Below are 72,089 nucleotides of genomic sequence, written 5' to 3' on the forward strand. Positions count from 1 at the left end.
CCAAAATGTCAACGGCGTATTTCCTTTGACATAAATGAATTCTTTTCTTAGATCTTTCGACTTCAACACCCAAGAAGTATTTTAGTTCACCAAGATCTTTTATCTTAAAAGAATCATTTAGGAAGTATTTAATTCTTTCAATTTCTTGTAATGAATCTCTTGCAAGGATAATATCATTTACATAAACAAGTGAAACAATGAGAGATTTTTTAGTTTTTAAAAAATAGAATAATCAGACATAGATTGAGAAAAACCAAAAGAAATAAGGGAAGAAGATAGCTTAGCAAACCACTGTTTGTTGGCCTATTTTAAACCACAAAGAGACTTTGTAAGTATGCAAAAGTGATATTTTCATTGACCAGAAAATCTAGTAAAAGACACTAGTACAAATTGTTAATATGACACTATATAAAGTTGATTATAATAACACCATCGTTAAAAAATGTGTGGTGGCAATGTGATAATTATTTTGTAGTTTTATAACGACAATTCCCTAGTGAATCGTCGCTATATTTGCAAAATGTGAAAAATAACGACGGTTTCCTATGCGAACCGTCATTATATATGCATCGAAGTCAAAAAATTACGACGATCTACGTGTGAACTATCGTTATTTTGGTATTTATTTTTCCTACACTCACAACTTAACATATTTATTCACTCTTCATTGTCCCGCTACCTACTTCGTTCTTTGTCTTCACTATTTTCTTCACTGCCATCTACTTCCAGCCAAAGGTCCCCTGCCCACGCTGCTTACGTCCTTCTCGTGCCACCGCCACCACCGCTTTCATCTTGGTCGCACCATCATCGTTTCGTCTTCTCCCATTTCCCGCTCCTCTCTACCGCCATTATTGGCACAAGTCCTTCTTGTGACTACCAGCACCGCTTACGAACCTCTCCTCCATGGGTCAAACCCCCGCGTACACATCTCTCCTTTGCACGCTGCCAACACCTCCACCACACACACACGCTGCCATGACTAGTGCACGGTGCCTCCCTAAACCTAAATTTTTTAATTAATTTTATAATAAATATTTGGATGTACATGTTGATTAGTTAGTATTAGGGTTTTTGGGAACTTCATTTACTTGATATTTGAGGGAGGAGTCCTAACATTGAAGAAAAGAGTGATAAATTTGCAATTGGCAAAAATTAGCATGAAAAAACTTTAAACGTTCATAACTTTTGATAGAGAAGACGAATGGAGTTGCGTAGACCCTAAACCATAAACTCTAAACCCAAATCCCAAATCATAAACCCTAAACCCTAAACCTATAAAATGTACAATTCTAAAAGAAAGTCACATCAGGTTTGCACCCACTTATATACTATGAAATGTCCTAATCTTTAGTCAATGTGGGATCTCCAACACACCCGTTCACGTCGAGGCTACCAACTCGTGTGTAGGACTATATATTATGGGTGGTCTGATAACGGCTAAATAACGGGTGGCTTGATAAGCCCAACAAACAATCGCTAGGATAGACTCGAAATGACTTTAATACCATATTGAAAAAGATAGAAAAGATTTAAGGGTAAAGTAGTAAAATGAAAAAGGTGCAAAAGGGTAAAAGCATATGTGCATTAGAAAAAACTTAAACAAAGATTTGAGCCTCCACTTTGTGTGTGTCCTGTATTTTCTCACGAATCACATGACATTCAATGTCATTGTGTTTCATTCTTCCATGAAAGCTGGGATTATGAGCTATGTGGGGAGCCAATTGATTACAATAGAGAGTAGCTGGATCAGGTGTTTTTACAAAGTATATAGTTGATCCATTGTAGTTCACAAGAAGTAGCCGCGAGTGCTCTGTATTCTGCTTTAGAAGAAGACCGAGAAATAGTATGTTGTTTCTTTGTTTTCCAGGAAATAAGGGAATAGCCCAGGAAAATGCAATAGTCAGTAGTAGAATGTCTTGTGTTAGAACAAGATGTCCAATCTAAATCACTAAAAGGCTTAATGTGAACTTCAGATTCAATGTTAAAAAATAATTCATGTGTAGGATTAGCTTTGACGTAGAATATTACCAAAATTAAATCAGAAAGCTTAAGTTTGGTGATTGAGTGAGTGACGTACATCAGATGGCTCAATTTCGTAATAAACGGGCAGATGATGTTGGCTATAAGTTTGGTGCCATTTGATGATTTGGTGAAGCTGAAGAAGACACCAAGCAGATTGAGAATAGGAGTTGGTGAAAACAACAATTGCTACACGACAAAGATTGAGAATAGGTTGTTGGATGTGAATTGGGTTGAGTGCATTAGGGTGGTGAGGCCAACAGCAGAGAGGGCAGAATCGAGATGAGACACAAATTTCCTTTGGATTTCTTCTCCATTAAAGTTTATGACCACATCGTACATCAAAGTAACTGCAGAGAGAGAGCATTTATATTTGAATAGATTCGTAAACATTTGTCTTCTATAACATTTTTAATTTTATTTTATACGGATTCCACAGTACCACATTACTTTTAATATTTTGTATAAAAAATTTGGAAGAGTTTTATAAGTCACACTTTCATTATTTTTTTTTGACAAAAAATATATATATTCAAAATAGAAAAATAATAATTTTTATTTTTGTAACTTAGGATATTATCTTTTTATGCCGCATCGATATATTTGAGTGAGTCTTATAAGATTTAAATCTTAATTATATAATTTGATATATGAGCTTTGGAATGAAGATACCTTAAAGTTAAATAAGTAATTAAAATTTTAGCAATATAGGATATGGTTTTTGAAAATGATATTTGGATAAAGTTGGCCAGATTAAAGAAATTATTTTGAAGATTTTGATAATATATAAATAGATTGAAATGAGTACAGTCTTTAAAGTATTTCAATAATAAAAAGATTGAAAGATAAGTTGTAAAGTACGATCGAGTAGTTGATCATTATCAATAATCAAAACTATCTGAAATCCTACTTTATAACTCTTTGTATCATAAATTATCATGACTTGTCAAACCGATGCATTGCATTTGTATTGAGGTTCTTATTTGACTCTAACAAATAAGATAAACAGCTGAAGTGAAGAACAATTTGAGGAGTGAGAAACAAGGCTAAAATAAACATGAATTTCTTAACAATAAGCTATACTGGAAAAGACGAAAAAAGATGAAGTGGAAGCAAGGAAACAATGATTAATTCCATAACTGGATCCTGCTGTTCTCAAAAGAAGATAAATGACTTACCTGAAGTCACATAACATTACAATTTTCTTTATGAATCTAAGGAGACAATTTTCCTTTGGCTTTGATTCACCACATATGGGATAGACAACTGTGTTCTCGACAACCAATCCATGACCAAAACTCAAAAAAATCTCCACCTTGTCTCCATATCCTAAATTTGACGATATACCCTGCCAATCTATATAATTAAATGAAATTACTGTGCCATGGTTGTGTATATGCAATGTGCACTTTGTGTAGTTAACAATTAAGACATTTCTAAGACATTCAGTTGCGTCTATTTCAGGGGTTGATGAATAAACAACACACAAAACCATTCCCTTCAAGTCCCGATCTAAAGGCACAGTGAAAGAAACAGAATGTTCCTCACCCATATGGCCCAACCAATAAGGATCATTGTCAACTGGGAGACAAACATCACATGACTCACTGCTTACTGTTACCTGTACCATATGATAAAAAGCTTAGACATTTTTATAATTTTTGCTATTCAAATTATCTTCTGCAACCATTATTTGTCATAAAAAATTACAAAAATATAATACAATTTGTTGTGTTATATCAGCATCATGTCGTCAGGGATTTAGAATGCATATCTGTGTTCATCTCTTTCAGTTTATATTTCTACAATCGTTAGGAATAAATCATGAAACTAATAAAGCAAGAAAGTCGAAATCAATTTCCCTGTACTTAGATATTCATTAGGATTATTTTGTGTTCTCTTAATTGCTAAAGTCAGGGTGAAGGTGATAAACCAAAGGGAAAGCTAGAGAAGAACCTTAGAGACGTTATGGCTGACAGCATTGAAGAATTCATGGTATGCTCCAACACCAATCAAAGAAGACCTGAAGTGCTGCTTTGAAATTCCTGATTCTGTATTAGTTGCAAAATATTCTACCAAAATATTTTTCAATTGCTTAGACAGTTGAAACTCGGTGTCACATTGCACCAAAACACTTCGAAGATTTGCCAGGCTGCTAAGCAATGGCGTCATATCATCCCAACTATTATCCTCCATATCCATGCAAAACGAATTAATATAAGATATGGAAATCGTTGTTGGGGACATCCAAGACCGAATGATAGAAGGAAAAAGATTACGTGGCAATCTCTCAAATCCACGTAGGGATATATATCCAATGCTTTTTTATCTCACAATTGAAAAGGGAACTTGTTTAACAGCAGTGTTTTCAGCAATTAGAGTTATCAAGGATTTCATTTGCACTGTATCTTTTTCCAATAGGTCAATCATAGAACACCCAGAGAGAATGAGTGTTTTTAAAGATTTCAACATATATACCTCTGCGGGGAGATTGCTCAAACTTGTACAGTCCTTCAAATTTAGCAGTGTAAGATTGGACAGACATCCAATAGATTGGTGTACTTCTTGCAATCCTGGACAATCTTTGAGAATGAGCTGTTCAAGACTTGATAATCCGGAAAAGTTAGGGGTTTCTATTAAATACTTGGAGTGACTAAGATTAAGGACTTTGAGCCACCTCAAAACCTACACCGGGACAGTTTTTTTTACAAGTATCAGAGAAGAAAATCAAAATGAAACAGCAGTAGGTTACTGTTTTTGTTTTAGTTAGCTTTGTGTTTTAATAAAAAATGGCACTTAATAAAAAAACCTGAGGTTCTTTCAAGAGGAGTCGAAGATCATTGTGTTTTATGTCAATCGCTATTGCATCATGCAGATGCAAGCCGTCACGTGGGTATTCTGAATAAGACCGTTGCAAACTGATCCATCTCAGTTTCCTAGAAATGTACTCAGAATTTCCATCGAGTTTCAGCAGTCTTGATGGTTCTCTTCTGGCTGAACGCAGTTTCACAGGCAATTCCCAACGGTCCTGTGATAAAAAGAGCAAAGAATAACAAATGTACTGAAAATGAGAAAGCAAACACTTCCAAGAGAAGTTTTAAAAGGCATATATAAAGAATGTTCTTACTGAGTTATCTGTCAATACATATTCTGCATCATCAAACTGCAGTCTCCTCCTCTCCATCCAAAACTCTTCTTCTGAAATTTCACTAATAATTTCTCTTCCCATTTCTTGTAGCAAAGGATGCATTCCAAGTTTGTCGTTCTTTTTAATTTTTATGAGGCTACTTTCTATCAGAACTCTTATTCCAGTATCAGCATCTACTCCACAGCCATTTAGAATCTTGGTAACATAGGATCTGCCCTTACCAACGAAGAAACAACATATATCAAGGAATAAATCTTTTTCCATTTCATTGCGTAAACCATCGAAGCTTATTTTCAATTTCCGTTGAATGTCGTGCAGGGGAATTTTCTCTAATTTTAACAAAACACTATTCCATTCTTCTTTTGTCCTTTCATATAAACAATTTCCAATGACTTCAAGAGCTAGAGGTAGTCCTCCACAATGACTAACTACACTTTTTGCAAGGTAATTGTATTCTTCTTTTGGTTTTGCTTCTCCAAATGCATGCCAACTAAGAAGCTCGAGAGACTCGTCTTCGTCCATTAGCTTTAACCGAAAAACAGAATCAACTTGAAGAATCCTCGGTAGGTCTACATCTCTTGTTGTAATGATTATTACAGTTCCTCCACTGAACCATTCAACGCATTTCCATACTAGTGATGCATCAAACTCAGGCACATCGTCAAGTACAATAAGCACCCTTTTCCCAGAAAGTCTTTCCCGAATCATTCTTCGCTCCATCTCATTGCTAGGTATTTCAACCTTTGTTTTTAGGACATCTAAAAGAAGTTGTTCATCTAAACGAATATTCGATCTTGTTTCACTAAGATGTGCAATATCTTCAATGAAACTTTTCTCCGTGAATGTAGCACTAAGTTGATTGTAGATTGCTTTGGCAAGGGTGGTTTTACCAGATCCCCCCGCTCCAGTTATCCCTATCGTATAAACTTCGGTGTTATTTTGGATAGTTCCAATCAGATATTGCACGTGAGACTGTAATCCAACTGGGAATTGAGATGGTTGAATTTCGTAATAAACGGGCAGAACATGTCTGCAATAAGTTTGGTGCCATTTGATGATTTGTTGAAGCTGATGAAGACACCAAGCAGATTGAGAATAGGCTGTGGTGAAAACAACAATGGCTACACGAGAGTGATTGAGAATAGGTTGTTGGAAGTGAAGTGGGTTGTGTGCATTGGGGTGGTGAAGGAAAGTGGTGAAGCCAACAGCAGAGAGGGCAGAATCGAGATGAGAAACAAATTTCCTTTGGATTTCTTCTCCATTGAAGTTGATGAGCACATCGTACTTCCTTGGGAGTTTGGATGATGAAGAAGCGAATTCCATGGAAGAAATTGATGACGTCATCAACTGATAGAAGAAGAGGATCAATAATGCAACACAGAACCTTTTTTACTTCAGCCAGTGAAGAAATTAGCCAACGCCCACTTTGAATCCCTAAAATATATATTATACTAATAATTACGAAAGTTTGTCTATTTTTTTTTAAATTACATATTAACTTTACTTTCATTTTAAAACATACATCAAGTGTCTTTTTTTTTATGCAAATATCCCTTCAAGTTTTAAAAGCTTATAACATTACACATATATCTCTAAAAGAAGTTAATGTAGGTATAAATACAGTTTAGAAAAACATCACGACAGAGAGCTGATTACAGCTGATCATTTGTAATCAATTCATAACATTATTTCAATATCATTTTGTTAAAATTATTAAACAAACATTTTTTTATTTACATTGATTTTGAATTTGTAAGACCCAACTTAACAAAAAAAAAACATAATAAATAATTATTATTACTGGTAGTTATCATTAGGATTGAATAGGTAACGGTTGTCATTAATAGCTATGAAGTGTCATTAGTAAGAATCATTAGCATTAAATGAGTCAAGGAGAATATCCTCAACTGTAAAGTAGAGAGAGTAAGGACACACTTGTATAAAAGGAGGGCAAGGCAAAGGAGGAATGTACGTTTTCATATCCCACTATAGCACATTTGAAACATAACACTGACTTGAGCGTTGGAAGGAGATTGAAGAAAGGTTAAGGACACATCAACTACTCACCAACAAGCATAAGTACTGTCTGGGGCCCTCACAGTCCTCAGAGGTACAATTGGCGTCCACTATGGGGTCGAGACAACACAGTTTCCAGCAGCAGATTACAAACAACAATGGTGTCAACAAGGAACAACGTCAACCATGACCGAATAGCAAAAGAACAAATGACCTTAATCCAAGCTCTCCAAGCGCAGATGGAGTAGTTGCGGCAGAAAAGTGTCGTTGACCAACAGAAGAACGAGGAGGATCGACGGCGACACGAGGAAGATCGATGCCGACAAGACAATGAAATGTTCTTGCTAAAAAGGAGAATGAACAAAAGATTGGAAGTCCTGAGCGGGAGGGGCAATCCCGAACACCTCACCCTACAACCAATCAATCTAGAGCCATACTACCAGGTCCGTCAACTCAACCAAATCGCCAAACTCACCAAACCTCCCGGAACGGTCTAGCCCGACCGAGGAAAAAGAACAGAGAGGACACCCATTCACATATGAGATAATCGACGCTCCACTCCCTTCAGTGTGGAAAGGACTAACCATCAAACCTTATGATGTCTCCAATGATCCATAGGAGCACCTAAACGTCTTTAAAACACAAATGATCTTATGCACAACTGACAACGCACTATGGTGTAAGGTGTTCCCTACCTCTCTCCAAGAAGGACCACTCGGTTGGTTCACCCAACTTCCCACTAATTTTGTGGGGAGCATCAAAGATCAGACGACGAAATTCATCACACAATACGCCACCAGCTGACTGCATCACACGTCGTCCTTATCCCTCCTCAACGCGAAGCAAGAAAAAGGTGAATCCATACGAGCATTTATAGACAGATTCAACAAGGTATGCATGGGCATCAAAAATTTGATGCCGGAAATAGCCATGCATCACCTAGTTGAGGCCATTCGGTCGGGCAAGTTCACAAAAAGCTTAATCAAGAGACTTGCCAAGACATGGATGAACTAAGAACCCGAGCCACGAAGTTCATGCAGATCGAAGAACATGTCGACTACCATAAATCAAACTGAAACCACAAGTAAGGAAAGCGAGAAAGAGAAAGATAGAGGCAACCGTCCCGGACCGAAGCGAGCCGAACGATTTAGAGAGAATCGCGGCCCCCGTTTTCACAGTTACACATCTCTCACAGTCCCAAGGGAAAGGATTCTAGATGAAGCATTACAGCTTGAACTCATCCCGACCCTTAAATAGTCATAGACACCACGAAACGCCGATACATCCAAACATTGTCAGTACCATCGCAACTATGACCAAACAACAGAAGGATGCCAAGCCTTGAAGGAAAAAGTTGAAGAATTCGTCTGGGCGGGTCACTTCAAAAAATTTCAAAATAGATGTTGTAGTACACGGTCTACCCAAAGAGACCGCCAGTCATCTCGAGGACCAAGAGACTATCACAACCACAAGCGTCCAATCAGAAGAAAACAGAGTGAAAGCCTGGTAAGACAGACCCGACGACGGAGTGAGAGTCCCGAATGGAACAATCAGACCATGCATCGAGTGCAGGAAGTCATCAATACCATAGCGGGCCTAATATCACTCGGCGTATCGAAAAAAGAAGACAAATCAATAGTCGGGGGTTTTGTAGGAGGGGATGTTCTAACTCGGCTAGGAAAAAACATCTCCGAGCCATCCAATCAACTCATGTTAAATCCGACAGAGTAGACCGAGAATACCCTCGATAACATTCACCGATTATGATTTTACAGCAATTGACGTCGTTCAAGACGACCCCATGGTAATAATCGTGGAGATTGACAAGTTCGCAATCACTAAGGTCCTGGTAGATCAGGGCAGCTTAGTGGATATTCTCTACTGGAGAACCATTTAGAAAATGAGAATCTCTGAATCGGAGATTCAACCCTATGAAGAGCATATCATCGGGTTCTCAAGCGAGAGACTAGACACCAAGGGATACATCGCCTTATATACCACGTTTGGGGAAGAAGGAGGTCTGGCGAAAACCATAAGAATAAGATATTTATTAGTGAATGCCAATACCTCATACAACATACTACTTGGTCGGTCGTCCATAAACCATCTCAAGGCAATAATGTCTACCCCCATCTGGCCATGAAATTCCCATCCACAACCAGGGACATCGTCGCAGTCCACGTAGATCAAAAGGTCACACGTGAATGTTATGTCGCAAGTTTAAAAGTAGAACCTACCATATGACTGTACAAAGCATCGCGCGAGGCTGATCTCGAAAAAGAAGAGAACGTTTGGCTGAAAATTGTTCTCGTAGCGAGGCAAAGGAGTATATGGTCGCACTCGTAGATCTAGATCCTTGGCTTGACGACGCACGAATGGAAGCGGCCGAAGATCTTCAGCCTTTGCCCCTCAATGATGATGAACACAAGACATACATCGGTTCGTCCTTGAACCTAGACAACCACAGATTGATCAGTAGAACTCTGATGGATAACGTTGATCTCTTTGCATGGACAGCCGCCAACATTCCACGGGTGAGCCCCGACATTATTACACATCACCTCTCTCTTTACAAGGAGGCAAGACTAGTGACTTAAAAAAACGAAAACTCGAGGAAGAAAGGTGCCATGTCGTCCGCGAAGAAGCCGAAAAATTGTTGAAAGCGGGTTTCATCCGAAAAGCGCATTTTACGACCTGGCTAGCCAAAGTCGTAATGGTCAAAAAATCCAATGGTAAGTGACGGATGTGTGTGGACTATACTGATCTCAATAAATCATGCCCTAAAGACTCATATCCATTACCGACCATTGACCGGCTAGTTGATGGAGCCACTAGCCATAATATCTTAAGTTTTCTGGATGCCTATTCGGGATACAATCAAATCCAGATGCATCTCAAGTGACAAGGAAAAAACAACTTTCAGTACTAACTCTGACAACTTTTACTATGAAGTCATGCCCTTTGGCCCCAAAGATGTTGGAGTCACTTACCAACGATTGATGGACAACGTCTTCCATGGCATGATCGAAAGAAGTGTCAAAGTTTATATGGATCGTCGTCAAGTCTGACTCGTCCGAACAACACATTCAGGATTTACAGGAAGTATTTCAAGCTCTACACCACTATCAAATACGCCTTAATCCCGACAAATGTGCATTTGGAGTAGAAGGAGGGAAGTTTCTAGGTTTTATGCTCATTGATCGAGGCATATAAGCCAATCCATAGAAGTGTAAGGCGATTACCGTAATGCGCAGTTCCACCAGCATTAAGGAAATACAAAGGTTGATCAGTCGACTCACGACTCTCTCTCGATTTATGCCCAAGCTAGCAGAGCGAACGAGACTCATCGTACAACTCTTACGAAAAGCTTCCAAATTCGAGTGGACAGACGAATGTGAAAACATATTCCTTCAACTGAAGACATTCTTGGCATCCCCTCCATTTATTCAAAAGCTGGTTTCCAAGGAGCCCATAGTGGTTTATCTGGAAGTATCAGAGAAGGCATTCAGTTCAGTGTTGGTCCAAGAAATAAATATCAAAGAGCGCCCAGTCTACTTCGTCAGTTTTCTCGTCCAACTTACCCAAGCAAGTTATAGCTCGCCTAGGTGAGAAGTCACTTAGCCAAGTCTAACTAGGTTAAATATGAGGCATAATCCTAGATATCATTGGAAGAGTAAAAGGTGATAGAAAATCCTAGAGGAAACAGTCGTCAAGGAGAAACATCCTGGATCGTCTTTTCTAGCTTTCCATGCTCTTAATGGCCAACATGAGTGGCTAATTCTACCATTTGAGATTGAGAGTAATCTGTTCAAACTCTTATGGATTGAGGTGATATTTAAACAAAATATTTTGTTCTTGATTGATGATTGGTATTGTCATTTTAATCTTAACGCTTGTTTTATCATGATTTTGATCCTTAGATTTGACTGAAAAACATTTCTAAGTTTTTAACCTTAATGATAATGCTTAACATATTTGAATGTTAGGAATAAATTTGAAATGTTAATTGTTATCAACACTTGCTCATAACAATAAGGAGTTTTTATAAATATGCGAGGAATCAATATTTAGGAGATTATCTTAATAATTTTACATACAATGAATCGATATAAATGAATTTTATATGGGCATCAATATCAATCAAACATAGAATATTATTATGCTTTTCAAAATAAAAAAGAGTGAGAAGGATGAACCCCAATCCCAATTTTCTCAATTGAATCAACAACTCTTAACTTTGCTTTATTTACATTCTTGCAATCTAATACAAACCAAACTTTTATATATTGTTTTTTATTTAGTGAATATTATACTTGAGAATTCTACTATTCCTTGTGGATTCGATATTCATTCATATGGACAAATTTATTACTTTCTGACACAGTACTCTTGCAATAAAATAGTCTTCAAGGTGCCAAACAAAATTTGGTTTGGCAAGAATGTGAAGTATGAACACTCGAGAGTCTTTTAGTTATAAGACAATTGTGTATGTTCTAAAGGATGAAATATCCAAGTTGGATGCAAAGTTAAGACAATGTATCTTCATTGACTTTGGTGAGGATGAATTTGATTGTAGGTTTTGTGATCATGTTTTAAAAAACCTATGATAAGTCAAGCAACATGATTATGGAGATGATGTAGACCTTCCTATTGATGAGAAGGAGGAGGAATATAAATGTCAAGGATGAAAACCCTAGTGATACTATTGAACCATCTGAAGTTTAATCCATGAGGTCTATCAAGGAGAGACAAACATCTCGTAGGTATTCCTCTAATGAGTTTGTGATCTTAATAGATGAGGGAGAAGTTGTATCTTATAAAGAGGCCATGAAAAGTTAAGAGAAGAAAAAATGGTTGGCTGATGAAAAATGAGATGAAATCCTAACATGATTTTTTTATGTTGACTATGGGTAATAGAGCCTTAGATAATAGATGGATCTATAGGGTGAAACATGAGAGTAAATCCATGTCTCTTAAGTACAAAGTTAGATTAATGGTGAATGGTTTTAATAAAATAAAAAGTGTTGATTTTAATGATATTTTCTCACCTATTGTGCAAACTTCATCCATAACAATTATGTCAAGTTTATTTACTAATATTGATTTAAAGATAGAGGAAATGAGTGTGAAAAATGTTTTCCTTCATGTAATTTGGAGAAAGGGATCCACATGAAGCAACTTAGTGATTATCTTATTGAAGGTAATAAAGACTATACGTGTAGGCTATGAAAGAGCTTATATGATTTGAAGTAGGCTTCAAGATAATGATGCAAGAAGCTCGAGTTTGTTATGTGTGAGCAAGGCTACAAGAAGACTACTTCTGACCATTGTGTCTTTGTTATAATTTTTTTAATGATTTTATTACCTTGTTATTATATATTGCTTACATGGTTATTGTTAAGAAATATATTTCCAAGATTGATAGGTTGAAGAAGTAATTGAGTGGGTGATTTGCATTAAGCATATAAGAGGTGTTAAATAGTTTCTTGGTGTCAAGAAGGAGAATAAGCTTTAACTGTCATAATAACATTATATTAAAAGAGAGCTACAAGGATTCTAGCTAGAAAAAAGCCTAGGTGGTGAGTACTTCTAGTGTTACTTATTTTAGTCAATTTGATGTATGCAATGATATGCCAAGACCATATATAACACACATTGTTGGTACAACTAGTATATTTTTGTCAAACCTACCTAGAAAGCATTAAAATGTTGTGGAATGGATTTTGAAGTATCTTCATGGTATTGTTAATATGGAACATTGTTTTGGTGGTGATAAACATTCTTGAGTGAAGTATTCAAATTCAATATAACTAAATATATTGATTCCATATTTGATTAATTTTTCAAGGAAAGTTGTGACTTGACAGTTTAGGCTACCAAAGTTTGTTAACTTTTTTTCTATAGAGACCAAATTTATTGGCATTACTAAAGAATACAAGGAGTTGTTATGGGTAAACAAATTCTTGCATGAGTTTGATTTTGTTCAAGAAAAATATTTATTATTTATTATTTATTATTTATATACGAGAACAATATTTACAATTTTTATATAGTTCAAGTGTTATTCATTTTGGTAAGAATTCAAATTTTCATTGAAGATCTAAACATATTGATGTGAAGTATTATTAGATACAAGATGTTTTTTATGCTAAGTTGTTGGAAGTAACAAATTCATACTAGTGATAATAGAGCTATTATGATGATTAAGTCATTGTACAAAGGGTTGTTCGTGTTGATTTGATATCAATTATTTCATGACATAGATCAAGTGAGTCAAGTCATAATTAAATAACGGTGTTCGAATTGTTACATTCTTAACTAAAAATAGTTATACCTTAATTATCAGTTATAACTTTTTATCTAACTAATAGTTATTAATCATAGTAGATGTATTTTTTTATTTTATTTGAACAAATCATAGTTTTAATCATGGAGGGATTTTCCATGTTAAAACACCCATAATAATAAAATTTAACAAAAAAATCACATTACTACAATTATACATTTTAAAATAAAGATAAACCTAATAATATTTCTTGGTACCCGAGTCCGTGTCACGCGGGTTAATTCCCCCGACCCGAAAAGTGGACAATTCTGGAGAGTACTCGTCCTACTATATAATATCATATAACACCAACACCACTCATCATCCTCTGTATAAACAAATCAGTGACTAAGCGAGGAAAAACAAGAAAAATGAGTTTCCGTTCTACCATGAACGCCGTTACCCTTCTTCTCTTCTTCCTTTTCGTTTCCGCATTAGGTATCCAATTCTACTCTTCCTCTTCTTCACCCTTCCACGTGCAATTTTTCATTTCCTCTTAATTTCCCTTTCTCTTCCTTCCGCAATTGCTTTAGATCTCGCCAATCTTCCTCTTCGATTCATCGATTCTTATGGTTTCTCGTTGTCTCTGATATTTTTTTTTTCCTTTTCTGTGGTTAAGTTTGTGCGAAGAAGACGGCTGATGTGACGGAGTTGCAGATAGGCGTGAAGGTAGCCTTTAATGTTATTCTGGTTAAGATCCATGGCGTTTTTTTATTGTTTAGCTTATAGGCGCTGGATAATTTGTACGGAAAAGGAGTTTGCGTTTTTGTTTTTTGGCTTTTGGTTAGAATTCGTTTTTTGTGTATTTTTTAATAACTTGATTTTAATATATGTGATGGGTCTATTCACGGGCGAGTGTGACCGCATTGAACAATCGGAATTTTTGTTGGAATTGAAGCAGTATAAGTGTTGTTTCCTTGGCTTTCCTGCAAAGTCCAAGGGTACTTTTTTTTATGTATAAAAAATGTTAGTACTTGCTAATTTATGGCATCATCTGATGTGTGTTCAAGTGCAGTGAAAAGCCTTGTATGGATTTGGAATATTCGATGTTACCATGTTATGATCCTTTAGGCTATTCGGTAAAATAGTTTGTTCATAAGAAAAAGAAAATTATCGTAGTATGCTTAGCAATTTTTGACTTGGTGTTTTAAAATAAAGTATAAATACATGAATGGAGTCTGGCTATGGCTTTGAATGACCTAGTGGTATGGTGTGTGGGGGACAGTGCTGTTCTTGCAGAGGGCATTTTATATGCTTTACATATATATGTTGTCTTCTGCCGGATCACAAGTTCATTGTGATAGATAGCATGGACAAATTGTTGGTAACTGGTAAGGATGGAAATAAAAAATTCTGGAAATTTATTGTGGAGGCTGTAAACAGGGAATACGTTATGGTTTTCCTGTGAATGATGCAAAAAAATTTATTCCCAGAGATACTGAAATTGTTGCCTGCCAATATATGTTAGCAAGGTTACTACTGATGCCCTGTTTCTTTTTGCAGTATAAACCAACATCATGTGATGTTCAGGCACACAAAGGTGATAGAGTCAGAGTACACTATCGGGTTAGTAATTTCTCAAGTTTATGTCGTGAGGCTGGAAGGATGGTGCAGTTTAGTGAAACCTTTTTAAGTAAAATGTTTGTTGAAAGGGAAAAGGCTCACAGTCTTTGCTGAAGTTACATATAATAAATCTGAAGCGCAACAATAAAGTATTTGATGCATAATATTCACTCACCATTCATCCATAAAATTAACTCTAATGTGAATGAAATATAGTATATATATTATGTATAATGAACAATGCAAAGTACTATAATATCTGTTTGGCAATTTTAGTTTCCCTATTATGTTGCACATGCCTTATTCTGGTTTTCAACGGGATGGATAATATTACCTTATTGTTAATTTCATATACTGTTTTTTGATAAATTTCCGTGTCATTTTTCTAGAAGTAACATTACTAGATTATTTATTTTCTTCTTGGTCTATCTTGGTGGTTTATTTTTGGTATTTCATAATCTGAACCTCGCCTTCTAATCTGGGCAATAATCTGACTACCCATTGAAAGAACATGAGTGGGGGTAAGGCATCTGTGACATAATCACAACTGGAAATTACCTAGAGTCATTTCAATGGTATGCTATTTGCGTATCCTTGTTTTTGTTTATATGGAGTTTTTATTTTAGGTGATCAAATGGCTACACCACAGGAAAGCATTTTAAGCTACATATACTCAAACAAATTATTATTTTCAAATCTCATTTCATTTGTTAATGTGATGAGGGATCAATGTATTTACTTAATTTTGTTGATAGTATTCTTGGATGTGTTTCCAGGGGCAACTCACTGATGGAACTGTTTTCGATTCTAGCTTCGAAAGAAAAAATCCCATTGAATTTGAGCTTGGTGCCGGTCAAGTGATCAAAGGTATGTTGTGCATAAACAACTTAAATTTTTTAAATTTGCAGTTTCATTACCATTAAAAGTGGTTATCGACTAGCTACTATGCTTGTTTTTTCTTATTTACTGAAAGTGGAAGTTATTAAGTAGATAAAACAAAGGAGAGAAAAAAAGATGCTGCAAACTGTAAAGAAATTGTATGCCAGATCACAGTTGTGTACAATGGAAAGAGTCGTGGAAGTTGGAAACAGATGAGAATCCTTGTACAATCAATTCTTGACGATTGATTGTATAATACCGGATTTTGACGTTTACGAGGCATGTAATATGCAAAATGTTACCTTGTAGTAGCATTTTTTCCTTATCTTCGCCATGTCCTCCCCTGCTCTTTCAAGTATCTTCTGTTATCAGCATTACCTTAAAATTGCAATTGAGCTATAATTTATACTGATATAGTTTCGGATTTATGTGTATTATATTACTTCATTTATTTGCATGGTTGTATTTACATAATCATACTAAAATGCATTGCAATTTTATTACAAATTACATATGATTGATGGGAAATCTTTCAAGATAGAGGATTCAATGTCACTTTGTCTCTCTGCAGGGTGGGACCAGGGATTATTGGGAATGTGTCTTGGTGAGAAGAGGAAGTTGAAAATACCATCAAGAATGGGCTATGGAGAGCAGGGTTCCCTACCCACTATTCCAGGTAGTTTATCATGTTGATAATGATAGTAACGCTCTCTACCCAGCCTTCATTTCTAATTAGTAAAATTTATGTTTGACAGCTAGATATTTGATCAGATTGCCGGCTGTTTTTATGTATCACCAGAATAATCTCCCGTATACTTTTCTTTTAAGATATAGGGACGTTAGGTATCACATAAAATTTTTCATACTTGGGAATTATGATTATTGGAATGATTAAATTCCATTTTGATGTGTGTTTTGGATCATATTTTAATTACATTGTATTATGAGATTATACGATAAAGAACTTACCAGAAATAGGTGAGAGAGAGAGAGAGAGTAAACAAATGTTAAATTAGTGGCACTTCCATGAATATTCAATTTTTTTAGTTTGTATTTGTATATATCACAACTAACCATATTATGAATTTATATATACTTATGATATACATGACTTATAACTGGCAGGTGGTGCAACACTAATATTTGACACTGAGCTTGTAGGAGTGAATGACAAAAGTTTAGATGAAGAAAATAAAAGCTCAATCCCAGAAGTGTAGACAAAATGGAAAGAAATGGAATGTTGAGACTTTTTGCTATCTTAAGTTTATTTTTGGTCTTCAATAATGATTTTATGACCCCAGGTTTCACTGTTTAAATCTTGAGCTTAATTTACAAAGATTTAGGCTCTGTACCCTTCTTTTGTATTCATCTTTTGTATCTGTTTCAATACTCTTTAAAACATTGCTTTGTTTTAGAAAATTAAAAGATTAGACTTGTTTCTTAAGACGGTCTTTAATTTAAAGTATTTTAAGACCACCTGTTGAGGAGCTGTCTCCCAAACGGTATTTTTTTTTAGAAATTGAAAATGTTGAAATTTTCTTCCAAAATAAATACGTCTAAAAAAATTATTTGAATACATTAATTCTCAAATAACATTTTCTCTAACTTACATATTTCTACACGTACCAAAAATGAAGCTGAATTTCAGTCTGATTTTTTTTTTAATTTATCTTTAAAGTGAAAAAATAGAGAGAATTTAGTAGTTACTCTCTGGATTGAGGAGGATTTATTTGAATTATTTAAAAAAATATTTAACTTGAAAAAATTAAAAAAATGTTGGTATAATAAATTTTAAAAATATACTCAATCATACTTATGAGCACATCGTTTCTATCTCTTTCTGATTTTATTAGAGTAAATTGTAAAGCTTTACAACATAATTTACTTAATAGTTTTTTTTTTTATAAATTAGTGAGTAAACGTAAAATAATATAACAAAATATAATTATATAAATTTTATTAAGTAAATACAATTTATATGTTTAGAAAAATATAATTATAATAATAGATTTTTAAAACATAATCCATTTTCATATATTCTGCGTTTCTATTAGCATGAAACACTTGTGATACCTACTCAATTGGATGTCTTTTAAGTATCTGGTTTTGTTTTAATTTCAATGAACTCTTACGTATTTAGTTTGGACTTTATATGTAGTTATCCACAAATTTGATCAAAATAAATTCAAAATATAAAAACTCATTTTTATAAACTCAAAAATTTGTTATATGTAGTTTTTACAATCCTAGTTCTTATGATAGGAGTCCTTATTAGGTTTTTTTCTAACTAATTTTTTATAAATTTCCCAACAATTTTTTTTTTCAAAAATGGGTAAATCATCAATTCAACCTACGTTTTCTAAATTTTAACTCGCCAATCACAACTATGATTTAAAAAAATATAAATTTGTATATTAAGTATACGATTTCAATTAGAAATTGTATATCCAATATAAGTTTTCCAATTTTAAGTTATTTATCCTGTCAGATTTTTAAAAAGAAATTAAAATTTAGAATTCATATATTTTATATACAATTTTAATTAAAATCATATATATGTTTTTAATTTTTTAATATATAATAATTTGAATATACTTTTTAATATTTAAAAAAATAAATTAGATAAGTTTAATTTATTATTTATAACTTTTTTATATGTAATTAAAGAAAATTAATTTTTAATAAAATATTTTTTAACTGAACAAGTTATATAAAATCTTTTTATTATGTAATTAAAGAATAGCTGAATTTTTAGAAAATAATTTTTATTTATATAATTAGAAAATTAAATACATTAAAATTAAGTTACTCTTAATAAAATTAATGATGTAATATTTTAATAATATAATTAATTATTTTAAAATTTATTGAAATAAATTTAATTTATATGATAAAAAATTTAACCTAAAAGTTGAAATGGACAACATTAACCAAAATATATTATAAGAGTTTACATTATTATCGATAAGGACATTTGTTCTATTGTGACATTCTTTCCTACTCTAAGAATATTTGTTTGCCTTATTTGGAAGTGGTTCATTCATTTAATAGTGTATACGATTAGTTGTTGGTCTGCTTCCTAATTCCTTATTGATGGAGGAGGGCCCAAGTTCACCACACTATGAAAGCCAAGCTTCCAAGGCTAGACCGTCTAGCCCATGATGAGGAGCGTCTAGACTCAAAAGGAACGTCTAGCCTATGATGAGGAGCGTCTAGGCCATGATGAGGAGCGGCTACATAAGGAGCGTCTAGGAGGAATCCTAGACCGTCTAGCTTCACGTACACATGGGTCAAGCTACGGTTTTGGGAAGAGAAGACCTTGTAATTGTTACATGGAGGCCCATTAAGGGTGCCTTAGTAATTAGAGTAGTGTATAAAGCATAAACTTGTCTTACACATGATTTATCCTAGATTTTGTGCACATTCTAGAAGCTTGCTCACTTGGCCGACCATGTGCCCATGTGCTACCATGTGGATTCATTTGCATTTCATTTGAGAAGCATTTCATCTTCTCTTAGCTTAGGAATTACGGCCTCCTTGGCTATAAAAGGAGATGCTTGACTCATGTATTTGCAAGATTATTGTGAGTAAAGTTATGCTGCCAACATTGTGCCATACTTTGCTTCTACCTAGTTTCTAGGCTCTAATCTTCATCTTCCTCACTTACCATAGGGTTGGCCGAACCTCCCTACTTCCATACATATCATGCACCTTCAAGATCACCATAGCTCCTAGGAGGATCTTGCACATACACATCCATGGCTTCCGCACCATTTTTTCACATGACTCTAAGAAGAGCTTCATGAATTTACCATCATTTGGTATCATGAGCATAGGTTCTTCAAAGATGAGTAGTTTTTGGTCTTTTCATTTTGAGTTCTTCTTTATTTCATGTTGTTCATCTTGTTTCCATAATTGTTTTGTTGTTTTTTAATTTTTAATTTGTTTTGGTGTGCTATTTGGAAGATCCAACCGGTGCACTTTGTTCAATTGATCTTGAACAATCCTTGTGCAAATTGTGATAGGATTCCATACACCTTTGAGTTGCTGTTTTTCTTTTAGGAATTTGAGTCTTTATTGCACTTTTATTTGGTTCATATTATGCTCTTTGAGTCTTTAATTTCTGAATCCATATATGTTTTGTCAAGTCATGTTCATCCACAATGTCATCAATTCATAAGTAGTCCTTTGTTTGGCTTTATTGTTTCTTGATTTTGGTCTATATATTTGTTTTGAAACTGCTGTGATTTAATCTTTTGGTGCCTTTTATTTTTAGTTTGAGTTCATATTTATGTTTAGATCCTACACAAATTCTATTTCATAAATTCCATTATGTTTAAATTTTGGTCTCTTGCTGTTTTTGTTTCCAGTTTTTCCAGAACCCCCTGTTTTACATTCTCTGTGTTGGTTGTTTTGTTCCAGAAAATTATTTTCACTCATAGGAAATTTTTGATTCTCTGGATTATGCAATTTTGAAGTGTTACAGAAAAGACAAAAAAAGAATCAACTCAAAAAAGTCAATAGAAAAATAAATGATAAATATTTTAAAAACATTGTGCAAATTTGGGCGCTACAGTTGGCGTAACTGAACACTGAAATTGAAAAATTTATTAAAAAAAATGGCTCATGCGTTTGGAGTGATTCCAACGCCAGATTTTAGTTAAGATCTTGAATATTTTGCATATAAATTTTCAGAGGCAAATTATAAAAGGGCAGCTCAACATAAATTGGGAAAAAACACGTTTGTGGCCCACAACAATTTTCCATTGGTGCTGTTTTTTTTATTTTGAAATCTATTCTAGTGCTATTCTTAGGTTTCATTTTGTGTGCCTACCTTTATTTGAGTACCTTTATTTGCTTGTCTAAATATTCTTGGACCTCTTTCTAGTTGTCACAATCTAATTCCATTTGTGTGGTACTGTTTTCTTCAATTAAATTGTTTCTTGCTTTTATTCTTTGGCCTCTAAATTTGGTGCTGGAATTTATTCTCTTTTGGTGCTTAATTGAGTGGAAATTTGACTTGGGTAAGGTCTAGTCTTCTTGATAGGTGCTGGAATTGGAGAATTAAGACCTTCATTCTAAGGGGAACAAAGACAAAGGCAGAATCAAACACTTGGAGGGCCCAACAAGAAAAGACAACCAAGGAAGTGCCAATAGCAAAAAGAGGATCAACAAAGGGAGTTTTCTTAATTTCTTTGCAACTTAATTTGTGTTAATTACTTCTTTAATTACGTGATTAGACGGTGAGTGTGTCTTCAAGGGCTCCAAGTGTCCAAGAAGCCTCACCTAGGGCCGACTAGTGTAGAGTTTTTAATTAGCAATTGTTAATTGTTTTTAATTACATTACTTGCTTAATTAGTGACGCTTTGCATGTGTGGTTGTTTTGTTTAAGCTTTGTTAAAACCGTCTAGCTTTGTTAATTAATTAGCTTGCATTATTTTCTTGCATTAAAATCTGATTTCTCAACTTAATTGTGTTCTAAGTGGTTTACTAAGAGAAAGCTTTGTGTGAAGACATTAGGGGATAGTTTTTGGCTAAGGCAAAGACTTGGTATTTAAGTAGTCCTTTGTGACTCACATCCCTTACCTGGAAAACTACCTTCTTTGACTTTCCTAAGTTTTCTCAAGGTAAAATACTTGTATACACAAAGCTTTAGCCATGTCTTCTTCTTCTCATTCTACAAAGTCTATTGGAAGTGAATTAAAATCTTTAAAAACTCTTTTGAAAGAAGTTTCACAAACTGTGTAATCAATTGCCTATAGACAATTGGAGAGTGAGACTAAACTTAATGTTTTGACTAAAGTAAAGGATGAGAAGTCTCACATTCTAAAAAAATTACCTTCTCATGCATATATCTCTAAAGATCATGATTCTTTTGGGGGGGGGGGGGGGGGGGGGGAAGCATTAGAGTAAATGATTATTATCAAGCACCCCCTAGAAGACATAGAAGAGATAGAAAAGAACAAGAAAACCCAAGAGAGGTTAGGGTAGACCAACCCCATTTCCATGGAAAAGAAAATATAGAAGCTTGCCTAGATTGGGAAATGAGGGTAGAAAAATTGTTTGCTTCCCATAAAGAAAGAAAGGAAAGAAAAATACAAAAGAAGAGAGGGGAAGTCGAAAGGGAAGCTAAAGAAAAAGAAGAAAAAGAAAAGCATGAGAAGACCCTTGAAGAACAAAAGGCGTGGAAGAAGAGTGTTCCTTCCCACAAGGTCATTCAACAAGACCAAAGATTTAAAAATACCTTTGAAAATATGTGTCTTGTTGAACAACCTCAAAGCCTTACCTTTTGTAAAGGAACACTTGCAAGCATGAGCACAAAGGAAGAGTCTTTAAAAGAAGCTTGCATAGATAAAAACTATTTCTCAAATGTGTTAGGATATCCCCAAGGGAATGTCAAGTTGACTATAAGCATCTACAAAAACCAATTTTTGTGTGAAGTAGTGCCTAGAACAACTTGTCATGTCTTATTGAGACAACCATTACAAAGTGTACAAATTTTCATAAACAATGGTTGTACACGAGACTATCTTTACACATGAGAGAAAGAGTCTACAAGAAGGAGAACTCATGGGACAAATGAGAGTTGATGAAACTCTAGAGCTTTTGAGAGGAAAACTTTTGTCACCCGTGAGAAAAGAGATTCAAAGACATTACTTTAGGTACAACTCTTATTTTCAAACTATACCTAAAGCAAAGTCTCAAGAACTCTATACTCCTTCACCTTTTGTAAAAGATCCTTGGGAAGACACACATTTCATATTAGAGCTTCCTGGGACAACAAAAGGTTTTGATTCCTTCTTCATGGATGTGGATAAACTCTTCCTAAGAAACGTGACAAGCCTCCATGATTTATTTTCAAAAATGATGGATAGAGCTCCAAAATTTGAAAACATAGCTCTTCCTTCCATGTTTCACGAAATCGTGAGGGACACCCACAATTCTTGGGATAAGAATCCTTTTCCTTGTAAGCATGCATACAATGGAGTAGTCCACAAGATTACTCTTATTTCTCCATTTGAAGTTGTATGTGAACATAGTCCTCTTGCCTTTTTAAAGTTGTTACCATTCCTTAAAGGGATTATGCCTCAGGGAAAAGTAACTACTTTTGGAAATTTTAGAAAACATAAGAGGATTAGAGGGCACCTACAACCATCAAAAGGAAAGCATTGTGAGAAGTTGGCCAAAACAAGAGAAAAACAAAAATGGCAACTTCACACAATTAATTTTTCTCCAAATGCTCACCCCAACTCCTATGCTTTGTTTCAAGATTCTCATAGATTAATATTTGATCCGGGAGGACACACCTTGACGAAGCAAGAGGCTGCTATCCGAGATCAAGTCAGCAAATCAGAGGATAGATCTTCTCCAGAAGGAGGAGATGATGGACACCATCCAGCCACAACCATCCCCCTATGAAGCAAAAGCATTGGATTTGAGGACAAATCCTTTTCAAGAGGGAGGGGATGATGGAGGAGGGCCCAAGCTCACCACACTATGAAAGCCAAGCTTCCAAGGCTAGACCGTCTAGCCCATGATGAGGAGCGTCTAGACTCAAAAGGAGTGTCTAGCCTATGATGAGGAGCTTCTAGGCCATGATGAGGAGCGGCTACATAAGGAGCGTCTAGGAGGAATCCTAGACCGTCTAGCTTCACGTACACATGGGTCAAGCTACGGTTTTGGGAAGAGAAGAACTTGTAATTGTTACATGGAGGCCCATTAAGGGTGCCTTAGTAATTAGAGTAGTGTATAAAGCATAAACTTGTCTTACACATGATTTACCCTAGATTTTGTGCACATTCTAGAAGCTTGCTCACTTGGCCGACCATGTGCCCATGTGCTACCATGTGGATTCATTTGCATTTCATTTGAGAAGCATTTCATCTTCTCTTAGCTTAGGAATTACGGCCTCCTTGGCTATAAAAGGAGATGCTTGGCTCATGTATTTGCAAGATTATTGTGAGTAAAGTTATGCTGCCAACATTGTGCCATGCTTTGCTTCTACCTAGTTTCTAGGCTCTAATCTTCATCTTCCTCACTTACCATAGGGCTGGCCGAACCTCCCTACTTCCATACATATCATGCACCTTCAAGATCACCATAGCTCCTAGGATGATCTTGCACATACACATCCATGGCTTCCGCACCATTTTTTCACATGATTCTAAGAAGAGCTTCATGAATTTACCATCACTTATGGTGCATGTGGAGGTTCGGGATGAAATGCAATTCCATATAAGTAGACCAATAATCTTAATTTCGAACTGGATAAAATTTAACTTCGTAAGTCTACAAATATAGTGTAGACTATAAAATGTTGTTAGTTGTAAATAACATGTCGAACAAACAACGATAACATGAGCATAGGGAAGCCAAAGAGCTTAAAACTCCCTATAATCACATCACCAGTCATTAAGTCAGACAGTGGGTAGCTTTTGGACATGACACATAGCAGACTGTTGTTCATTTTTTCGTAATAAGACAGTAATATCTTTCAGATATTGATGGTCAGCTCGTAATGTGCACTCTATCTTCGTCCCTTGTTCAACAAACCAAGATTTGGTTCTTTCATAAGTTGTCTTCACAAGAGCACATATGGGTAACGATTGTGCTCTCTAGTTCATGCACTCAACTAAATTTGTTGTCATGTGGCCATAACTTATGCCTCTGTCATATGTATGTGTTCATTTTTCTAAAGGTATTTGATCTATCCAGGCAAAAACTTGTTGAAATTGTGAGAGTCAACAACTTTTCCTGAAGAGTTGGTTGTTTCATTTCGTAATCTGTGAGAATGTAAAAAATGAAATGATTTAAAGTCATTGTGTTGCTACAAGAATAATCAACATAAGTAAACTAAATTAAGATAAATACCCATGTTTATCAATTATCTCTTCGCCTCGGCATTCTTGAACTTCTTATTGAAGTTAGAAGCAATATGGCATATGCAATATATTGATAGGAGACCATGTCCTTCCCAAACAACTTCTATAATTTTTAATGCTAATAAAATGGCTTTTTCTCTATTAGTTATCATGCATATATTTTGTTGCGGTATGACATATGATTGCAAGTGGAAGAACCACAATGCCTTCAATGGGATCTGTTATTTCATCTAAAGACAATGAAAAAGAAAACAATGATGATGATAGCCTACCTCCAGTGAGATATCCATTGAGACAACGAATAAGGTATATATGGAGGACAAGATCTCATAGATAGTTCATTTACCTTTAGGTTTTACGTAATTAGCTTATCAGGTTTATCATTATATATTAAAAACGTATATTATACAATTTTAAATATAAGTCTAATATAAATTATACAAATTTCAATTTTTTTAATTTTTCTTTTAATTTTATGTATTACTATTATATTAAAAAACATTAATGCACGATTTTAATTAAAAAATATGAAATATAAAATTTTAAATTTATTTTTAAATCTGACAGAATAAATAATTTAAAATTCTAAACCGTATATTGGATATGCCATTTCTAATTGAAATCGTGTACTTAAATTTTTTTTAAAGGATATTTGTGATTGACTAGTTTAAGTTTAGAAAGTGTAATTTTTTACTTATTTACAGAAGAAAAAAAATTGTTCATTTAGAGATATTTGTAAAAAAATTACACTAAACCCCTTTAATAATTAGAACAAAACAAAAAACTTGAACAATTTTATCAAAATAAACTATAATTTCAATGAAATCCAATACTAAGTACTAGTGAAACACATACTGATATGTTCACGTGTTCACCTTTTTATTATGATAATAAAAAAATTGCTGTAATTATTAAAAGAAAGTTTTTCTTAATTTTTTTTAAAAATATATTCATAAAAATTCATTATAAAATAAATAACTTTAATATTATGGATGGAGTATTGAGTATTGTATTCAAGATTTTTAACTGTAATAAACATTTACAGCTAAGACTAATAGTAAAATATCATAAAATCATTTAAAAATAGTACGTTATTTTTATTTTTTAAAATATAAATTAAAAACAATTTAATTTGTTGCAAGAAAAAGTTTCTATGAAAATAAAAATAAAAGAAGAAGGTATAGTTAGATAAATCTGGAACCATCTAAACCCTGGATTCTCGAAACTACCCACGCACTCCCAAACGCTCCCTGTAGAACTCTCTGGAACCTCTTCCCTTCTCACTTCCCTTTTAAACCCTTTTTTTCACTTTGTCCTTTTGCTATTCGCTACTTTGCTTCTCTCTCAATTCTAAACCTCTCTCACATTTTCTCTCCGCATTCTCACATTTCCACATGGACGACGATTTTGACATGCCGCCGGCGGATTCCATGAACGACGACTTCAACTTCGGCGGCGACCTCGAAACTCCCGTCCTCAAGGTCGGCGAGGAGAAGGAAATTGGGCAACAGGGCTTGAAGAAGAAACTCCTAAAGGAAGGTGAAGGATGGAATACTCCTGAAGTTGGTGACGAGGTTCAAGGTACTACACGTTTTTTTTTTCTTTCAGAAATTAATTAATTAACATGTGCAAGACACTGTTGCTGTACATTTCATATTGTGCGTGACACCTCTCCTAATTCAAACATTTTTTTTCGTGTTGTTTAGATTATTGTTTGTATGTTTTACTATCAACTTTTTAGAAGGAAAGATTGGTGCTGGAGATCTCATTACCATTTGCCATAATATATGAGTTTGGGTTTTGTTTGGATTTTGTGATGATCAGATAGGAATTAAGTTTTTTTTTTTTTTAAATAGTTACTTCTACAAAGAAGAAATGAGAGAAAAAAAGTGAGATGGACCTCTTCATTAGTCTAAAAATTAGCTTATGGTCAAGTTAAAAGTTTAGAGAAGGTACACTAAAAGAGCTTTTTATATATTACATTAGCTTATTTCTAAGGTAATCTTGACTGATACGAGAAATTTGTCCAAACATGGACTTGCCTGATTCTCTTTGGTTATATTTTCATTTCATTTTTATTTACACTTTGTTACAATTTCATTTACTTTTCTGTGCTCGGCTTTAGGAAAGGTTGCATCTACACCCTCTTAACTGTTTGATGTAATTTTGTTTTAGTGGATTTTTTTGGGAATTACGTTATTTAGTGAGATATTACTTTTGATTTTGTGATTTTTGAAAAAAAATAAAATTATTCTACGTAAAGACCGAAGAGCGCCTTGATTATTACCAAGGCTGTGTTTTGTCTGACTATCCACTCTTCTGGCTGATTTTGTTTTAATTTCTTGTCTAGGTTTGTTTTGCTTTAATTTTAATTTCGTTTTCATTTATTCTTTACATTTTCATTTCTAAGATGAGGTCGATAAATGCTGGCAACAACAATATTTTAATTATTTTTTGTAAATTAAAAATTGGCTGAAATTTATCAGAATTACGTTATTTAACTAATTTTACTTGTAATTTTGTGACTTTTACTTAATTTTTTTTCACTTGCAGTTTGTTCTGGTTTGTTTTTGTTTTGCATGATTTTTTATTTCATTTTCATATGTTCTACATTTTCATTAGCATTTTGTTGCATCTATATAATCGGAATGAGAAATGCTAGTCGTATAACTGTTTGTTATGGGTAGAAATTTATCTGGTGAGATATTTAATGGATTTTAATCACAATTTTTGTGATTTAGTTAATTTGGTTTTAAAGTAAGGACTACAAAAGAATGACTTAATTATGTTAAAGATTGTGTTAGAGAGTGTGTAACTTGACACTCTTCTTTCTTAGCTTGTTCGAATTTCTTGTTTGCTTTGTTTTTCTATTAATTTCTTAATGATTTATTGAATTTTATTTTTTTGTAGTTCACTACACTGGGACGTTGCTTGATGGTACTAAGTTTGATTCCAGCAGAGATAGGGGAACTCCTTTCGGTTTCACCCTTGGACAAGGTGAGTTTCTTTATATTTTGAGGATTGTGGGTGCTGTGATTTAATGTATTGGAATCGGCTGTTTGATTTGCTATGAAGTGGGGACTTAGCTATTAGCATTTCAGTGTGTGAGTGAGGTGCTTAAAAGAGGTTGTAATTGTGATGATCAATTTGTGAAATTACTGTTGAATGGATAATAATGATTTGAGGGTATGGATGAATATTAATGAGTTAGTTGAATGAATTCTATATGTTTGCTTACTCTTTACTTTTCAAAACAAAATATTATATTTTGATGTAAATGGTGTCTCGCAAATGCAGGGCAAGTTATTAAAGGATGGGATCAAGGTATTGTAACGATGAAGAAAGGTGAAAATGCCCTTTTTACCATCCCAGCCGAGCTAGCATACGGTGAATCTGGTTCTCCTCCAACTATTCCCCCCAATGCAACTCTTCAATTTGACGTGGAGCTATTGTCTTGGACTAGTGTGAAGGACATATGTAAAGATGGAGGTTTATTTAAGAAGATAGTCACTGAGGGGGAAAAATGGGAGAATCCCAAGGATCTTGATGAAGTTTTAGGTATGAAGTATGGAACATATTTGTTAAATATTTAATTTTCTATAGTTGCATCATTCAATTTTATATTGACTATTAAATGCAATCTTGCTGTTGCAGTGAATTACGAAGCACGTCTTGAAGATGGGACTCTAGTAGCAAAATCTGATGGAGTGGAGTTCACAGTCGAAGATGGTCAGTGCCTACTAATTTTGTTACGCCCTTCATGTTATAAATTGTGAGATTAATGTTTACTCTATTACAGGTTATTTTTGTCCTGCTTTGTCAAAGGCTGTTAAAACCATGAAGAAGGGAGAGAAAGTGATTTTGAGTGTGAAGCCTCAATGTAAGTTGTCTGCTGAGTTTTGGTACCTATTGGAAAACCATTATTTGCTTTTGTTCAAATTTTTATGCATTTATTTGTATGTTTTGTAGATGGATTTGGTGAAAAGGGTAAGCCAGCACATGGTGACGAAGGTGCAGTTCCACCAAATGCATCATTGGAGATTACTCTTGAGTTAGTTTCTTGGAAGACTGTGTCAGATGTAACTGATGACAAGAAGGTCATTAAGAAGATCCTCAAGGAAGGGGAAGGGTATGAGCGTCCAAATGAGGGGGCAGTTGTGAAATGTAAATACTTGTAATTCTTAATGTCATTGTTTATGGATTTAAAACAAGGTTCTGATGTTTCCTTACCCGTTTTTGCATTCTTGTAGTGAAAGTAATTGGTAAGCTGCAAGATGGTACTTTGTTTTTGAAGAAGGGTCATGATGATGAAGGGGAGCTGTTTGAATTCAAAACTGATGAGGGTAACTAGAAAAATGTCTCAATGTTTCTCCCGTTTTCCACTAAATTATTTATTATGCTAGCTAATGTGAGTGTTTTATGGATTGAGCAGAACAAGTAATTGATGGGCTTGACAGAGCTGTTTTGACTATGAAGAAGGGTGAGGTGGCTTTGTTAACTATTGCGCCTGAGTATGGTTTTGGCTCATCAGAGTCTCAACAGGAACTTGCTGTGGTTCCTTCTAACTCCACTTTGTATTACGAGGTTGAGCTAGTATCGTTTGAGAAGGTAAGTTAATAAACAATCAATGATTTGCAATTCTGCATTCATCTTGTGTTTCAATTTTGTTGATATAAATTATTGGATAGGAATGCTAGCCACCATGCAGTTGTAATAAAAAAATTCACAAGATTAAGAGGCTGATGAAAAAACAAAAGCATTGTTGCTCTGCTCGCTTTTCTTTCAAATTCCAATTTTACATGCTTTTCTTTGAGCTTGTTTTTATTCCTATAATTAATTTCTGTTGCTTGTATTGAAGTGAATTATCATGAGCAATCTGAGTGTCAGATGTTCGTTGAAGTTCTCTACCTTATAATAATAATTAATTTTGTTGCCTCCTTTAAGGAAAAGGAGTCATGGGACATGAACACACCAGAGAAGATTGAGGGTGCTGGTAATAAGAAAGAAGAAGGAAATGCATTATTTAAAGCTGGTAAATATGCAAAAGCTTCTAAAAGATATGAAAAGGTAATTGAAGATTACTTAAATACTTATTCACCATTTATTCTCTTCCATTTCTATGCAGCTTCTGAGACATGTTCTTGTTGTCACAGGCTGTAAAGTTCATAGAGTACGATACCTCCTTCAGTGTAGAGGAGAAGAAGAGCTCCAAGACCTTGAAGGTTGCCTGTAATCTAAATAATGCAGCATGCAAGTTGAAGCTAAAAGATTACAAACAAGCAGAGAAATTGTGCACAAAGGTGTGACTCAGCTGCAGTATTCCCATATGATAATTATGGTAAAAATTACAAAAGTGAAAACTGTTTTTTGATTTGGACCCGCAGGTACTGGAACTTGAGAGCACTAACGTGAAGGCTCTATATAGAAGGGCCCAGGCATACATCCAGTTGGCTGATTTAGATTTGGCTGAAATTGATATTAAGAAAGCGCTTGAGCTCGACCCTGACAATAGGTAGATAATTTGATGGATTTAACAGAAATAATTGATTAAAAGTTGCTAAATTTTGTAATTACCTTAAATTACTTAAAGATAATATTTATTAGAGTAATAATGTATGAATAGCTGATAGTATACGAATCTTTGTCCGTATTTTAATTATTGTATCACTATTGTTGGCTATGATAGGAAGGTAGTTTCTGAACCGGTTTAAAACTTCAAATATCATCTATTTGTATTTTGAATGGTTTATCGTTTTTTTAGCTGGAGTGATTTTTATTATAAAGGCACTAATATATTTGCTTTTGATATATAACCAGGGAAGTCAAGCTTGAGTACAAGACCTTGAAGGAAAAGATGAAGGAATACAACAAAAAGCAGGCAAAATTTTATGGAAATATGTTCAACAAACTGCATAAGCTAGATTCTTTGGACAATAACGTGAGTATTCCGTGTCTCTAGTTTCTTATATATATACACTTGTGAGTTTTCTGTATCTGGTCTACACATTCTAATATTTGAGTTAGAATCTCTCTCCAAGCTATATAGTTTCATACATTAAACCAATGCGAATTTGTCATTTTTTCATCTCAATAACCTGAATATCCCTCACGGTGTAAAGCAAAGAAGTTAAAAGTTTTCTCTCATGTATTCAGTTTTAAGGGACTAATCCTGTTAAATAGTGTTAATAGGTTCTAATTGTATATAGGAAAATTGCATGTAATCATTTGTTGAATAAAATGCTTATGTATTGTTTTATGTTCTTTATAATATATTTATGCGTGTTTATGAAAAGTAGACGACTTTAAACTATTTTAGAGATAGTTTTTGTTAGCCCTGTTAACCTTCGGCTTGTGCTTGTTTGAACATTATTATTCATCCACGTGTATCAATAATTATGTGGCTAGTCGATACATATTATAAATTTTCATGTGTCACCAAGTCACTTGTTTGTGAGTGCTAATAAAATTAACTCAATTAAAAACAACATATATCTAAGATTTGTTACATTGTTCAAGTTTGTGATTAGTGGGATAAAGTTTCTGGTTCCATTTTTTGTTTGTATCGTGCATTTTCTAATGTACCGTATTTGTTTAATGTTTATCATACAGAAAGCAGAGTCGAAGGATGCCCAACCCATGAATGTCGACAGCAAGGCATAAACATTATGAAAATTCATCTAATTTCTAGAGTCTGCTTTCTTATTATTATTTGTGGACATTTGGAAATTATGATGAAACTTGATTTGGGACAGGTTTTGTTTCATTTTTCTAGGAAACTGGAGTTCGATTCAAAATTAATTATCAGTGATGTTTGTTGTTCCTATTTACTCTTTTTTTTTGGTCGTGGAACTCTTGGTTAGATTTTGGAAGGATAAGTTAGTAAGAGAGAATGAATTTCTATTTCTAGAAATGTCACAATTGAAATAAATATGAGAGAAGTTCATGAACTAGAGAAGAGAGTGGTTTGAATAGTGGTTCCTTTTTAAACTGTAATAATGTGAGAGTAGAGAAAGTACCTAGAATAAAGGGGATAAGTTGCCTTACAGATGAAGTTAGTGTACAACAAAATTGCAAGGTGGTCATCACGAATAAATACATTTGGGATTATTAAAGTCCCACCATCAACTTATTTATTTATTGTTTTGCTTGGAGATTGATCCTGAATAAAGTATCTGTTAAAGATAACTTAAATTTCAGAGAGTAACTTTGGGTAATTTATGTTCAACATTGCCAAACTGTGCATCCAAAAAAACGTAAGAAATGACATGAAGATTTTCACAATACAAATGGAAAATCAACTGAACAGAAATGATATATAAATGCAAAGAAAACTAAACACAAAAAAGGCGAAATAACAACTGGCAGAATAAAATTGGAGAAAGAACGATAAAAACTTAATACCCATTAAAAAACTGAACAAAAAAATTGAGATGAAGATCTGACAATAGGAATGGAATGGAAAAATTATATATTACCTGTGCGTTTTTCTTATATCATTCTTCAATCATATTCATTTTAATAATTAAAGTAAAGTATGGTGGTCACCTTACACTTAGGCTGTGTTTGGTCAAGAACTATGTCTCTCTTCTGGCCGTTGTCTATATCTCACTGAAAGGAGGAGAACAGTTCATTCTGTCTCTCTTCTATCGTCTGAGATTTTATTCTACTCCTTATTATTTATAAAATATTCATACTCATTTTATATTCTTTAAACTTAATCATTAGTTATACTGGGAAAATAAAAAAATATTAGTTAATTTTTAATATTTTTAAAACAGATTTTAAGTAGTTAACTTTGTTTACAAATTTAATAAATTAGTACATTAGAACTAAATTACGACCTTTCTTTCACAGATAATTATGATCTTTTATCATTTAACTAATTTTCATTTACTTTATGACAATCCATAATACAGACAAAACTATCATTTATACGATCTAAGTTCAAGTAAACATTTTTTTAGATAGACTGCATACCACTAAAGAAATGGACTCAAGCATATGATTGGAGAAAGAGGTATGATCATATGATCACAAATTTAATGGAATGCATTAACTTCGTGCTTAAGGGAACTTGTTCCTTGTCAATTTTCGCTTTAAGACAACTTTTGAAAAAACAAAAATATGGTTTATTGAACAAGTCTTCAAAATAGACAACATGTTACGTGCAAGTCATTATTATTCAGAATATATCATAATCTTACATGGAAAAAATCACACAAGATTGGGTTATGTGTTTTGTGAAAAAGTTTAATGATGTTTAAGAATTAGCCACTCCCAAATATGGTCGACGACCTTAATAATATACAGTTAGATTAAATGACTGGTGATTGTGGTTACTTCCAAGCTCTTCGACTTTTTTGTCGTTGTGTCATTACCGTTTGTTCCTCTTGTCATTTATAAATGACAAAATTCATTGATCCAGTTTACATCCTCCACACGGTTAGAAAGACATATCAAGTTAAATTTCACCCGTTCGAAATGAGGATCATTGGTCTACTTATACCGAGCTAAATTTCATACCAGAACCCCACATGCGATGTAAAAACTCGGGACAACCAATTACAACTTGTTTGCATAATGAAATGGATCAATCAATTCAGAACAATGACAAAAAAATGTTCTTACTGTCACAATGAAGGTCACAATAGAGAAAATTGTCCATTTAGACATTAGAGTCATCCTTTGTAATGTTGACTTTTAACAACATATATTCAATAATTTATTTTATTTTATATAAATACATGTATATTATTATTTTTTACATATTATATAATTTATATTTTTATATATTATATAATCTAAAAATTTATACATAAATTATATCACATTTTTATAAGTGTACTTTTAACTTTAACAATATTTATAAAATACTAAATATTTTTAATTTATCAAACAAATATTATTAATCCAATTTATTTAAAATTATTGTAAAAAATATTCATTTTAATTATTCAAATTTATATATTATTTTCTTAAATAAAAATAAATAAATTTTGATATTATTTATAAAATACTTTTTTAATTATATATTTTTATTTTTAAAATATTAATTATCATTTGTTTAAATCCTAAAAATAAAATCAAGTGAATTTGTTAATTGAATTGACAAATTTAATTGAGATAAAATACACTAAAGTTGTCAATCCTAATTTAAACTGAAGTTGTCAGTTGTCAACTTTAATTAAAAAGACAAGTACACCAGGATTAATAAATTTAATTTATGTTGCTTACATCATTAACAACGTTGATAAAAAAATGTCTATTTCTGTAATTTTTTCTGAATATATCTATTTACGTAAATTTTAAAAAAACTACACCATTTTCCGCATGTTGATGGTATCTTCTAACTAAAAGCAACTCTTGTTGCTTTTTACTGTCCTCAAGTGTTTTCCTGATATAATTTCCTAACCATTTTATTGATATTGTGTTACAAAAATTTATATTCTATATCAACTTTCTATATATTCATTTATTCGTATCTCCTAGTGTTATTGGGTCTATCGGCATAAGATAAAGTATGTTTTTTTGAAAAAGATGTTTTTCATTAGTTTAAAATTATTCTTTCCTTATTTTTGTATTTATAATAAAAATTTATACTTGTGTTTTTAAAAAATTATATATTTTTTTTGAAATTGTGTTAGAATCGTGTTATAATTTTTATAAATCTAACAAATAGTTTTTTGATTGGACATTTCACAAATACGTATTTTACAAGTGTGTCAGTATCCGATACATGTGTCCGAAACAAACACACCATTTAAGAGGGGTGTATGAATCTCATAAGTAGTGATACTTCTAAACACATCTATATATTTTTTAACACATAGTATAAATTTACATATTATTAAGTTATTTGTTATTATTTAAATTTTCACACTGATTTATTATTTTATATTTATCATAACATATAAAAATTCAAATTATTACCTCGAAGCAAGTATCAAGAACTCATATAATACAATATCTCATGAAACATACAGGATTAATTCTATAACATCATGCACACTTTCGAAATATAAATTATTATTTACAAAGTTGTTATTTAGATTCCTCTAAGTTAACTCTTTTATAAAAACTAACAAATATAGAATGACAGTAAAAATATTAATCCTTTATTTATTTGAGCTAGACACTTTGAATTGAAATTCATCAAATTTATACTTAATTTCCTTTTAAACTCCTAATTAATTAAATATCAATTTAAAATATTAACTGTTAAAATTAGAAACTAATCATACCTTCAATCATATATATATATAATTATAGTTACACCAAGATGAATTTTAATTAAGTTGAAAAAAATTAAAACTTTTCGCACCTCATAATTTTTTATTAACAATTTTCATTGTTAAAATTTTAGAAAGAAAAATAATTTTAATTCCATTTAATTTTTTTATATTGAATTATATTTTATTTTGGTATAATTCAATTTAGATGTAACATATTATTCAAAATACCATAAAAGTAATTTAATTAAGATATAGAAAATAAAAGAAATAAATGTAAGAAAAAATTTAAAATTTGATAAAAGATACAGATTTTATAAATCCTGAAAACTAAAATTAAGGGGAAACAAAAAGATCAAAATCACAAAATAGAATTTAAATGTGATAAAAATGATATTTAGTTTTATCTATTTCTTAGTTTTGTATTAAAAAGAGCTAAAGATTGGGCCTGATTCTGGGCCTGGTTCTGGGCCGGGTAAGTGGAGGTGGATCAGCAAAAAAGTAGGGTTCCGTGTGTGTTAAAATATATAAGGCGAAATATTAGGGTTTTTCCAGTGAGCCAAGAAGCAGAGAGATACAATACAGAGTGTGTTGTTGTTGCTTCTTCGCCACAACTCAACAACATGGGTCAGTGAAAGCTTCGTTCGTGTCTTTCGTTGTTGGTTGACAGTGCAAACCCAAACCCTAATTTCACATTTTCTAATGGAATTTGTTTTTCTTCTGAATCAGGTATCTCCAGAGATTCTATGCACAAGAGGCGTGCCACTGGTGGCAAGAAGAAGGCATGGAGGAAGAAGAGAAAGTGTGTGCTCCTTTTGCTTTTTTAATTACTTGTTTGTTTTAGTTATGTGTCATGTTCTTAAAAATTTGTGTATTTTAATTTTGTTGTATTGTTTTTGTACGCATACTTGCCTAATGTTGTTGCTAGAATTGGGAGATGTTTTTGGTTTTTTGCTTGTTTTGATTACTATGATTGGATTCTTTGCTTGGTCTTGTTTTCGAATTGACGGTTTGCAATTAAAATTGATTTGGTTATGTGATTTTTTTTTCACCCGCAGATTTTTGAAATGTGATTGTGTGTTTATTTGAGGGTCTAGTGTATCTATGTTTAGTTGTTCATCGATTGTGAAGTTTTGTTAGGAGAAGGCAAATCAAAGGGTTATTGAACCAGAGAGTCTATGATTTCCATTAGCAATTTCGCTCCTTCTCAGATGGATATTGGAATAGTATTTTGTTTCATTATTTTTTAGTACAAAATCATTGAACAGAGAAAGTAGATACAACCATTAGCAGAATATAGGATATTTTCTCTTAGGATAAATAAGTGTAACTGAACATTGCCCTTTACATTTATTTAGTTTTCGATCAATCTTTTTATAAATTGTTTAGTTACCATTATTTTAAATATCCCCTAGATTTTTCTTAGTATATTCTAACCAGAGAATTAGTTATATCTATTCTGATGAACATATTCACAACTTTTATGATTATTATACTGCAAATTTTTGGCATTTTGTTCCAAGACATTATATTCTACTCTAATAACAATTTCTAAAGATATTTTGGTGGTTTCTGACAGGTATGAGCTTGGTCGCCAGCCTGCTAACACTAAGCTGTCAAGCAACAAGACAGTCAGGAGGATTCGTGTTAGAGGTGGCAATGTTAAGTGGAGGGCACTTAGGTTGGATACTGGAAATTACTCCTGGGGAAGTGAAGCTGTAACTCGCAAGACGCGTATACTTGATGTGGTATACAATGCCTCAAACAATGAGCTTGTGCGTACTCAGACCCTTGTCAAAAGTGCTATTGTTCAGGTTGATGCTGCTCCATTCAAACAGTGGTATCTTCAGCACTATGGTCTTGACATTGGTAGGAAGAAGAAGACAGCTGCCAAGAAGGATTCTGCCGAGGTATGTGACTTTGGAATTTTCTCCTTCTCTTCTATTCTCTTTCGGTATGTTATTGTTAATTCACTGTGTATGCTCTCATAACATTTGTAAGTTTTGGTCTGATATTTGTTTGTTTTCTTGTTCTTAATGAATTCACTATTTCTGGTCTTCGATTTCACTGGAAAGTGTCTGAACTATAGTATGTTCTGACAAGTAAATTATTTTTGTATATAGTATTGAAGTCATCATATTCTATCTTTACATATTTTCTCAGTCTGTGGATTTGACTTATCTTGTTATCTATGAATCTATGGTTACACATCTGATACTGGTTACAAGAAGGTGCAAATTGCTGCATACGCAACACCTATTGCTCTTTATTTGATGAGAAATAATTAGACGTTGTCAGTTCCATTTTCTGTTATTCTTTCCATTGTATCTAATAAGATTAAATGTATGGAACATGAAGTGTAAAGAAGCTAATGCCTATTTCTGTAATCTGCAGGAGGGTGACGCTGCAGCAGCAGAAGAAGCCAAAAAGAGTAACCATGTGCAAAGAAAACTGGAGAAACGCCAGAAGGATCGCAAGCTTGATGCTCACATTGAGGAGCAGTTTGCCGGTGGGCGTTTGCTTGCTTGCATTTCCTCTCGCCCTGGTCAATGTGGCAGATGTGACGGGTAATTACTTGAATTGTGATCATGTTTACTATGTTTATAAGGAACCTCTTTCATAATTCGTTTCCTTTTTGATGGGTTATGCAGCTACATCTTGGAAGGTAAAGAGTTGGAATTTTACATGAAGAAACTCCAGAAGAAGAAGGGCAAGGGAGCTGCCTGATTTTAGTTTTTCCCAAATTTTTATATATGGCTTTAGTCGTTTTTATTTGTTGCTGGTACCATTCATGCTGATGTTTTGTGCCACAGGACATCATTTAGTGCAAACTATCATCTTAGTATTTTGCAAATTGACACTTAATTTTGTTTTGAATTGTTTTTGCTACCCATGAGTTACAATTTTTATTAATGAATTCCTTGCAATCCTTATTAATGGGAGTATTCAGGGAGGGTGTTTTCAATGACTATAAATGTGCAATAGGTATTTAAATATATGCCTCATTTTTGAAATAACTAGTATTATTGAATATTAATAATCTTATATTTTATTTATAGCAAGATATATATCTGTTATTTGGTGGCTCTTATATTCTTACCTTTCAAATTTAAGATTTAACTTCGTTTTGTAGATTCATTGAGAAAAATAAGTTGATTGTGTTGTTATATTTACTTATATAATGAAATAAAATCTATTTACACAAACTTAGTATAAATAATTTTTTCATATCAAATCATTTAACATCAAAATTTTAATAATATTATATACACCGAAAGTGTTTTTGACTAGTTTATAAATTAGTTTGATTTACATGAAAATGTTTAATAAAGTATTCAATAGTAATTTCTTTTTTGAGTTACTAGTTACTTCGGTTAGCTTATATTTATTTATTTATTTATTAATGTTATATTTAATATTTTTTATTATCCTTATTTTTTTGCGTATTATTTCTTATAATTACATACAATAAAAATTGCAAAAGAGAAACTTAATGCAGTAGTGATTTAAATTGAGTAATAGAAATGTATTATATAAATAAAAACTAAATTTGATTAATACTAATTAGATAAACTAATTTAAGTAAAATGACTAATCCAGATAAAAAAAAATGCAACTTTAAAAAAAATATTGAAACCCTAAATATTTTTATTTCAACAAGTTAGTTTATCATTTCATAACTTATAAGATATGAACTTGTTAACCCGTTGCTAACTCATCGGCTATCACTTATAAATTAATTTTGCCAAACACACTCATAATGGATTAGTAAAATAATAATTAAAACCTTTATGTCATCTTGAAATAAAATCACATTTATAACATAACTCCATGAATCAATGTAATGAACTCATAGAATCAAAACAAGGAAAATACCTCGTAATATTGTAAATACCAAAATGATAAGATTGGTGTACATAGTACCTATCATACCAAAAACAATTCACTAGCAATAAGTAGTAACATTTATTTGCATAAAAGTAGCAAAATAGTATAGTCATTATTATCTAATCTTGTTTCCTACAGATAACCTAATAAAACAACTACTTTCTTTTATCACCTTCTTCGCTGGTAACTCCTCTAAGAAAATTCTGAGAGTAATGCTACATTATTTAGGATTGCTAAACTCTGATCAATCTTACATCTTGGTAGGAAGAATTATCAATTTTATCCATTCCTATGATGTGTGTTAAAGTACTAGATACTGTATTATCGAGAGAATAAACTTTGTGGTTGAAATTCTGAGGTGAAAGAGTTTTAACAAATTATAAAGTTTTTAATAATTTTTATATCTCTTATGGGTGGTGTATGATTTGCAGCATATGCTTGATGAAATCACCTATATGAATGTCAAGTCGGACCGCTTGCATGAAATCTTGGCAGATCTCTATAGCACTCATGAATACCAGGCACGAGCATGGCCTAGTAGCGCAATACAACAATAACAACAAGTAATATGGGGGGTGTATTGTGATTAATAAACCTCTAACATATACTAAGTGTCTTGGTTCATATAGCTTGTTATACTAACTACACTATGTGTTAAGTTCATCAATATAAGACTGGTTCATATAGCTTGCTATACCAGATCTGATGCATTACATCTTAGATGAACCCATAATCTTTTCTTTCTTTAGTTCTATGTTTTATCTTTTGCAATATGTCGGGGATTGTTGTAAAACAGAATCTAATATAGCAAAATAAAAACAAAAAACAGAGTGTGTGAAACGGAAAAGGAAAACAGAGTATGTGGTAAAACCCTAACGTTTTTCAGTGACGTTGGACGAGATCGTGGAAGTTCGGCAAAGACTGGATCTACTTCGAGGTTATTGTGCGACGTTGCCCCTTCCACCCTGAATTGTAGCCGCACGACTGGGAACACTCACTCCTCTGCACTACTGGTCGTGTAGAATCTTGAGAACGTTGCGAGATTCGTGGGTGGTTGGCTCCTCCATTCCCGCGGGTCTTCCTCCATTCGTGGAATCTTGACCGCTCTTTTAGGGTTTTGAAGATGCGACAATGTGTTCTCTCCATCTATAAATATTGCATCCCATTTGCTTCTGAAGACGCATCTCACACACTCACCTCTTCATCTTCTTCAAATCCACCAAAGTGACCATCTTCTCCAGAGTAATGGTTTGTTCCTTCCTGAACAATAAAGTATTTTTAAAATGTTCAAAAGTCTTACACAAAGCATTGAGAAGAATCAAATCTTTATCTTTATCCTCTAGCTTCATTTAAGTGTTCTTTAGATCATCTAGAATCTTGTTAAAATCCACTAGCTGCTACACAATCTTTCTTGATACAGTCACTCTGAACGAATACAATTTATTACAAAAAATTATTAAATAACAACCAAATTTAAAGACAAAAAATAATTACTATATTAACTAAATTGGATATTACTTTAAAGACTAAAAAATTATTAGTATATAAAGTGATTTCTATAATTAATAAAAAATTATAAAATCATTTCTAAATTAGTATCAAAATTAGCTACCAAGATTGTAGCAACTAATATTTTAGATTCTAAATTATTCTCTAAAATATTAATAGAGACTAACTTAGATTATAAAATAGTTAGTACCTAAAACCTTGGCAGCTAATAGTTAGATATCAATCTAGAAATTAGTTTATAAATTTTTATCAATAATATAAATTACTTTAGATATTAATAATTTTTTAACTTATAAAATAGTCTATAATTTAATTAATATAATAACTAATTATTTTGATATTTAAAATTAGTTTTTATTTAATAATTTTTTTTGAAGTGAATGTTGCTTCAAACAAAGTCTATGTGTTAAATTTATCACTAAAACACAAATTTATAACACTATTAATTTTGTTGATCATGTCAATCTTCTTCTTTCGAAATAATGATTCTTCTTTCGAAATAATGATGTTGATATATTCGTCTCACCACTTTTTTCTTCAACATATTTTTAGTGTGTCAATATAGCCTCCAGATTCTTTTCTTTGTAAAGTTGGTGACCATGTCTTAAACCTTACACTTCATGACTTTCTTCTTAGATAATATGCAATTGTTAAGATGATAATAAATATATTTAGATTTGTAGGTTAGTTGAATATATAGTAAAAAAAACTTTTTTACTCTCCTTAATTCTTCAATATTTGTTATATTATATTATTTGATAAATCTCTTGTTTTTTCAACAATTTGATCCCATTTTATTTTACAAAGAGCTAACACATAAATTTTATCCCAATTTTATTTTACAAGTCGAACAATTGGGGCATTTATTCCTACGCCAACAGGAAGAAATAACCAACCTTCAATTTAGATGAATTTTGCTAAAATTCTATATTTTCCTTTTCTTAGCACCAATCTATTACTCCCTTCATTTCTGAACTTACAAACGTGTCGTTTAGGATTAATTTTAGAGTATTTAATAATAAAATAATATTTTTAATAAAATGATTGTAAGGTTTTCTGTTTTCTTCTTTTAGAACATTATAATAAATACATATATAAATTAATTAAAAAAATTAGAAAATTAACAAAAAAGTAATTGATATTATCTTGATCACTAAAAATGATATTTAAATAAAAACAAAGAATTTTCAAACTATCAGTTAAAAAAATGAAGTATTTTATAGCCTTAGCCGATTGTGATTGCTAGAGATCCCCTCTCACATGCTTGTTAAACCAGCATAACTTTGAGTCATCCATTGACAAGGCTCAAAGTTTCATCATTACGAGGTACAAAATGAAAGCATGATAAAGACAAGCAATAAAATTGATAGGAAAAGATGAAACATGCTTGGTGACTGGTGTGTCAAAAACCTCACTGCCTGATAAGAAATACCAATAGAGAAAAAGCCACCATGAAACTATATGTGATTGTACAGTTTGTGAATGAAAAAGAATAACAAATGTTATAATCTAACAATCTCCACCTTTTGAGTTCAGGCAGGCAAGTAATTGTATATTGGCATTTTATAGGTCGGGAATGTTGAACCCTTTTTTTTCCAAAGTGTGGATACGTTTTGGCATTAGGAACTGAAACAACTTTTATGTAACTTTAAGGCATATGACTTGGCAACAACAATGAGGCATGAGTTTTTACACCAAAAACAAACAGAACTGCAAGTCTGGGGTCAAGCAGCAACTGATTTGCTTTAATTGGGAGCCAAAAACCACTGAACAGCTTAGGCTCAAATCAATGTGTTCAGGGAGGGTTTAAGGTTTGACCATTCTGACCATTATCAATGAGGATCTGAGAGGAGGATTTGTATGCACATAAAATCCAAAATCTGGACCTCAACTTACCTGCTCTCCAATCAAATCAAGACCAACAACCAGAAAACTTATCCCTTGAAACAAGAGGAAGTAGAAGTGAATTCCTTGGGCAGATAGTAAGCTTCTAACTGAGGCAGTCAACAAAATGAATGCAAGATAAAGTTCTTTCCTGAAGAGACGATTTCTCTTGGTCTTCCCAGTTTTCTTTGACAATTCTAGTTTGCTTAGTTCCTCAATGCCTGAATCTGAGTTTGATCTATGGAGACTAGTAGATCGCATTAGAGGTTCAGATTCTTTCTCAAAGGCAACCAAATCTGTCTCTGATGATCTTCCCAACTTTTTTGTAACCACCCACTCGTAGGAACTTCCAAGGCGAAATAATCCAGAGATCATGGCATTAAACTTAGTTACTGACATAGTGTTCTCAAATAGAAGGTAAGGAACTAAAAATGGAAATGAACGTGGAGCTGGGAGCACACTTAAGAGGGACATTACACCAGGAATGTAACAAACAACCCATGCTGGGAGCTCAGCTTCGGGAAGGAACATGGTCAAAGGAAGAATGATGCAGAATAGGGTGAATGAATAAAATGGCAGGATAAGCTTCCTCAGGAGGAAGAAAAGAAATATCAAATTGACCTTCTTTGCCCAACTAACCTGGTACAAATGGAAATAACATCATACAAGTCAAATTATTTTAATAAAATGGAGGACAAAAATAAGTCAGTATTCCCTATAGTGCAACATGTGGACAAATAACAGAACAAAGGTTTAGTACAGAATTTAATAGCATTTTGAATGTAAAGAAGAAAAAGAAAAACGTTCAATGAGCCTGTACTCCATTATTATTCCACTACCCTAAAAAGTTGTTTGCTTTAAGCATAACAAGATGCTTAATATTGATAAAAAAGATGAGTACTTTTACAGCATGGATATTATAATTGCCTTACCAATGATGTTGTGGGTTTTAATTAAGTGATTTTACCACCCATTTTAATTATTGGGCTGAAATGGGCTTTGAAATAAATTTTTCGGTATTTGTAGATGTGTTTTAGCCCTAACTTGAGTTGTGGATTTTCTGTTGGTGTTCTTTATATGCCAGTAAAGATGAATGAGATGACAAGTTCTGTGAACTGTTAAAATGGAAAATTTGGGATTTTCAAATGGCTAAATTTGGCCTTTAAGTTGAAGCAGAGATGCCATGCATATTGAACCTATCCTCGTCGTTTTAAAAATATCTCACTTATTTTAATCCTGGCCAAGGCAATGAACACTTCTTGGAAAAGTTATTTCCTGGTCATCTTTTGAACTAGGTTTAGATTGGGGACAATGAAAAACACAGCATCTGCAATATCCAGGGAACTTAGAATACAAGTTGACAGAACTAATTGTTTAGTGATTTTGAAATTTGTAATTACATTTCTATCTGGATTTTCTTTGCTTTCCTGATTTGGACACGGCTCTCCTTCCCTTCCTGAAAACCCTAAACCCTAAATCCTATTTACCATTTGATCGGATTACAATTTAATGTACTATATATAATTAAGCAACCTAGTTATATTTTGGCTTGAGTGTGGCATTTGTGTAAATTCCTTAAGGATTGACTGAAAGGTATTTGCAAGATTGTATCAAATCCCATTGTTCAGCAGGCGATACAGTTTATTATTATAAAGGGATGACAGAGTGTGTGTACAAGAATGGGACTGGACGAACTTAACAGGTAAAAATACATAGCTGGACCATTAGAAGCAATGACCTAAAGGCATAGAGATGTTATCCCGTGACAAGGCATATCATGAGCATCACTCAGACCAAGAAAGAAGATGAAAAGCATACTACATATAATATAGTCAAACATTCAGTAAAATGTATATAAGTAGCATAAAATTCATGTATCTAATTGGGAACATTAACAAATACTATTTGTTCCTTCCTCAGCTTACTAGTGAGTAAACTACTTTACAGTCATATTTTCATTGAAACAAATCAGTAGAAAATATTTATCTAGCCTAATATATTCGATACCATCAACACATCAAGTAGGCATTTTTCTTCTGTTAATCTACCTTCTCATGTCTTAAACTAGGTTAATAATAACAACAGTTACCTTCATGATGTGCATATGCTTCTAAGTGGATTTAACAGAAAACAATTCAAATTTCAATATCAAGAATTGAATATTCACATTGATTAACAGTTTGGAAATATAGTTGTAGAAGTTAAACTACTGAAAAGGATGAAACTATATTTATATTCTGATAGTAATAGTAATAGTAATAATAATAACAAACAAAAACATAATAACAACAGAATGATAGTTTCCTGGATTTAAAAGAATTCAATTTCTATGGAAAGAAACATGTGTTGAATTCAATACCTTTGAACGAAGTATATCAAAAAAACACAAGCGAAACAATTGCATTGGACCCGAATGCCAGCGGTGTTGTTGTTTCTTATATGCCTCATAGGTCTCTGGAAGTTCACAAAGACACTACAAAAAGCAAAATAGTCATATTAAAGTCTAATAATTCATGATGATTAGCTACCAAAATTTGAAATATAATGCACCTTAACATCGTTGAGGAATATAAACTTCCAACCATGGAGATGAGCACGAACAGCAATATCCATATCCTCCACAGTCGTTCGTTCCAACCAACCACCACTTTCCTCAAGGGCCTTTATTCTCCACACACCAGCAGTTCCATTAAAACCAAAGAAGTTAAGGAAGATACCATTCACCTGTTGTTCTACCTCAAAGTGGAAAGACAAATTGATGTTCTGCAATCTTGTAAGCAAGTTCTCATCCTTGTTTACAAATGCCCATCTTGCCTGGACTAATGCCAAATCATCCTTTGCCTTCAGTTAGAGTATAACAAGGGAAAAATTGGTTAGACAGATGCTTAATACAGGACCCAAAAAGAATTTTCATTTAAAATATAAATAATAATTGTCTACTATCTGTTTAGACTGTTGGAAACGTTTTTCCAGTATTTATTTAGTTTATATGATATAAATATTGTCTTCATATCTAGAACTGATTTGTTTACTGCATTCTACACTAGAAGTCATAAATTGATTTACAGCTAACAAAGAAGCACTTGTGAATAATTTACAAGCAAAGACAGAAGTAGCATTAAAGGAGCTGGGATTAATAATTCAAATTAGTTTAGAATTGAGGAAAAAATGGAGATGCTCAACATATTGGCAGAATTACAAATTAACATTATTAAATTTAACTTGTCTAAATTTGTTAGGAGAGTTAGGATACTAGATACTAGGTAGTTTTAATCAGGGAAGGGAAGAGGTTTAATTTGTTCTATCATTTGTAAATAGAGCACTTGCTTTTACGAAAGGAGAAATCCTTATTGGAGAATGAGTATTCTTTCTCCTATTATCCATTTAACTAATAAAATCTTTCTTAACTAAAATGCCACCCTCTTGAAATTCAACCTTGTCCTCAAGGATGGAATAGTAGAGCTATGTTTTAGGAGCAGAAAATGGGGGACGTGGGGATGGGATGCTGAGCTTTTGCTAAACATGCTGTTTTTAACACAATGGGATCTGTGCAGATAGCTCCAACGCCTTTAAAAATGAGACGAGTTGTTGTAAATGTAAGCCTCAAAGTGTGTCCTTGAAGAAAATCTTCTTCCTTCAACTACATCAATATTTCCCAGCCTCATGAGTCAGGATCTCCTTCCTGGCCTAAGTGGATTGGGCTTGGTCCATTAAGCCTAAAATGTAATCTTCTACAAAATTACAGTGTTTCTCTCTTGTGGCCTGGGCTTCACCCATCCGGTCATGAAATGAGATTGATTGGTGTAATCCAATTTTTGCCTCTTCTCTTCATTTATGAAGTCCTTGTTGCCATCATTGCATCTTCAACCAGCCCATTGATTGATGTAGACATGAATCCAGCACTTTTAGCAGTAGAAGATTGATCAACATATGCGAGTCAGTTGTGTAAAAATTTTATATGGACAAAAATACAACACTGATGGTTCAAAACTTAAGTTTTGAATGAAAGGATGGTGGATGGCTGTGCATGTGTACAACCCATAAGTCTTTACTCTGAATGATTAATCTGAATTTATATCAGCAATTATATCATTACAGGTACCATTATATACTTATATGGTACGTTAGAGCCTATAGATCCAAAAGTGCACTAATCTTAATTTTTATAGTGTGAAAATCATGTATAGTATCTCCAAATTAAAACTCAAAGCTAAAGCACCTTTAGATTCTATTCTACTACTTAGAGACTAATTTTAAGGATGTGTTTGATCTAAAACATAAAATCATTATAATCATATTATTAAGTCTGAATATCCAGAACCCATTACTGTTCTTTTTCATACTCAAATATACACCGCGAGATATTTACTTAAATCAACAGTGTTTTAACTTCAAATTTTATAGGCATAAAATTACCTTGAAATAAGGCACTGTTTTCTTTAAGAAATCCGGTGTTGGCTGAAAATCAGCATCAAATATTGCCACAAATTCGTAATCCTTAACATAATCACAGCCCATTGCTGATTTCAGATTCCCTGCCTTGTAGCCTGTACGTATAAGCCGGTGCCTATATATTATCCTAACACCCCTTTGCTGCCATTTATGAACTTCTGCCTTGATAAGCTGTTGGGTATCTACTTCATCAGAATCATCAAGAACCTGAACAAGCATTCTCTCCTTTGGCCAATCCATGATACAAACTGCTCCAATGGATTGCTGGTAAACCTACAGGCCAACAAGATATAAAATTAAGAGTCAGATTCTTAATAATCAATCAGCTCATAAAGAAGAATGCGTCTGGTGGTTCTACATTCTTAGGGTGTAGGGAAGGTGCTGATTGGAAGAAACTTTTAGTGACATTGGTGATGAGAGGATGCACCTCCTCCTTTCAACTAAAATTATACTCATTAATATAGTACTAAAAAAAAGACAAGAATAGAAGAGAAAACCAGTGACGTGACATGCTATGAAAAGAAAGGGAGGAGACTGTATTTGAAGACACAATAACTAGACAAGCAAACTTTTGTAGGACGAGAGTGTATCACACACATATATTAAGTATCTAAGCATACATTGGATGTTATTATTAATTAAGCACATAAATGTTAAACAAATCTACTGCTTTTTCTTTCATGTTTTCTTGTTTTGATTTACATAGCCAAGAGCTAGTTGCTTCTATCAGCTTACCACTGCAATTGCTTCCCACAAATGGAGCATTAGGAGAAGAATTTTTTCCCCTACAACAACCAAATACACACAACAGGCCTCTGCCATTTCCTCTTTCAAATGGAGCTCTAAATCCCAACATCTAACCTGGTCTACTCTCATTCACAACATCTCAAATAAACATCCATTATGTCATGGTTCTAGGCTCCAAGACATACCCTCCATTTTTACATCTGCAAGTTACAAAGCTCTAACTTTAATCAACCACACATGCCCAAGCCACATACCCGTACAAGACTCAGCACAAACCACTCAAGCCAGCAAAAACCCTTCGTATGCATGCACCTCATTTAGTTGAATATCACCCGATCACATTGTAGGTCATGTGTTTACATATCTTAAAATCATATTATAATTGATACAATTAAACGTTGCTCAACTTCTAAATTTATTCTCTGCACATGTTTAGAATTGTTATTAACTAAATGCACCTCATTTAGTTGAATATCACTCAACTCTGTATTCAAAGAGTGATTTTGTAGGTCATAATTACCCATCTTAATATCTTATTATAATTGATAAAATTAAGCCTTGCTCAACTTCTAAATTTATTCTCTGCCTACAAATACACACCCTACACTCTGAATCTTGCACATATTTAGTATTGGTATTAACTAAAAAAGTTTTATCCAAATGATGTTTAGCATTTACCTTTTCTCGTTTTGGTATAAATAGCTGAACACTAGTTGCTTCTATTAGTTTGCCTTTGCACTTGCTCCCAGAGGTCCAGCATTAGGAAACGAACAAATATACTATTATAGTTGTTGATGCATAATTTAAGGATCTAGTAGTAGTTGTATATGATCAACAGTGTTTCAGGTATGCAGCATTTAATGATGGCACATAGACAAATTTCTTCCCCTATACACAAAAGACTATTCTCCACCATACCCCTCTTTAAAATGGAGCATCTAAATTTAACACCTAAGTCAATCTCACTAAAAATGTCACAGCAAATATCCATTCTCTCATGTCCCCGAGTTCCAAGATGTCACCTTCACATTTAACCATCACCAAGCTACCTTCAATCACCTAAACACATCTCACAATAAATGCCCTCAAAAGACTCTGAGTCTGCTTGAAAGAATTTATTTACAGCTCTTTGGAACTTCCCCAATAATATAAGGACTTATGCAAGTGTTTGAGATGGAAATAGCTTATGATGTGTCCATAAACTGTTTTCAATATTATCTCAGTAAGCTCCCTGGATAGATTTTGAAAACAGCTTACAAATTAAACGAAAACGAATAAACTCAATTTCCTCTTTAATGGTAAAGGTAAAAACAACTTAATAAGTGCTTATATAAGTAAGCACTTAATTAAGTTGTTTACCCAAATGTACCCCTCTTTGTCCATACAGGTACACCAAACACCTTATCTCAAAAATCTCTCTAGGATAACTTACGGAAACAACTTAAAACTCATATGAAAACAGTTTAACCCAATTTCCTTGTAGAAACAACTTATAGATGAGTGTTTATTTGATAATAAGCCCTTAATTAAGTAGTTCGCTAAAAAGACCCTCATAATACAAAGCACCCAAGCCACAACAACAGAAACATGCCTACCACCAAAATCTACATCAGTTGAGCACATCATTTAAACAAGACACCAGATCACAAACAGATAACAGAACCGACATTAAAAGTCAACATTCACAGATTCGGAAGTTCCAAAAGGACAAAGCAACCTACATCTTCTTACCTCCCTCTCATTGCACATGGGAATCTGAACCAACACCATGGGAAAATCCTCCACGCTATGATCCCCAACATCGTAATCCACACTGGCCAAAGGCTTGAGCCTCCGAAACTTGATCCAGAAGCACCCCAAGATCAAAACGACCCTGTCCACCGACTGCACGATGAACAAAACAGTGCACAAATTCGCCAGGCTCTGCAACGGCGGCGACATGTACCTGGCGCGGACGTCGACCCACGTGGCGTAAACGACGGCGAGCAAGCCCAGAACGTCGCTGGGATCAGGGCGCCTGAAATGCCACCCCTTGAAATACGCCACGAGCTCGAATCCCAAGAGCACGATGACCACCACGAGGAACACGCGGATCGCGCGGTAGAGCCGCGACGTGTCGCCGCGCAGCGACGCCGAGTCCACGATCCGGCGGTGCGCGGTGCGGGCGAGGTGGAAGATGCCGCCGGAGAGCCAGCCGAGCGACGCGGCGAGCTGCTGGAATTTGAGAAGGCATACCCAGGAGAGCTGGCGGGCGCTCCGGGAGCGTTCTTTTTTGGCGGCGACGGAGGAGGAGGAGGAGTCAACGTCGAGGGCGGTGAAGGGCGGAGGAGTGGTGGAGTGGGAATGGTCGAGCTTGGGGTCGTTGAGGGGATCGACGTTGTTGGTCTTCTCACGCTGCTTGTTCCACCATTCCTGGAACTCGTAGTTGGGAGCGCGAGACATGGAAAGAGGGTAGAAGAACTTGAATTGGATGAATGAAAATTATGTGTAAGAAGAAGAAAGATGATCTTTCTTCTTTCTTCTTTCTTTTGGGTTTGTGTCTTTGTGTTTTGTTTGTGCTTGATCCAATGGAGACCTATAATTAAGGTACCACCAAGTTTTTAGCTGCATGTGTTCCTCTTTTGTTCATTCTCACTTTCAGGGGCTAAGGATTCCTCTTGCTTCTGCATTTTTCTTTTAACTATAATAATAATTTACACCACTAACAAATAAATAATCAACTTTTTTAACTACTTTTTACGTTATTTTTAATAAAAATAATAATTTTCTTATTTAACATACTTAACTTTACAATCTCTTCCTTTCAAAATATATACGATGACATGTGTTTGAGCTATTAACAATAATTCATAAGTACATACAAAAGGATTTTTTCTACATTTTTTATTTTCTAACATTTTTTTTAAACTTTTAAGTTTTTTAACATGTCACACCTCATTTATATTTTTTTCTATCTTAAATTTAATTTTTTTAAATAACACCTCAAATTTAAATAAAATAATATAAAATAAATAAATTAAGGGTTAAATATGTTTTTTATTTATTTTCACATCTCATATATATTTGTAGTGAGAAATTATAAAAATAAATTATTATTAATTATTTTTTACGTGATAAACAAATTTTAAGTTTATTAAAATATATTTTGTGTTAATTTATTATTAACATAAATGTTATATTATAGTTTATCTAAAAATTCGTTAACATTTAATACAAATATACTAATTTTAAAGTTTAATTGAAAAAAATAATAATTTTGTGTTAACAAAAAATATATTTAACCTATAAATCAAATATATGTATTAAAAACATATTAAAATTAAATATAAAACATAAATAAATATGAAGAAAAGCAACCATGCATCTTGTTGTCGTGATAATAATAATAATAATAATTTATCATTTATAATAAATATATAGTAAAATTCTCCTATTTAATGTATAAAAGCTTTTTTCTATTTAACATTTAATAATAATATTTTAAAGTTAAAATACAAAATTCACAATAAATATGAATGTAAAGTTGGAACCTATGAGACTTGGATACTCTTTTTAAATGGCATGTCCATGTCGGACACTGACACAAGTATCGGATATTGACACTATGTATTAGTGAAGTGTCCATTTAAAAAAATATTATTGGATTTCTGACAATTCTAACATAATTTAAAAAAAAATACATTAATTTTTTTAAAACTCAAATTTATTGTATAAATTTATATTATATTTATAAAAATAAGGAATAAATTCTTTTGAACCAATCATAAAAAAATATTTTTCTGCTTAAAAAGAACATAAAATATACTTATATAAATCTTTATTATCAATTTATATAATTTACAATTATATAATATATACATGTATGTTTTGTTTTTGTGTTCTGTATTTTAAAAATATATTTATTTTTTATTTATATACTTATCATCTCAGTATCACTGTTTCTTTCTGGTAATTACTCCCATTTAAATTAAAGAAAAGAAGTAATTCCATATATCATACCTATACTTACGTGGTAACTGTTTATAATCAAACTTTTTATTATGATATAATTTCAATAAATATACAACAAAAATAATATATTTAACTATTTTATTGAATAATAAATAATAATAATAGATAACATACATACACTTTTATTATTCAAAATTATAAAATGATGTAATAAAAAAATACGGTAAGTGCGATATTCCTTATATTTTTCATTAATAATATAGAAATGGATTTGAGATTTTTTTACACATTCTGGTTCTTATTATACCTCTGAAATTATGTAATAATATTTTATTAATTTTCTTATGTTTCTTCTCTTTCCAAATAATTACTAAAATCAATATTTTATTTCACATCCTGTTTTTTTCTCTCTCTAATATGATTTGAGGTTTTTTTGTCTTAAATTTAAATTTTTTAGACAATATCTCCAACAAGTACATAAAAATAAATAAATAAATTATATAAATAACTATATATCAAAAGTATATTAAATTATTTAAACATTAATATATAAAATAATTATTATTATTATAATTATAAAAGTAATTAAATTTTAATTCAATAAAATAAAATAACATAATAAAAATGCAGATACAACTAATAATAACAATAGATCTAAAATCTAATATTTTCTTACTCTTTTTCTACCACATTATACGTAGTTAAAATAATAACTAATATTTTTACAAACTTTAAACAATTTGGTGAATATTCTTTTTAATATGATTTATTCCATATTTAAAACTATATATACATAACTTCCTAAACTACTGGATCTACATACATGCTATTATTTATATTAAGAAATGCTGATATTTCTCGTTTAAATTAGTATCATTTTTATTTTTATATTTTTTAATTAAATTACAAAAAGCCTCTTCTTACATATACTTATAAAAATTAAATCAAGAGAAAAGATAACATATTTAACGTCAATTTTGATTAAATTTTTTACAATAAAATATAAAATATAGTATATTTGTTTCTTTATCACATCTCGATAGATGTAGTTGTTTTTCTGATAACCAAAATAGTAAAAATATTTTGTGCGTATATATATTCATTTGTAAGTTCGAACTTAGATAGAAAATAGTATATATGTACTCTTTAATCTTTTACAATATTACTCAATTTTATTATTATATTTACTATACTTTGCAAAAAAAAAATATTTTTTATTTGACCATAAAGAATATTTCACACAAAATATCAACATTATGATATCTCAAAGTGTCAAAGTTTATTTATGAATAATTATTTTAAAGAGCTATATATCACATATGCATCTTGTGTAGTGTCTTAAATTTTACTCAAAATAAGATAAAAAGTTGTCTAATATCATAATGTATCTTCAAAAAAAAAAGTTTGCGTTAAATGTTTCATGAAGAACATTTATTGCAATATCGTCTATGGTATCCTAACAAAAAATTAACTTCTCAAAACTTACAACACTTAGAAAATATTTACAACGAATATCTATCATGACCTTTATAAATAAAAGATACCTTGAAGAAGAAATGATTTTGGTTCATGAACAAACTATCAATGTTATAGAGATTAAAAATCTCAAGAGAAGAATTTTGCAATCTAGCCCATTAATACAACACTTTGGTATTCTCTAGCAACTTAAAAGAGTGAATGCAAACCTTGAATTTGTCTTAGGATATCAAGTCTCTTTTAGTTAGTAACCCTATAATTTTTTTATCACTTCTTTTATAATCAAGTGTTTTGACTAAGAGTGATGGTTGTTTCAAAGAATATCCAGTTCCTTAATTAGAAGTGGTAGTTGTTTCAAAGAATACTCAATTGTTTAGCTATGAGTAAGTGATGTCCAAATAATACTCGATTTGCATGGTTCAACGTTAGTATGCTTAGTAAATTTTTACCCTATTGATCAAGAATTAGACATAGTATTAGTTATAAAGAAACAAAAATAAAAATCTAAATTGTAATTTTTGATTTTTAAATTTTTTTGAATTATATATTTTCAAATTGTTATCTTAATTATTGATAAAAAAATGTTATCTAATTCGATAAAGAAGGAATTTCTTTTTTAAATAAGATTTGCAAAAATATCTTGATGTGAGTTTATTGACTCAACTTTGTCTAATTTTTAATATATAATTTAATCTTTTGTTTTTATTTTTTTTTCATTTAACCTATTTTTCTTAAATATTATAAATAATAAATTTTCTTTTATTATTAAAGCACAACAAAGTTTAGAATCTCGACTATATGAAAAGTTGACGCTAGTACACATCTAGAACATTAATTAAATTGATGTTATTTTGCTGACTAAAATTATTTTAGGAAAATAATTAGTGGATATTTTTTAATAAGTAGTTATATTAATATAGTTTTCTTTCTTCATTTCTTGTTGCTTTTTCTTTCTCATTACATCCTTTATTATATTTATTACTTCTTTTCAACCAAAATCCATCCCGGAATTTGATAGTATATTAACAATGGTTAAGAAATTGGAAAACCAAATTGTTGCAATTACAATTTTACAAGCATTACACATATATTACAAATATAAGAAAAATGTAAAAATAAATTAAATATATTTATATTGAAAATATTATTTATTTTAAAACTCCATTAAAATTGACTTTATTTTAATCAAATTATTCTATTTCTAATGTATTCCATTACACTTAATATACTCGCAATCGGTTTTTAAGTTTTTCCATTATATAATATATTTTTACATTGTTTAGGAGAGAAATTCAAACATAATTCATATACATTTTTCTTTCTTAATATTTGATAAGAAAAAAATGTGAATAAAATATGAAAGTTTAAAAGAGATAATTGTTGAAATAAAATGAATGACGAAAGAGATGATTGAAGAAGAGGGAGTGTGTGAGGTTGGAAGCTAAGTGATTGGATAAGTGAGAGAATGCATGTGGATTGGTTGGTATATGTTACCAGACAAAAAGGGACGATTCATGTGACTTCAATTAAGGACTCACGTTGGTGTCGCTATTTTAAGTTTGTTACTGCTCTTTTTATTTTCCACTGCTACTGTGTCTATACTATTTGGTCTTTTCACTTAGATTCCTTATTATTATTATTATTATTATTATTATTGATGATGATGATGGATTGGAGTCAAGTAGGATACAGTTTTTTTTTTTAACATGATTATTTATTAATTTAATTAGATGTAAGATAGAATCAGACTAATTTCATTTATTTATGTGCTATATTGATTTTATTATTACTTATCAACAACATTAGTTAACTCAAATAGTAATTAATGAAAGGGCTCATAATCATGGTGATTTCATTTTGCATTTTCGATATGAAATTAATGGTATGATGTTAGTTCTTGTGTCCGATCATGAATAATCTGTATTAATATTTTAATAAGAATATAACTTAAATTAAGTTATATTTTAAAAGAAATAATATTAAAAAATGAATTTTAGGAGGAATAGATAATTAGTTTGCGAATATTGTGGTGTGTCCTAAGCTAAAATCGTGTGTGTTGTCGTCCAGAGTTGAAGCGGAGAACGTGAAGAAAGGTGGGAGCTGCCTTGCTTTTACAAATATTATCTATTAAAATTATTATTACACAAATGTTAAAAAACACTTGAAATGAATGTAAGACCAATCTTGGTAAGTCTTCACTCGTAAAGTTTTAAGTTTATAATTTTTATTTATTTAATTAAGTTATAAGAATATTGTTCTTGCCAACAATGGGTCGGATCTTTGAGGCGGTCTGCGAGTGAATCTGTCGAGATTGCAGCTTTGATCAAGTGAGGTGAGAGAACTCTATCTGTTGATAAGATTATGATGAGAGCATAAAAATAATAGTGTAGTATATATTACATAGAATATTACTTGCTTTTATTCAATATCTATTTATAGCATTCATAGATCTTTTTAAAGAATTTGTACAAAATATCAAACTTAACTGATTTGGATGCATTAAATATCAAGTGTATTTGGGCTTTTAACGTGACCTGACTTGATCGATCCAAACACATCTATTGGATCTGAAACACCCGATGTACATGATCGGGTCTTGACCCGATTATAACCGAACAATACAAATATATATTCTTTATTCTATTATAAATTTCTATCTTCTTAAAATTTGAGTCTTTCTAACAATTTTAAATTTTCTTCTTTTACCTTGGATTTTAAATTCCTTAAATTTTGTTCTCCATGTCAATGTTTTGTTATTCCATTGTCTTATGCAAATTTTAATAAAATAAATATTTTTTTAGCTTATGATTACAGTGATATGATTGGTATTTGAATAAGGTATTATGGAAGTATGAATTCTTTTTATTACTCTGAGTCAATCTTCTCTAATACCCATAAATATTATAATAACAAATTTTAAAAGAATATAAAATGAAGTTTATAAATAAAAATTAGACGTTTAATTATTAGTTATTTTAAAATCTTTAATTTAGAAAATCTTTATTTTTCTACTATCTATTTAATAAAACAAGAGATTTTAATCGTGAATTTGCTATTAGATTGAAATCCTAAAAAGGTGGAGGAGTTTAGAGTATATTGGATTAACCAAAGTTTAGTTTTGGTAAGTAGAATAAATTTTATCTAAGTTTTTATCTTTTTATGCTCCCATTCTTGAGTGGATGTTTAAGATGAGGTATTGCTAGTGTAGGGTTGATTTTCTGGAAGCATACTAGGACTATATGGAGCATTGTAAAGGAATCATCAAAAGATTATTAGATAAATCACGCTTTAATTCAGGTAAGGGAAACTAATAATACCTCCATGCAATGTGATGATTATTTTGAATGTGTAGATTGTATGAAACTTGAATATATGTAAATCTTATGTTAAGATTGTGGAATTATAATGGTTTCTTATGGTAGTATGTATATTATATTCATTGATGTCAAACCTGGGAAGTACGAATTTATTGTAAAGTTGTATATGTCTTTGAAAAACGTTGTGTTTTAGTTGTTTGGGTTGCTCTCAAGTTAGATATCACTAGAGCGATATATTTTTGCTTAGACAAAACCTAAACAATGTGTAATCATCACCAACTTACGACGCTCAAGTGATGTATTGGTCACTCAAGCGACATGACATATGAGTCAAGCATTAGCTTGTAGCTTAAACTAAGATAGACCAAGACAATTCTCTCTCCTCTAGAAACATATCACTCAAGTGGGGAGGAGGATGTTCAAGTGATATGACTTGTGTCTTAAGTGTTGTTTTGACTAGAAAGTGTACATCTAGCTTGATAGTAGATGTTTTGTGGTACCCTAACATCGAGAACATAAACCAATTAAGGTTTGGTGGGTTTAGGATATGTCAAGTGTTAGCCCCAAATGATACTTGTTTATCATGGTTTATAATCTTCTCAATAATGCTTTACATTTAGTCATGACATGATGTGTGTCTAAATGTTAGTTCATTTGCATTCATGTGTATGATCTTGATATATGTGTGATGATGATGTTATGTGAGAATATGTTTTGCTTACATCAACTCACCCTTACATGCTTGTTGTATGTTATTGCAACAAACATACTTGGTATAGAATCAGACTTTGTTGCAAGTGGCAATGGAAGAAGACAAACTTTCAAATGATTTGAAAATTTTATTTCACTAAGACATACATGATATATTTTATTTTGAGGACTCGAGTCCTAATGATGTATGTATATTTATGCATTGTGTTACATCTTCATTTTGGTAAATCAATTTATTTGAAAAGTAAGATTCTTAACAAGTGAGACAAGTTGCAAACTTTAGGTTAAATACCTATAAATAATTTGAGGTGATATTGAATGTAAGTTGTATTAGTCTATAAATGTTGTACTCAAACGACATTTATTTGTTTCAATGGTTTATGTTTGTTAAATTAAATCAAATCTATTACAAAGTTTTTTTTATATATAAAATATGTTCATGGGATTTATATGTAAGTGATGAAATGAAATGATTATGGATTTAGTTATATATATATATATATATATATATATATATATATATATATATATATATATTGAATTGTTTAAATGAATGGTGAATTTAGTGGAGATATGTGTTATTTAAGTTGGAAGAAAAATGATAGGTACTAAGAATGGTGGCTTGACCTGATTTGTGATTTGTGGTATTACTCATTATTGAAAGGAGATATATTGGTTTTACTAATAATCTAAATCATATTGATAAAGATACAAAATAGTGATAAATTAAAAAAAAAGTTCTTGCATTGGACTTTATGAAGTAGATGCAATGAATTATGTGGATTTAATTGAACTATCATTGATGGGCCATTACTTTTTTATATGAATTATATATTAGTTTCTTGTAAAAATTACTCAATACATCAATACATGTATTTTAGAAGGCGTCGTAGTTTCTTAAACTTGTGTAGATGTGAGGAATGAGTGAGAATACAATTTCTTGGATATTTGATGATGCAAGGGACAAGTTTGTTGATAGTGAAAGCAATGGTAGTTGCTTACATGTCTTAATTATAATATGGAATGACATGGAGTATGCGTAAGATATATGTAGTTTATGAATTAGTTTATTTTTAACTCATTTTTTATTTTATTTTATTATGTAATACTTTTATAATTATATTTACTCGAGAGAAGATGAAATAATCATATGAAGAAACAAAAAGTGTATATAATTTTATTAAAAAAAATCTCATTATATATGATTTTGTTTTGTAAACTCAATATGCTTTGAGTAAGATGTTAACTTTAGGGATGACAATGTAGGGCGGGTCATGCGGATTAGTCCGCAACCCGCTACTAAAAAACGTGGGACAGACTCACTAATCTAGCTCACTGGTCCATTTAAGCCCGCCCCGCATAACCCGCAGCCCATGCGGGCCAAAAACGGGGCGGATAGGTTGACCCACATAAATAAAAAATAGTTAATCTATTTTTTCTCAACCCAACATTGCAATGTGATCTTTATTTTATTTTATTTAAAAAAAATTGAATTTAATGTACTAAAAATATGAATGTTTTATTTTAATCATCTAAAAAAGTTAATATTAAGAATGATAGTGAATTTAAGTTTTATATTAAAATTTGTTAATAAAAAAATAATATAAAAAAGATTTCAATAAGATATTCGTTAAAAAATTTGTCATCTTCATTAAAAAAGTTTGTAGAAAAACTTTGATAAGATACTTTGATACATTTACATACATATAGAGGAAAAATAGATACAAAACAAAACTTTAATTATTTTTAATGAAACCTTATAACAATCCTCATACTTGAATTCTTTTATATTTTTATCTTAATTGAATGAATTGAAACACGGATAAAATTTTAATTTTGTAGCAACATAAATAGATTTTTTATAATTAATGAAATTTTAAATTTTAAAAAAAATATTTTTCTTATGTTGACATGCGAACTGTCCCACAAACCCGCATATTATCTTTTATACAAGACGAACCAGTGAAATAAGCTCGCATTATTGCACGAGCAAGTCCATACGGGACAGATTATACCGCATTGCTACTCCTAATAAACTTATATAAATGGTTGGAAGAAACTACATACATAAAGTAGTATAATTATATGGAAAATATAGGATGTTATAATGATAATATAAAATAACTTGTATTATTAATCACACATAATTTATTTTTATAATAATTATTTTAAATACCATGATAATATAAAGTAATTTATATTATTAACTACATATTATTTTTTATTTTATAATAATTATCTTAAATATCACGTGGAAGATTATTTGCGATTAAATAATAGTATAAAATTTTATCATGTGACAATTATTAATTTTTAAAAAAATATAGAAACCATGTTAAGACATTTAAAAATATAAATTAAACCATTCTTTAAAATGAATAATCTAAATTCATAAACTTAATTTTTTTTATCATACCAAATTAATAGAATATGATGGGTTATGATACTTTTAATGTCCTCATATGTCACTTAGTTCTTGGTAAAGTATTGATTTTTTTTTTATATTCTTAAACAAGGTTTTTTGTTGGAGTTTTATGGATGAAAAGAAAAGCATTAGAAAAACTATATAAAGAAAGGTTCAACACATTAAAGAAATTTTCCAAACTAATTTTAGTTTATGAAAGAGTATATTTTTACTTTTTTCTTCTTCTTATTTTTCTATCTTAGAGAAGAACTTATGAAGAAGAAGGTCCTTGAATCATGCCCTTAACATTAAAGTAGTATGTACCCTTTTGTCCCACCACTTGCAAAATTAGGGTTGTATGTGCTACCCATTAATTAATAAGGAAGTGACCCTACATGTACCCAAGCCTATGTGGATTTGAATCTCTATCTCTCCAAGGGCAAGCTACCACACCCTCCCATCATGCAACCTCATAGCATGTCATCACTTCATCATATTAATATGTATATAAAATGCAATATTTTATAAATATATCCAATGATGATAAATAAAAAACCATGGTAAATAAAGAATAATTTACATAAACCCTTAAATGAAATGAAATAGTATGTCCTTGTGATAAAAAAAAAACCCTAATACATGAAATGCACTCCACCCCAACATTAGGCCTTTACTAGTAATTATATGAAATATTTATTCCATTAAAATTAGATTAAATGGCTTCAATATCTAATGGATTAATTAGTTGACAAAAATACATTGATTTAAAAAGAAAGACCAAGATTTACTTTTTGCAAAATAAGAGAGGTGTGTGATTAATCCCAAATCAAGGATTAGAGTAGTATAAAAGATTGATACTTTTGGGAATACCTCAAAGTTTTATCAAAAAGCAAAAGACCCAAATTAAGGTGGTTATGAAAAAAATTATATGATTTGAGTGTATTGGATAATTCAAAGTTATAAGCTAAAGAATTCAAAAATTAATCAATTTCCCTTTAAAAAGTAGTATGATAAAAAAGAATGTTAATATGTAATTATTTTTAACCGTTTCTAAAAATCTCGTAAATTGTCTATCTTTTTGTTCATATTTTTTTCCTATAATGATAGAAAAGAATCTCAATATGAACATTCTTCTCCGGTGAGCGAATATTCGTTTTCCCTCTTTGTATTGGATTTGAATTTTAAAATACCTTTTTCATAAAAAAAATCCTATTACATTTAACTAGAACTTTTAAATTATATAAAGAAGTTTCGTGGTATTCAATTAGTATAATTAGAAAGTTTCAAGGAGGACAACAAAATTTCCATCATACTATAAATTTGTTTTAAACTAATATAAAATATGTTGGTCTTCAAAATATATACATTTTGATTGGTTATTTTTTTTTAGAAAATGTCTTAATCCCCTTGTATTCTTTGGTGCCTTAATAAATAAACGCAAAGAATTAGAGACAAGGAAAGATGGAAGAGGATAAGAAAAGTTAAAAAATGGATAAAATAAAATACAAATAGAAAATAATATAATCAAAATTAGAAAGAAAAGAAGAAGGGGAGAATATAAAATAAAAAATAAAAAAATCAAAGGGTGCATAAATATATTAAATAAAATAAGAAGAAAGAAGATCAATTAAAATAAAAAAGGATAAAAGAGAATAAATAAAATCAGAAAATGGGAAAATGAAAATAATAAAAAAATAAAACGAGATGGAAACGATAATAAAATAAAATAAAGTAAAAATAAGAAAAACATAAAAAAAAGAGGAGAATAAAATAGCCTTACTTACTTGACCCCTCACAAAATTAATTTAAAACTTGAAAAAATTTATGCATAAAAAAGGCACTTAAACACAAACATAACCTTTGTTAACAATGGAATTAAGGAACTTTAATTTGAGCTTAAAATCTCAAAATACAAATTTGAGTTTGGGGGCATCAAATAGGAAGTTGGGTGCCAAAAAATATTTTATACGGGGTGTAGTCAGTATTTTAGGGTGGTGTAAATAGTAATTACAAAACAAAACTATTTCTAACCCAATTGAGCTTGTGTGGGCTGAAATATCCAATGCCAAATTTCTTGGCTTCATTTCTTTTAATAGTGGATAGATTATTCTTATTCCAAAGAAAGGACTCATTAGTAGTTCATAATATTTTTTCACAACTTTAAGGAAGTTTTCAATGGCACCACCCCCATATTACCTTCACACTCATAAACCTCAATAAATAGTCATTCCAACCCAAGATCTCTTAGATTGTATAGAAATCTTTGAGAGTAACTCTAGATGTTAATTAGTAAGATAATTTTGAGAGTTAAGAAGTTCTTAACATTCTTAAAAGGTGCATGAAGTTGTGAGAAGGTTGGAGTAGTGTTCATCCTTTTTCTTCTAAGCATGAGGAATGAGGAAGAGAATGTTTTCTCTTTTTATCATGTTGATTTCATAAGGAGGTGGGAGATGAACTTTGGCTTTCAAAGTTCTCTTACTCTTTTTACATTGTTGTGTTTATTTTTTATTTATGTTATGCTTATTGTCCAATTTCTACAACATATTTATTGGATGATTTTGGTGACCAAGTTGAATTAGAAGATTTTTTTAGTTTACCATGAACATGTTTGAATATTTTCTTGGTTTGTTTTGCATGTTGAAGATGTATTAATAAAAATGTTGTTCTGCATAATTTTTTGCAATGACATATTAATTTAGTCCTCGAATATGATGATCTATCAATTTTCTAATAATGTTTTTTAAAAGATTTTGTTGATAAACGTGTATGAAAGAATATGAATAAACTTTAATTTTTTTCACAAGTGATTTTAAACTGAATATAAACAATGTATATTAATTGTTGAGACAAATATTATTTGTTGAAATTTGTATTTATATTTTTTTATCCCATTTTAATTGAGTTTGTCTTACTAGTTAATGGAGCAAATCCCATTCATGTGGGTACATATTTGTATATCATGAAAAAATAAATACAACTTAATGATACGGAGTTGCAAAACTTAATTTTTGTTATGGTGTCTGATATATATTTTAGTAGATTTAATCACGATATAAAATTTTATATAATTACAATTTATTTTTTTATTTAATAATTTTGTTGTATTAAACATTCCAAAATATAAAACAAATAATTTATAAATTCATGAAGCACCAAAGTTAATTTATATAGAAAAGTTTTTCATTCAAAGATTCTCTTAGTCAATAATTTTGGTATTATAATATTGTGATAAGAACACTGTTTTGCCTGCGTATATCTTATAAATTACAGGCTGCAAGAGTTGAAGGCATGAAATTGTTGTGCAATTTTGCCTGGAAAACACGTTTAAAAAGCTGTTTACAACTCTTGCCAAACAAAAATTTCAATTTCCACTCACTTTTTTTGTTTTGTTTTTCCACATATGGAAAATGGTGTCCCATTTCAAAAGTCTTGCCAACGGTGTGAAACTAAGTCACCGTCACTTCTAACGTGTGAGGTTAATTAATTCTCATTCAAATTTTCATCAAAAGGTAATATTTAATTCATATAATTAATCTTTGACAAAATTTTACATTTACCCATAGATAACACCCACTTTCCTTCATTTTCAATCAAATCTTATTAAGTGCATCTTTGAATACTACCCTTTCTATCATATTCAAAAATTAGAAAAAAATAAAAAAAAAATAATTATTTATTGTTTTAATTTTTAGAGTGAAATTTATTAAAAAAATAACTTTAAGTCTAACTCAATCTTATTAGATAATATTTACACTCACTTACGTGATATTATATATTATGGACGTGATATTATATATTATGGGTGATCAGGTTGTCTGATTAGTTCAACAAATATTTAATACGATAAATTCTAAATATATATATTAAGAAATTGATTTTAAACCTATTAAACCTTAAAAATTAATTTATAATATAAAATTTGCATTGGCAAATGTTTTTATTCTTAATAATGTAGGATCTTTAATAAAATTAATATTAATTATGAAATAATGGAATCTAATCTAATGTTTTTTTATGAAATTGATGTTATTGTGTTTGTTATGCGAAAAAGTTTCTAAGAATAAAATTCAGTTTTAAAATTTATGAGAACTTGATCACAAAGTATATAAGACATAGGTTTTGTTATTGATTAAATTATTGCTTCACTCCTTTCTTATATACATTTTATTTCATTATTTAATCATCATAAATACAAATTTTGACTTTATAATGGGATCCGTTGGTGTGTTTACAAACTTCGGTTCTTTGGATTGACTATGCAAATGCCTAGACAAAATTTTGAGAATTAATACCTTTTTCTAAGTCAAAGTTTATGCTTGTTGACCAAAAGTAAGAAAAAAAAAACTACTTTAATTTTAGTATAAATTGTTTTATCTTATAAATTAATTTTGTGAAGTTGTCTATTTAATGTCTATTTTTAATTCAATTTCATAATTTATCTTAATAAATTGTTTTTGATTTATTATGTAATTTGTTATCGAAATGTTATTAATCATTCATAAATATTTTATTTTATGTTTAAATTTTATAATCTGAATGTAAAGAAATGTATTAAAAATATTAAAAATGTGTACAATTTTATAAAATTATATTTTATATATATATATAATACATATATGTAAGTGAGACTATATAGAGATAATTTTATTAAATGAGAGTTTGGTTTCTTTAATATAATATAGTTTGTATACGCGTAGTTGAGTTCATTTCTTCCACAAGAAAAACATGATTTTATTTCGTCAAAATTCTTAACACATCAAACTTTTTTATTCAACTTTAACAAGTCATGCATGCTAAGGTGCTAAACAGATAAATGTAAGAAAATGATGAAGTCAATGAATTAGTGACGTAATTTAGTGATGAAAATTTGTTTTTTTTTTCAATAGTTTTGGAATGACAAGAGTTTGTGCTGAATTTTTAAAAAAATAATTAAATACAAATTACTTTATCACTAATTTATTGATTTTTTGTTTGCTTTTGAATTCTTTTATCTCGTGAGTTGTAAGTTTGAGTTTGTATTCTGCTCCTTAATATTTTTTTATACATGTAGTTTGAGTCCAAATAAACATTTTTATATATTCTTTTTTATATATGTTTGTAAAGAAGATTAGAAAGGATCGAATGAAAGAGTTATAAACTAAGAAGCTTTCTACCTATGAATATAAGGATGTTTTAATTTGATCAATTAATTATAAACATTTTTAAAGTCTTATCAAATATATTTTTATATAAAGTGAAATTTAGTTTCATATTATATTATCGAACTTATATTTTATAAATTTTAATACATTCGATTCGTTCAATGTTTAATAGTATATTGACGTGTCATAGAGATTTTTTTAATAAAAAAAACATTAAAACAATATTATTATTCAACAATTTACGATAAAACAATGTTATTATATATATATATATTTTAAATATGACATGTAAATACACCGTTATACATTTAATGTATTAGTAGAACACATAAAAAAAAATTAAAAATTCGTGTATTTCTTAGTTACGTGATTCATAATCATAAACCACGTAGGGAAAGTAATACATACCGTACGTAATTTCAAGGTTTTAACATTATTAGTAGTTGTTTTTATAATGAATGACTGTATATCTTGATAAAAAAATAATAATAAAACATAAATTGTTCTCAAATGTATTGGGTTTAGAAAATTTATTAAGATTATTTTTCTACATTCGGTCGGTAGTAGTTTAACTTTCTTGCTGACAAGCTCTTAATTTTTCCTAGCTCTTAATTTTTCCTTACTTGTCTCACTTCTCTGTCTTATATTATCTTTAGTGGACTTTTCTTATATATTGATCAGATTAGGGAGTTAGACTGTATTTAGAGTGCATTATCTAGTTTCTAATTGCGTATTAGTTTTTCTAACTCTATTTGTAATTGGATCTGAAGTATAGTCGATCCATTGAGATGAACTACAATATCGACCGACCATGATTGAGAACCGAGACATAATAAGTTGAACCGAGACATTTGTACGTGCTTCTACATAAATTAAACCAACAACTTTTTTGAAAAATTTAGAAACTAAAACAAGTTTCATCTTTAGGTTTTTTAGCTTCTAAAAAGTTGTTGTAAATGAAGATTGATAAAATAAGTTAATTGATCCATCTTATCTATGAATGATTTGTTTGATATTAAAATGAATGCAAGTTAAAGTTATCAATCAAAATAGACGATTTTTTTTAAAAAAGTTTAGATACGATGACGATTTAGTCCAGAATAGTGATTGAAAATATATATTTTTTTAAAACATATGCTAACAAATATATTAACAGTGGTTCTTCCCTAAAAGTCATAAAAGAATCTAAAAATTATGATAAAGCTTACAATGATGTATGTTGTATTTTATAACGACCTCTATATTAATGACGATTTTAAACTTTTTTCAAAATTTATTTTAATTATTGTTAAAAGTTTGTGTTTATATTACTACTAAAAAAATATTAAATAAAAATCAATTTTAGAAATTAAAAATAATTAATTGTTATATTGACTAAATTAAATACTATTTTAGAGACTAAAAAAAATTTATTGATTTCTAAATAGTTTCTATTGATAAATAATTTCTAAATTGGTATCTAATTAGCTATCAAGGTTTTAATTACCAATTATTTAGATTATCAATTTGGTAACAAAAAACTTGATAACTAATTAGATACCAATTTAGAAATTATTTATCAATTATAAAAACTAATAATTTTTTTATTTTCTAAAATTGTATTAAATTTAGTCAATATAACAACTAATTATTATTTTTATCTAAAATTGATTTCTATTTAATGATTTTTTTATTAATTATTTTTGTCTCTAAAATTGATTTCTATTTATTGATTTTGTTTATAGTATATTGGTGAAGGCATGTTTATTTTTATAAAGGTCCAAATTTTATTCTCGATTCTATTATGCAATAACAACAATAAAAAGATTAGTTACTACTCACATTATAATGAAATGGATGAATTAAATCTAAATATTAATATCATATCTAAATTTTACTTAAAAAATATTTAAGGGATTGAAATAAGGTTATCCATTTGATAATCAACTTTTATGATATTACGACTAATTTTTATTATTCTTTATTGTATTTCTTTTTGTATAAACTATTTAAATTTAATCGCTTTAATAATATAGGTTGTCACTAATTTGTTTAAAGACTTGATCTTATTAATAAAATTAATTTAATGACTATGAAGTATATGGAAGACATGATGTTAGATCAAAGTTCAATAGATATATATTTTTTATTTTGTTTTGATTATGTGTTTAATAGAAAGTGTAAAATATAATTTTATAAGCATAAAGACACAAGTCTTTTATTTGACTAAATCTACACAAGTGTTGTGGCTAAACAAATGCAAGTGCAGTGCTTGTACTCGTCATCTGATAAGCTTTTGCTTGGACAAACGATAAATATACTTTGTCTAACACACGAAAAACTTTGAACATTCATGGTACACATTAGAGACTTCTAAATGCTTATTTTTCTTCTAAATGCTTATTTTTCATGTGCATGAAAATATCTCTTTATTTCTCTCAAGAGGATTTCATTTTGAAGTGTCAACATCAATATCTCTTAAAGAACTACTTAAAAGTGATAAACACAAATAAATTTTATAAAAAGGTGGAATGATGGTCTTGCATAAGTTATAAAATTATGTCAGACTCTATGTTGTACACTAAAGAAGAAATAAGCTACCTATTTAGGTCTAATAAGTCATGTGGTTCAGAAGAGCATTAATGTTGTTAGACAATAGACAAAGAAGATGAAATGCATCTAACATCACAATGGCTCCAAACGCATCTATAATGACTTTTTTTTTGTGTGTATAAAAGCTTTCATGTTAGACATCACTATGCAACTTAACATCTCAGTTAGGATGACACCTCAAGTAAAAACAATCATCTTCCATCACATGAAAAAATATTATTAAAAAACGAAAAAAGAAAGAAAATACAAAAAAAATAAAATATATGGGGGACTAGACCAAAACTCATATGCTAACAAAAACGATACATAGGTAGACTATACCTATTCATAAAGAATTCTAAGAACAAACTAGATGAAAGCCTATTATACCAATGAAATGAGTCTCTATGAATAAATTCTAAATTAGCCAACTTATCAGCACACACATTCCCTTCACGAAAAATGAGTAACCCTAAACTTGATTTTCCCACAGTAATTAAGACAAGTATTCCATAGATTACGAAGCATCCACGTAACATTAGTCCTAGCAGTAAATGCAACACAAACCAAGACAGAATCACATTCAAGTCATACATTAGTAAGCCCCATCTTTTGAGCTTCCTCCAAAGCATGTATAACTCCATAAAACTCAGTAACCATAGTAGTATGAACTTCAAGAAACACAGAGAAAGCACCAATAAACTCTCTCATACTCCCACAGAGAATACCTCCACAAGTAGCAAAACCAGGATATCCCCTAACAGACCCATCAGTGTTAATGTTAATTCATCCTGGTGAAGGGAACTCCCATCTAATAGGAAGAGGACAAAGAACTTTACTAGTACGAGTATTAATACCAAAAAACTTAATCATGTTGAAATCCAACATATCATTCTTCATTGAAGCTTTAGACAAATTTCCCCCCGGACAAGTTAAATCTTTAATTACCGAAATAGCCCTAGAAACATCAATCTTATCTTGAAATCTAGCATAATTCCTCATACGTCATATCATTCAAATAGAAAAAGTTATCACAACAAGCTTAATCAATTTAACTAAAGGATTACCATTACTCTTAATAAAAGAAAGAAGATCATCCTTATTAGAGAAATGAGAAATAAGAAAAATATGTTAAACCCAACTCCAAATATACAAAGAATTAGAACATTAAAAAAATAAATATTGAATAGATTCCTCATGTTGTTCTCAAAGCGTACACATAGAACACATATGTAAACCTTTTTTCTGAATATACTGATCTGTAGGAAGCCGCCTATGAAAAACTTTCCAGAGTACTAGAGTTTTGAAAGGTGAAATATATGAAGACGAAATGAATTTACCCTAACCACAAGGAACTCCTAGTTCAAAGAAAAAAGTTCTAGCCGATTTAAGAATGAAACGACCAGACTCATCAAAAATCCAATTAGGAATATTCTGTTCCTCCCTAACCATAATATGATTAAGAAAATGAGTCATTTGCTGTAAAGACAAAAGAATATTTCAATACCATTACTCTTAATAAAAGAAAGAAGATCATCCTTATTAGAGAAATGAGAAATAAGAAAAATATGTTGAACCCAACTCCAAATATACAAAGAATTAGAACATTAAAAAAATAAATATTGAATAAATTCCTCATGTTGTTCTCAAAGCGTACACATAGAACACATATGCAAACCTTTTTTTTCTGAATATACTGATCTGTAGGAAGCCGCCTATGAAAAACTTTCCAGAGTACTAGAGTTTTGAAAGGTGAAATATATGAAGACGAAATGAATTTACCCTAACCACAAGGAACTCCTGGTTCAAAGAAAAAAGTTCTAGCCGATTTAAGAATGAAACGACCAGACTCATCAAAAATCCAATTAGGAATATTCTGTTCCTCCCTAATCATAATATGATTAAGAAAATGAGTCATTTGCTGTAAAGACAAAATAATATTTCAATCACATCCAGTCCAAAAACCGAGAGACTACAATGACTCTTTTCTTCTATGCTTTATATTTATAAGATTTATGTAAATAAGAAAGGTTGATGAAACTATTACCATAATAGGAAAACAATCTCTTGTAATATTTGACAATCCTTAGCCTTATTTTTTGTGAGGAAATAACATTTTAGAAAAGTATACTCAAACATATATTGGTTAACCTTTTTTAATGGATGAAAATTGTGGTTGTTTAAATCATAAAATTTGGATGAACAATTTGTTTTAGCCAAAAATAACTTAATCTAAAAAATTCTTGTACTTAATTAGGAGTAATTTTGTTTAAAAAATATTTGATCTTAGTAAAAAATAGCTACGATCTAAAAAATATTGTATTCGATCTTAACTAAAAATAATTGCATCTCAAATAATAACATGTTTAGTGATGTTGACTATTTAGAAAAATAAATAAGATCTGTGTTTTAAAATATATTTTTTTTATTGAAATTATTTTTTTGGGTGCCTTATCTTGGTAAGAGTGTATTTAAAACTTATTGATTTTGACCTTCTTTCTCCCGGTAAAGAGTTTACTTTCTTAACAACCAATTTTTGTTAAAAAAAAGTTATATATTTAGTATTCAATAATATTTTAAGTGGAATTGTTTTTCTTATAGAGAATACATTTAAAAGATATTTTAAAATAGAGTAATTTTCAACCTACCAAAAGTAATCTAACACAGAAAAATTAAATTGCACAAAAGGGCTAATTTAAAATAAAAAAAATATTGAAACTGATTAAATTTTGGTACCTGCTAAGAACTTCACTCTGTATGTTCCTTTTGAAGATTGTGTTTGTTGTTTAGTTAGTAGCATTATGATTGCCATAAATTTAAAACCAAATACTCAAAAGAAGAATAAAACAGCATGGAGAAACGAGGAAGATGATAAAAAAAACACAAAAGAATCAATCCCCAAACACGTCGTAATATGATTGGGCGTTTGTAGCTTTTGGAGACAACACTGTCATACTAACATTTTCTATTCCCATTTCTTTATCTTCTATACAAATAAGAAACTTGGTATTATTATAATAACAATAATAACTATTATTATTATTATTATATACAATAAAAATATCTTAATACATTATCATGCACAACTGTTCTGTCGCAGTACTACATTCAAAGCATCTTTCTAATTATTAAATCACACTAATCTACACCTCAATAATACACTCAAAATAAAAATAAGTGGCCATCACTGCAACCTATTAATGTTTCTTTTGGTATTATGTTATTCATATAATAATTTCAAAATATTCCTTTTTTATTATGTCAATTACTTTATTTCATATTTTTAGTTTTAGTTTCCTTTTTATTGCACAGTCTTTTTATACTTTATATATACATTCAACATTACCAACATGTTTCTAAAAGTGAAAAAATAAGTTAAGAAATAAAGTGAATTTTCATATAAATAAAAAAAAGAGACAAATTTTGACAAATTAGTTTAAATGCATAAACTAACTTTAGTTTAGATAAGATAACTTCCAATTACCAGAACACTTTTGTTTTTAGAAAAAAAAAACTTTTGGAAACATATTAAAGTTAGTTTAATAGTTTATAATTTTGGGTGATTTACAGGAAGTATAAAGTTCAATTATGAAAGTGGTGAATAAATTTCTCAAAATCTAATGATAAACCCTAAAAACTGGATTTTTCCTAACAGAAAGAGATTAGTCAAATATTTGAAGTGTATCTTTCCAAAGCTGAAGTCCACTAAAAACCCCTTTTCCTATTCACAAGTAAATAGCAAAAGTTGGTGAGATTATAAAGCTCTATGATTCATTGGGCCTAGTCAGAATCTCACCTCTGCCAACCTGGGATTCTGTTAATGCTCACATAAATTACTTTAAAATATGTGTTTTTTCTTCAAAAGCCAACTTCTTCTACCCTCTATACATCTACCTCAAGCATTTTTCAATGGTGAATAGTAGAATTACAAAGCAGAAATGAAAGAACAAGCATAAAGGTTTTCTTTTATGGATAGGTTCCACTTTATACTTATCTCACTCAATGCAGAAGAAAGCAAAATATGTTGAAATAACTCAAAAAATTTCTTGTGAGTGAAAGAACAAGAAATTTTGGTTGACCATGGCTGAAGTTAACCAAATGTCCTAATCATTTGTAATTAGACTTTTGAGAGAAAAGGGTGACCCCATTAATACAGCTGGTTACAGCACAAGTGAAATCATATCCACCAGATTTTGCGATTTAGCATGGGTTAATTGACATGACCTTTAACGAGATTTTAGTGAAGACCCACGAAAATTCATAGTGGTTTGATGTGATGTGCCAATTATTAACGGGCATACGCTAACCAAAGTTTTGGGATAAACAAATAATTCTTCTAATAGAAAAAAGAAGAAGGAGAAATATCTGTTACCTTAAGAAATTCTTCATCAGTATAATATTAAGAGAGACAATGAAAGCTGGTAGAAAGTCTTTGTTTAATTAGCCATATATCTTACAGTTGGTGCCAGAATAATAATAAGAATTTGCACCAGAGAATACAGAATCGTCCTAAGATTTTACAGTGAATAATTGTAAGGGGGAAAAAAATGGAAAAGACCTGCCCCAGAAGATAAGAAACTGGAATCATGGAAAGGGAGAAGAAGGGTAAAAAATTGAGAAAAAGAAAAGACAAAAAAGGATTCTATTGAATACATCATCTACTGATAGTGGCTTAATAATAATTTGATGGGGTTGTTGGAATTAAATCTTTTGTTGTTGTTGTTGTATACAGCAGTTTTCCTAGTCTTCTGGGCTTCAACTGAAGCATAATGAAGGGTGAGTCTTCACTGATCAGAGCTCAACTTTCATCTGGGGTACATTATTTGAACCTGTGTTGCAGAAACAAAATTTTATATAATAAGAATAAGAACAATGTCAATTTTGTTGGGCCTAATGAAAATGATGTTCAATGAACATGCCAATAATGTGTGACTTTTCTGCTTTATTACCGTTGAAACTTGGGGATTGAATTGGTGT

General features: G+C 31.0%; 6 protein-coding genes across 8 annotated transcripts in view; 3 read left to right on the plus strand and 3 right to left on the minus strand.

Moving 5' to 3' along the window:
• Window positions 1–3,066: 3,066 nt before the first annotated feature.
• On the minus strand, window positions 3,067–6,586 carry LOC137819234 (disease resistance protein Roq1). The gene is made up of 4 exons (XM_090296534.1): window positions 5,147–6,586; window positions 4,829–5,047; window positions 3,976–4,704; window positions 3,067–3,640 (listed from the first exon to the last, which is right to left on the minus strand). The coding sequence occupies exons 1-3, from the start codon at window positions 6,509–6,511 to the stop codon at window positions 4,345–4,347; spliced, it is 1,944 nt and encodes a 647-aa protein (XP_090152660.1). The 5' UTR covers window positions 6,512–6,586; the 3' UTR covers window positions 3,067–3,640; window positions 3,976–4,344.
• Window positions 6,587–13,784: 7,198 nt separating this feature from the next.
• LOC137812722 (FK506-binding protein 2) lies at window positions 13,785–17,394 on the plus strand. The gene is made up of 6 exons (XM_068614898.1): window positions 13,785–13,946; window positions 14,128–14,177; window positions 15,012–15,074; window positions 15,848–15,938; window positions 16,522–16,626; window positions 17,076–17,394. Exons 1-6 carry the CDS (start codon window positions 13,880–13,882, stop codon window positions 17,165–17,167), a joined length of 468 nt encoding a protein of 155 aa, XP_068470999.1. The 5' UTR covers window positions 13,785–13,879; the 3' UTR covers window positions 17,168–17,394.
• An 8,599-nt stretch (window positions 17,395–25,993) lies between these two features.
• Window positions 25,994–31,655, plus strand: LOC137818341 (peptidyl-prolyl cis-trans isomerase FKBP62). Its single transcript, XM_068621697.1, has 13 exons — window positions 25,994–26,413; window positions 27,743–27,829; window positions 28,130–28,390; window positions 28,487–28,561; window positions 28,632–28,712; window positions 28,802–28,996; window positions 29,083–29,175; window positions 29,265–29,440; window positions 29,777–29,899; window positions 29,986–30,132; window positions 30,217–30,344; window positions 30,650–30,770; window positions 31,442–31,655. Exons 1-13 carry the CDS (start codon window positions 26,227–26,229, stop codon window positions 31,490–31,492), a joined length of 1,725 nt encoding a protein of 574 aa, XP_068477798.1. The 5' UTR covers window positions 25,994–26,226; the 3' UTR covers window positions 31,493–31,655.
• A 3,962-nt stretch (window positions 31,656–35,617) lies between these two features.
• On the plus strand, window positions 35,618–37,998 carry LOC137818114 (small ribosomal subunit protein eS8). The gene is made up of 5 exons (XM_068621346.2): window positions 35,618–35,688; window positions 35,791–35,863; window positions 36,641–36,971; window positions 37,456–37,628; window positions 37,713–37,998. Exons 1-5 carry the CDS (start codon window positions 35,685–35,687, stop codon window positions 37,786–37,788), a joined length of 657 nt encoding a protein of 218 aa, XP_068477447.1. The 5' UTR covers window positions 35,618–35,684; the 3' UTR covers window positions 37,789–37,998.
• Window positions 37,999–41,853: 3,855 nt separating this feature from the next.
• On the minus strand, window positions 41,854–50,228 carry CSLC6 (Cellulose-synthase-like C6). Of its 3 annotated transcripts, none has more exons than XM_068621782.2 (5): window positions 49,273–50,228; window positions 46,759–47,067; window positions 44,893–45,183; window positions 44,702–44,815; window positions 41,854–42,981 (listed from the first exon to the last, which is right to left on the minus strand). In XM_068621782.2, exons 1-5 carry the CDS (start codon window positions 49,981–49,983, stop codon window positions 42,346–42,348), a joined length of 2,061 nt encoding a protein of 686 aa, XP_068477883.1. In that variant the 5' UTR covers window positions 49,984–50,228; the 3' UTR covers window positions 41,854–42,345. The 3 variants fall into 3 exon arrangements, with proteins under 3 accessions (XP_068477883.1, XP_090152623.1, XP_090152624.1); XM_090296497.1 differs by having other exon boundaries at window positions 49,263–50,225; XM_090296498.1 differs by lacking the exons at window positions 41,854–42,981; window positions 44,702–44,815; window positions 44,893–45,183 and adding an exon at window positions 46,106–46,244 and having other exon boundaries at window positions 49,273–50,180.
• A 21,303-nt stretch (window positions 50,229–71,531) lies between these two features.
• LOC137818663 (transcription factor bHLH62) overlaps window positions 71,532–72,089 on the minus strand; it is a 3,543-nt gene continuing 2,985 nt past the window's right edge. Inside the window, exons 7-8 of the mRNA XM_068622216.2 lie at window positions 72,062–72,089; window positions 71,532–71,941 (exon numbers count right to left, since the gene is read on the minus strand). The exon at window positions 72,062–72,089 is cut by the window's right edge and continues 75 nt beyond it. Coding sequence (XP_068478317.1) covers window positions 71,904–71,941; window positions 72,062–72,089 — 66 coding nt within the window. The 3' untranslated portion in view covers window positions 71,532–71,903. The remainder of the gene's footprint in view (window positions 71,942–72,061) is intronic.

This window comes from Phaseolus vulgaris, chromosome 10, assembly GCF_051622355.1.
Source record: "Phaseolus vulgaris cultivar YP4 chromosome 10, ASM5162235v1, whole genome shotgun sequence".
NCBI lineage: Eukaryota > Viridiplantae > Streptophyta > Magnoliopsida > Fabales > Fabaceae > Phaseolus > Phaseolus vulgaris.

Excerpts from the sequence above, each read along its gene's own strand:
- LOC137812722 (XM_068614898.1), top strand. The coding sequence starts at position 13,880 with ATGAGTTTCCGTTCTACCATGAACGCCGTTACCCTTCTTCTCTTCTTC. Across the intron at positions 13,947-14,127 it reads CCTTTTCGTTTCCGCATTAG|TTTGTGCGAAGAAGACGGCT; the intron begins GTATCCAATTCT and ends TCTGTGGTTAAG. Across the intron at positions 15,939-16,521 it reads TGCCGGTCAAGTGATCAAAG|GGTGGGACCAGGGATTATTG; the intron begins GTATGTTGTGCA and ends GTCTCTCTGCAG.
- LOC137818341 (XM_068621697.1), top strand. The coding sequence starts at position 26,227 with ATGGACGACGATTTTGACATGCCGCCGGCGGATTCCATGAACGACGAC. Across the intron at positions 26,414-27,742 it reads AGTTGGTGACGAGGTTCAAG|TTCACTACACTGGGACGTTG; the intron begins GTACTACACGTT and ends ATTTTTTTGTAG. Across the intron at positions 28,391-28,486 it reads GGATCTTGATGAAGTTTTAG|TGAATTACGAAGCACGTCTT; the intron begins GTATGAAGTATG and ends TTGCTGTTGCAG.
- LOC137819234 (XM_090296534.1), bottom strand. The coding sequence starts at position 6,511 with ATGACGTCATCAATTTCTTCCATGGAATTCGCTTCTTCATCATCCAAA. Across the intron at positions 5,048-5,146 it reads ATGTATTGACAGATAACTCA|GACCGTTGGGAATTGCCTGT; the intron begins GTAAGAACATTC and ends TTTTTATCACAG. Across the intron at positions 4,705-4,828 it reads TCCTCTTGAAAGAACCTCAG|GTTTTGAGGTGGCTCAAAGT; the intron begins GTTTTTTTATTA and ends GTCCCGGTGTAG.
- CSLC6 (XM_068621782.2), bottom strand. The coding sequence starts at position 49,983 with ATGTCTCGCGCTCCCAACTACGAGTTCCAGGAATGGTGGAACAAGCAG. Across the intron at positions 47,068-49,272 it reads CCATGTGCAATGAGAGGGAG|GTTTACCAGCAATCCATTGG; the intron begins GTAAGAAGATGT and ends GTTGGCCTGTAG. Across the intron at positions 44,816-44,892 it reads TATTCCTCAACGATGTTAAG|TGTCTTTGTGAACTTCCAGA; the intron begins GTGCATTATATT and ends TGCTTTTTGTAG.
- LOC137818114 (XM_068621346.2), top strand. Across the intron at positions 36,972-37,455 it reads CCAAGAAGGATTCTGCCGAG|GAGGGTGACGCTGCAGCAGC; the intron begins GTATGTGACTTT and ends TGTAATCTGCAG. Across the intron at positions 37,629-37,712 it reads CAATGTGGCAGATGTGACGG|CTACATCTTGGAAGGTAAAG; the intron begins GTAATTACTTGA and ends TGGGTTATGCAG.